Source organism: Salvia splendens, chromosome 12 (genome assembly GCF_004379255.2).
Source record: "Salvia splendens isolate huo1 chromosome 12, SspV2, whole genome shotgun sequence".
Taxonomy (NCBI): domain Eukaryota; kingdom Viridiplantae; phylum Streptophyta; class Magnoliopsida; order Lamiales; family Lamiaceae; genus Salvia; species Salvia splendens.
In genome coordinates, this window is record NC_056043.1 from 32,641,488 (window position 1) to 32,712,372 (window position 70,885).

Here is a 70,885-nt window from a genome sequence, read left to right on the forward strand (position 1 = left end):
GCTAGACATTGAGGAGGCGACTTGGATGGATGAAGCTGATGTTTGTGGGCAGTTTCCTTTTTTCAGCCTTGAGGACAAGGCTGTTTTGACGGATGGGCCAGTTGATACAGTTAAAGAGTGGAGAACGTATAAGAGGGGAGAAAGAGAAGTGATATGGCCGACTAAGTAGCAACAGCAAGAGAGAAGATTTCAAATTAATTTGTTAGCATCAATTTCTCAGGTTGTTAGGTTGTTAAGTTAGTTCCTATTTTCTTGTATTTTGAATTTCAAGTAGCTGAGATAGAAGTCTATAAATAGAGAGAACGGGCAGAGAGAATGCATCTCTGGACGTGATCACAATTGGACGACTTTTGTCGTAGGGCCTCCTCGCGAGGATTGTTTTCTAGTTCTTCCATATTTCCAGCAATAATAATCTCCGTTCCTTTTCCTTTATTCCAGTATATTCAGCACATCTCGTGCTTCTTTGTGTGGGTAGTCTTTACTCCGTAACAGTCACCTTTTTTTATAAGTATAGACTCATACACACGCTTACATCTGCACACTGGGGTGATTCAAATCCCCGACTTATTAGTGGAGGAGAAATGTCTTTACTAACTCTTACGAACTTTAGTAAAAGGAAACATGTTTGACATCAATTATGTATGCCAAGAGAAGTGAAGTTTACATACCAAATGAGTAATCTCTCTTTGATAGATTAGTTTTTCGAAATGAGTTCTCATGTTTGATCTATAATGTTGGTGCTTTTATTGAGAGACCAACGGCTCAGATCAGAGTGGTGGCCTTGTCCTATATTGATTATGTAAGGTAACAAAGTGGGGTTTGGTTCGGTGTATAAGGCAACATATGTGAAGCTTATATATATACTCTTGATATTCTAGTATTTTGGAATGCATTCTTTTGATTGGTCTGTAACATAAACTATGTTGCGCTTCGTTGTCATCTATTTTTTAGCGTTTATATTCAAATGTAGCATATTATAATTCACTAGACAAACTAAATATAATGGTTCCAATTAATTAGAATTATGAGTAAATCACACCTTGCCTTCTGTTTGCCATGACCCAACTTCTCCTGGTGGAGCCAACCCAATGTAAGCACCATTTCCCACCACATAATCATTACTCATGTACCTATACATGAAATTTAATATGAAACCATCTTTTATACGTATATTAGTGCATGCATGATGCTTGGAGGATACGTGTTAATTTGATTGTGAAACTACTTTACAATTCAATTTACCAAAAAAATCACAAGTACGGTGGCAAATCCGGAATTTGATATATTAAATTTTACATATAATTAAATATTTTCACCCGCGTCACACATTTCATAGATACAATACTGAAGCGAAAAAGAAATTTTCGCAAAATCGATTATTGCATAATGGTATTATATATATGTACCTGTCTTTAATTAGCAATGTGCCGCTAACATTACCCCTTTGCGCTGATTTTGGGAAGTCCTCCGACGCTGGGAAATTGTAAGGCCAACTCTCAATTTGTTCCAATGCCTATTCCATTTCTATTATTAAACTATTTGATTTTGTCCCATCGTTTAAGTACAATGTCACAACTCTAGAGTGATTGTAAAATGAGTACCTAAAGTTTTAACTTTGGTTTAAAGATTTTCGACAAACAATTTTCATATGAAATTTGCAGTGTATTTTAACGGCTCCTTCAAACTTCAAGGGTGATTTGGTCTACAATTTTTTTGTGGGACATTTTGAAATCAAAATTGAAATATTGTATACTTCAAGGTCGTTTACAACGACCACAAATAGCCTGATCGAACAGGTCGAACAGAAGCTCAAAGACAATAGAAATACGAGCCAATGAAACAAAACATATCTCAATATTGACACAAGCATCATAAGACAACCTGAATAAAAACGTACAGCTAGGAAACACAAATCTAACTAGAAACAAAAAGACAATCACACACACACACCAACAAGAGCCAACAACGACGATGAAAAGGGCACGAAAGAATACGGGACAAAAGACCAACTAGCAATCACCCTTAGGTTGGGACGTTTTCAAATAAAACGCTAAAAAAATCGAATATTCATCCTAAAACTTATAACTAGAAAAAATAAAATAAAACTGATTTTTCTAACCTGTTGTTTGGCATCTTCCCAAAGAGAAAGAAGGTCTTCTTCTTCTCCTTCAACTTGTGGTTTAGTAGAATTAAGATAAATGAAAACTGGACCAAAAACTTTCTTCCATGCCTCTCCTTCTCCAAATTTTACCACTAAATCTTCACCCCCATAGTGTGCACTAACAAACATCTGATCATCAAAATATAACACACACAAAAAAAAAACACATCATTTTAATTGAATTAATTCTATAGTTTAGTTATTGCAATATTTATAAATTAATAGAGTGTTAGTTAAATAATGGTAATTACTTACAGCAAGAGTGGTGGGACCAACATGAGAAGTGAGGTCCTGTTTGGTAGAGCCTCCTGTTCTGAATTCATTGCTAGGCATTATTTGCCAAAAACCCACACCATCATCCATGCTAATCCACCCATGGACCTTCACTTCTTCGTTGTCGCCCGAGTACTGATACTTGTCGTCCACCTTCATAAACGTCGTCGCGTTGATCAGTTTCAAGTTTTTTAGTTTATAGTTGAACGATTTTTGTTTACTGATGTTATCAATTTATCCAATATTTGAATTTGTGAAATTTATGATAATATTTAGTGATTATATTGATTATATCTCAATTTTTTTTAATTTATCATGGTTTTATTCCCATCTTTCTAGTTTGTACAATTTGTAGTTAAATTAACATTTAGACTAAAAATAAAGTATACAATTTATTTTTCAAATAAAAATAGTAGGTAGAGATAAAAATTATGACTTAATCATTATAATTAATGTCATAAAGTAGTAACTAATCTAACCTCTCCTTTGAACTGAGGCTCGATCGGGTCGACAAGTAGTACCGCTTCGGGATAATCCAACGGCTGTCCTCGTCCCGGTAGCCTGTCATCCGGCAACGGCATGTATCTCTGCCTGTTGTCTGCCATTGCCATATACCTAAACCTGTCCATTTCATTCGATTCGACCACAAGGTAAATGAAAAACCATTATTTAAAATTAACACGAACAAATAAACTCGATTTCTTAACTTGTCTTTCCTCAGCTTGAACGCGATTCTTGTCTCGTCAAGGTTGAAGCCGGGCCAACCCTCCAACCGTTCGTACACCGCGTACGAATACAGCCCTGAAGAGCCACGAAGCAGTACAAACCTGCAAAGTTATTTCCAAGTTACAAATGATAAATTTTCATTTGATTATAATAATACATGAATATATTTAATACACGAGTTTTGAATTTATATTGAATTAAATTAATGTACCTTTTGTCTATGTTTAATGGGGGTAACTTTCCCTGAAGGGATGCATCCCATTTTCTTGAGAATGATAACTCTATTTGCTCCTCTGATTCCACAACAACTTCAAATTTTTTTGCTTGAATTCTGTTTTTTTTTCCAAAAGTTAATTTTATTTGCATGCATCATGTATATATAATTAGATGAATTTTTCTATTAATTTTTTTATGGACACAGAAATATTTTTTTAAATATGCATGCCTATCAAATGTCCCTGTAGTTCCAGTGCTTCCTGGTTGACTCCAAACAAAGTCCCAATACCTGAAATAAGAAATTTACTATGATGAAAAATTCTAAAATTGAAAATTAAAAATACTTAAATTAGAGAAAATAAATTGAAAATACCCTCTGTTGGATTCATCATTGGATGTTTCTAGCACATTGTCAATGTGATTGTATTTGATTGCAGTCACAATTCCATCTGGTTTCGATAGTGTGACTCTAATGATGCCATTATCCATCACCACCTTCATTCAAAAATCAAATATTGTCTATGAATTAATTTAGTAATCCATTACTCATCTTAATTATATTGAACCAAATATGACTTGATTTCCCAACTCAAATAAAAATTATGACATGATTTTGTAAGTGCATATATATGTATATATATGCAATGGCGGATCCAAGTGGAGTCGGGGGTCGACCGACACAGTATTGGTTGTGTTCGACCCGCTAGTTCCATTTTTTGAATCCACTGTTGTAAATATATATGGATGTGTGTGAAACTTACTTGGCGTTCTCGAATATGTAACCGTAGTTTTGCATTTGACATTGTTGTGTACGAAAATCACGAATGAAATGTTGTGAGTTTATTTAATTGTAGTCATCTTATATAGTACTAGCCAATATGTTGAATTTGGGCCGAATTCTAACTTTTAAGCTAACGTAAAGCAAATGAAAAGAAATCAAGATTTTTGCTTTTTTAAATAATAGTCTTTGTTAGATTGAATGTATGATGCTTAAGTTCTTAACGACGTTTGAAATTAGGTATTAATTAAGTAAATTGATGCATATTTGGGTATTGAATAATTTTTACTCTTGGAAGGGAGAAATAGGTGTCAAAGAAGTATTGAGGGGAAAGAGATTGGTGCAAAAGCAATGACTAATGTTGGACATTACTTGAACTAAAAAATAAGAAATCGTGCTTTTTTGGTTGGTGTGAAGTATGCGTAACAAATTGAGCATTAACTTTTTATGTGATTCGTAAAGTTAATAATGATTTTAGAAGTATTGGAATGAAAATAAGTATATAAACGTTAAAAAGTTAATATGGTTGTAATATCCGAGATCTGGTGGTTTTTGGTTCTTTAAATTAATGAATGTCTTATGTGTTGTGCTTAATATATGGTGTGGAAATATTAATTGCTTTACACTATTGTTGCGGATGGGGTGTTTTTACCTAGCATTAAAAGTGATTAACTAATTAAGCTAGAATTAAAATCCTAAATAACGAATTAAATCCCTCCCTCCCTAATTCTCTCGTCTTTTCAAAAAAAAACCCCTCCCCCTCTCCCCACTAATTTCTCAACCTCCCCCACTCCCTCTTAACCGATTCTTTTCCCCTTTTCCAATCTCTTTCCCTCTTCGGTCTCTCTCATTCTCTCGCTCGCTCTCTCTCTCGCAAAGTTACTCTATCTCTGGTAAGTCTCCCTTCTTCTCCCTCTCGGTTTTTACCTTCCCTCTTACTCCCTCTCATTGATTCCTGATTTCATTAAGGTAGCAAACTCTCGCGTACCGTTTTGAAATCGGAGTAGGGAAGCTTTGACCTACGTTTCGAACTATTCGGAGAAAGGTAACCCCTAACCCTTGTTAATTTCGAAACCTCATGCATATAGGACGTTTTGGAGGGTTTAGGTGCTGAATAGGTTGTGAGATGATGTGTCTGTGTGAAGCATGTCTTTGTTGGTAACTGACAGTGGGTTCCGACCCCTTTTTGACTGAGCAAACGATCTCCTTTCGGTACAAATTTTTAACTGTATAATCTTGGATGTGTTTTCTGTGTGGTGTGTAATTTTCAGCCCCTTTGGATGTCGTATGATTTTATTATGATTTTTGCAAGTAATCTGCGCAGCTTCGCGAGTTGTATGTTTTTGGGAGATGTTTTCTTGTGCTTTTGGCGTGTTTCTGAATGCTATGTTTTTGTGAAGTATGTGGGCGTGTTTGGCCAAGAGATGACTCGGGGAATCTGTGTTTGGCTCAAGGGTTTTGTGTGGGTTGGCCGAGAGATCTAGGGTCCGGCCTAGGGCAGGCTGGTGGGAAGTTTTGAAGGGATGATCCCAGGTGTTTGGGTGTGTTTTGGGACGTAGAATGCGTGGTGGGAATGTCGTATAGGGTTTGAGAATCGGAAGTTGAAGGAAAGTGAGTGTACACGGGACCGCGCCAGGCGCCGCACCACAGCTGAGACGGTACCGTGCCGAAGTGCCGAACAGACGGCCGAGGTGCCGAACCAGCGGCCGAGGTGCCGAACCGACGGCCGAGATGTCGAGTAGGCGGCCGAGGTGCCGAGCCAGCGGCCGAGGTACCGAGCCAGGTGGCCGACGTGCCGAGCCAGGCGGCCGAGGCACCGAGCCATGTCAAGACGCCGATCCTTTTTTCCGAGTTGTCCCGAACCTTGTCCGAGCCAAGTGAGCCGTTTGCACAGTAAGGGTATGCCAGGACTTGGAGTGCTGTGTTCGTGTGTCGTGTGCGCGTTTTGGGTACGTCGTTTGCGTGCGGGGTGTGTTTCGAACGTGTGACTTTGTGTGTTTGTTTTGTAACATGTGGTTAAGTGTATGTACGTGTAACGTGCTAGATGTTGAAGTCGTCCACGTAGGAATCATGCATTGTCGTTTAAACCTCGTTTACCCTGACTCTAATCATGATATTATTTATCTTTCAAAAGGGTGATCGTTTACGAGGAAAGTGTGGTTGAAGAGAATTATTTTAAAAGCTAAGCAATCGAGGTGGGCTTTCCTATCCTAATATACTGTGGGATATCTTTAATACGGACTTTGTTCCGGAAATGTTTTTATGGAGGTGAACTGTTTGTCTTGCCAACTGTTTTATTTTGAAACCTATCTGAAGTGGTTTACCACATATGTTTAATCGAATTCGGGTCTGTTGGGCTGCGAACCCTCAGGCTAGTGTACACGAGACTGGGTGCTATCTGAGAGCAAGTTGGCCGGTCTAGATGACCTGGGGTGTGGCCACGCCCCTTGTCATGGTTTGGATCAGATAGTGTATGATTGAGGGAATAAGGGTGGCAATATCGGAAAATGACTGCGCAGTCGAATTTATGAAATGTATTTTGTGTACTTGGGTTATTTTCATTATGCTCAAAACCCCAATGTTACACTGTGATGGCATGACAAACTATGTTTTTGGCGTGTGTCCACTGAGTGCATAAGTACTCAGCCCTGCATGTTGTTTTCTTAATGTGCAGGTTGAGCGGCGATGGGGAGGACGGATGTTGAGCAGTTAAAGCCAAAGTGTGTATTTATCTTTTGGATGGTGTCGTGTCGTCATACCCGGCATCATCTGTCTTTTGGTCTTTTCCGCTGCTTGTAAACCGTCACGATGTTTTTCCTTTAAACTCTGAATACTTTAACTTTTGTAATGTCGTCTTAAGTACAATGTTTAAAAGTGAACTTCCTTTTTAAATGTTTTGGGTCAAATATTCTTGTTACCCCCTTTCTTCCCCGCTTCTTTATCCCCCCCTAGTCGCGGTCCACCGTACTTCCTATCCTTAGGAAATGCGGGCGTGACAGAGTGGTATCAGAGCCTAGGTTTTCTCTTTCTGCTCTGGACCCAAAAAATTCTTTTTCTGACTGGAGTAAGTTTTCAAAAGTGTCATTGGCTCAACATCCGACTCATCGCACTCAACCTGAAATGAGGTAATGAAAATTTCGAAATTTTGGAAAGTATATGGAAGTGGAGGAAATTGTGATTTTGGTGTTGAAAATGATTTTTATGTAAAGTTTAAGTAAATGTTGAGACATGTGGAAGGGTACAACGTGATGTGGAAAAGTTGGAAATTATTTGAGTTATGAACTGTTATGGTGTTATGAACTGTTGATGTATGATGAACTTATATGAAAGCATGTGGCTGATGTGTGATGATTTGATGACGTGAATGTTGATGTGAGCTTTTATGTGAGTATGTGTTGGCCTTTTGAATGTTTGAACTTAGACGTGATAGAATTTCACTAGTGCTTCTTGGACCTATGATAGATAAGAGCTTTTGGCCTTTGAACGCCAGCGGGTTTGGGTTAGAACAGCGATACGTGCATACACCCTCTCTCTCTCTTCTTCGGTTATGTACTCTGTTTTTTTTACGCGAGGCGGTTGTTTCTGTTTTTTTTTTTTTCTATAGATGGCGCGTATGTTCCGAACCCCGCGACGGAGTGATCGCGATAGACTTAGGGCACAGAGGGTGCTCAGAGATTATAGAGTGTACCGGAAGAAGGATCATGTACCGTTGATCGAGTTCGTGGCACACTTCGACACCCTCTGGAGGGCAGCTCAGGAGTTCGGAGTGACAGAGCATGACGGCATTGAGAAGCTAATAGATTTGCTTCCCGATAGCTGGAAGGAGTGGGCCGAAAGAACGGCGAGGAGGTACACGTGGCATGAGCCCGCTACCGATGACATGGTGGGTGACATGGCTGGCTTTCGGAAAGCCGTGTATTGTGCACTGGTGGACTCTCGAGAGGAGCAGCCCCCACAGGAGGTGGAAGAGAGGGTCGTGTATCAGGACAAGTATGTGAGCATGTACGAGGGTGAACAAGGGTATGAAGATGTTTATGAGGAGGCTCTGCCAGGGAACTCCGAGGAGGACGACGACGAAGACCCGGAGGAAGGGCCTATGGATGAGGATGATAGAGTCGTAGTCTAGAATTAGAATAGTTCGTTGTCTTTTCAGTTTTTGCTTTCAGTACGATCTACTCTTGGGAACAATGTTGGCCTTCTTTCTTTTAATGAGAATTTGGATTTTGATATATATATCCTATGTGTTGCATCTTATACTACATGAAGATTTTATAAGAAAATTTTGAGAAAGTGGTAATTTTGGATGAGAATTGTAGTAACACTTTTTGGATATTGAATCAGAATGCCGCCAAGACGTGCACGCCAACCACGACAAGGACCCAACGTGGAGGCACCACCTCCACCACCACCGCCACCACCACCTCCACCCCCGCCTCAACAAGAAAGATTCATAGTTACGTTCTCAAGGCAGAATCCCCCAAAATTTGACGGACAAGGAGACCCATCCAAAGCGGAAGAGTGGATACGCGGCCTCGAGCGTATCTTCAGGGTCATGGAGTGCACAGATAGGGAGCGCATTGCTGGTGCTACCTTTCAACTGTTAGGTGCTGCCGATTACTGGTGGGAGACTCGGCAGAGAACTATGGATCCTGCACGCCTGGAGGTGCTAACATGGGAGGAGTTTAAAGTAGAGATCGATAACAAGTATGTTCCAAAGACGTACAGACGGGCCAAGGTGGTGGAGTTCCACACACTAAGCCAAGGCCGAATGACTGTAACCGAGTATGACCGAGCCCTTGCGCAGATGGCACGATATGCGCCCGAGTTGATGGACACCGATGAGAAATGGGCGGTGAAGTTCCGGGCCGGGCTCAGAGATGAGATAAAGGCCGCATTGGCCTGTCGAGGAGAACTCTCCTACTCGGAGATCTTGACTTGTGCACTGGACGTGGAAGATGCACTCCATAAGCCAAGAGTTGTGGCAACAACAAACGCGACACCTCTACAAGCTCAGCCGGGCCACCAAGAGAAGAGGAGGTGGGATGGTGACCAGGCTCAGTATGGTGGTAAGAGGCCACAACACATGAGGAACCCACCCTATAATGGCGGGAGACAGAATACTTTCCAACCGAGGGCAAACTTTCCGCCGAGGAACCCTCAATGTGGAAGGTGCTTCAAGTACCACGCCGGGGAGTGTCGAGACCCTAGGTGCTTCAACTGTGGTGGGAGTGGCCACTACATCCGAAATTGCCCAAACAAGCACATGGGAACGGGAACGAGACAGAACCAGCTAGGTTTCCGTCCACAATCCCAGGCACTACCTGCACCTCCACCGCAACAACGCCGCCAAGGATTACCGTCGCAAGCAAGGGCCTACGCCTTGAAGGGGAAACAGCCGGCAAACGGGAAAGAAACCTTTGAGCAAGGAAACTTGGCAGGTATGGGCACACTTCTCAATATGCCTATAGTTGTCTTGTTTGATACGGGTGCGTCGCATTCCTTTATATCAACGTCTTGTGTGGATACTTTGGAATTACCTACTGTTAAGACCGAACCCACTATGAGTGTGACCTCACCGGTAGGCGGGGCTATAGATATATCCCGATCATGTGCATGTGTGAACTTTGGAATAGGTGAACTCAGTTTAGTGGCTTATAATTTGCAAGTAATGACGATGGGTAGCGTAGACATAATCTTGGGTATGGATTGGTTAGCGGAGAACCACGTTACCCTTCATTGTAGAGAAAGGAAAATTTCGTTTGAAACCCCCGGAAAAGAGCCGATGAAGTTTCACGGAGTCCCAATGAGCCGACGCAAGTCCATTATCTCTGCGCTGCAAGCCACTACAATGATGAGGAAGGGATGTCCAGCGTACCTTGTTTATTTGAATGGGGAGGAGAAGAAAGACAGGAAGATAGAAGATGTGGCGATAGTGAGTGAATATCCCGATGTCTTCCCCGATGCATTGCCGGGACCCCCACCCGACAGGCAGGTAGAATTCACGATCGATCTGGAGCCCGGATCGGCACCAATATCAAAAGCACCTTATATAATGGCGCCAAAAGAGTTGGAGGAGCTTAAGGTGCAACTGCAAGAGCTACTGGAATTGGGATTCATTAGACCTAGCGTGTCACCATGGGGAGCACCAGTGTTGTTCGTAAAGAAGAAGGATGGAACGATGAGGATGTGCATCGACTACCGGGAGCTAAACAAACTAACGCTGAAGAACAAGTATCCACTACCAAGGATAGACGACTTCTTTGACCAACTTCGAGGGGCAGGAGTCTTCTCTAAGATGGATTTGAGGTCTGGGTACCATCAGTTGAGGGTTCGGCGAGAAGATGTACCCAAGACAGCTTTTCGAACAAGATATGGTCATTATGAGTTCGTTGTAATGCCTTTTGGACTGACGAACGCCCCGGCAGTGTTCATGGACCTTATGAACCGCGTGTTCCATCCATTTCTGGATCGGTTTGTCCTGGTTTTCATCGATGACGTGCTTGTTTACTCAAAGAACGAGGAGGAGCACAAAGAGCACTTGAGAACCGTCCTAGCAACTCTAAGGGACGAGAAACTATATGCCAAGTTCAGTAAATGCGAGTTTTGGCTCAAGGAAGTAAATTTTCTTGGACATGTAGTAACTTCAGATGGAATTCGTGTAGATCCGGCCAAGGTAGAAGCGGTGCAGGAGTGGAAGTCACCTTCTACACAAAACGAAATCCGAAGCTTTTTAGGACTGGCGGGCTATTATCGAAGATTCATCGAGGGATTCTCGAAGATAGCAAGGCCAATGACGCAACAACTGAAAAAGGGAGTCAAGATGATTTGGACGCCGGAATGTGAGGCGAGCTTTCAGTTGTTGAAGGAGAAATTGACCACCGCACCAATCCTAGCTGTGCCGGAGCCAGAGACTGACTATGCGGTATATACGGATGCGTCGAAGGTGGGACTGGGATGTGTGCTTATGCAGAAGGGGAAAGTGATTGCATATGCATCGAGACAATTGAAGCCCCATGAACTGAATTATCCGACGCATGACTTGGAACTGGCAGCTGTGGTACATGCTTTGAAGATCTGGAGACATCATCTTTATGGAGTCCGTTGTGAGATATACACGGACCATAAGAGTCTAAAGTACTTCTTTGAGCAAGAGGAGTTGAACATGCGCCAACGTAGGTGGCTCGAGTTGGTAAAGGACTACGATTGTGGTATAAATTACCATCCGGGAAAAGCAAACGTAGTGGCCGATGCTCTTAGTAGGAAGTCTCAATCTCAGCTGGCCACCTTTCTTACTATCGAGGAGAGTATAATCCAAGAGTTCAGTAAGATGCGCTTGGAAGTGGTGAGAATGCCCGAGACTGTGGAAGGGATAGTAGCCACGTTGGTGATGGAACCCGACTTAAGAGCCAGAATTGTAGAAGCTCAACGGCGAGATACGTTACTAGAAAAGATTCGCTCAGAAGTGAGGACGGGTGAACTCGGAAATTTTCGTGAGGCAGCGGATAATGGTCTCACATACAAGGGAAGGTTGTGTGTGCCTAAGGATGAAGGCCTGAGGATGGAAATCATGAGAGAAGCACATGAAACCCCATACGCTGCTCATCCAGGGAGCACCAAAATGTATCAAGACTTGAAAAGACAGTTTTGGTGGAACGGTATGAAAAAGCATGTTGCGGCATTTGTGGAGAGATGCCTAGCATGTCAACAAGTAAAGGCGCTACACCAACGGCCCTATGGGAAATTGCAACCCCTCGAGATTCCGGAATGGAAGTGGGAACATATTGCAATGGACTTTGTGGTAGGACTGCCAAAATCCCAGCGAGGGAACACGGTGATTTGGGTGATTATAGATCGCCTCACCAAATCTGCCCATTTTGTGCCGGTTCGTGCCACTTATGGATCCGATCAGTTGGCTAAGGTATATGTACGGGAAATTATACGCTTGCATGGAGTTCCAGCGACAATCACATCTGATCGTGATGCTAAATTCACTTCTAGATTTTGGACAAGCCTGCAGCGCGAGTTGGGGACTAAGTTGAATTTCAGTACAGCGTTCCACCCGCAAACCGACGGGCAGTCGGAGAGAACGATACAAGCATTGGAGGACATGCTACGAGCCGTGGTGCTAGATCGAGGCGTAGGTTGGGAAGAAGTGTTGCCCTTGGTAGAGTTCGCTTACAATAATAGTTACCAGGCGACTATCAAGATGGCCCCATATGAGGCCTTGTATGGAAAGAAGTGTAGATCGCCACTTTATTGGGATGAAGTGGGTGAGAGAAGAATTCTCGGACCAGACTCTGTGGAAGAAATGATAGAGATTGTCCGACAAATCCGTGGGAGGATCAAGGAGGCACAAGATCGACAGAAATCTTATGCGGATGTTCGAAGGACCGATTTACAGTTCGAGGTCGGGGAAAAGGTCTTTTTGAAAGTTTCCCCTTCTAAGGGAATAACTCGTTTTGGAGTGAAAGGAAAGCTGAGACCCCGATTTATCGGTCCATACGAGATTTTGGATAGAGTCGGCGCGGTAGCATACAGATTGGCCCTACCACCAAGCTTCGGAAGTGTGCACAACGTCTTCCATGTGTCACAATTGAGGAAGTATGTGTATGACCCCACACACATCGTTCACCAAGAAGAAATGATGGTCCTAAATCCCGATCTAAGCTATGAGGAGAAGCCCGAGGCCATTGTGGATCGAAGAGTGCAAGAATTGAGGAATAAGTCAATCGCTTCGGTGAAAGTACGGTGGAGGAATCATGGAATCGAAGAAGCAACATGGGAATTAGAAGATAAGATGAGAGAGAAGTTTCCAGAGCTGTTTGAGTGATCTAACAAATTTCGGGACGAAATTTTGTTAAGGTGGGAGGAATGTAATATCCGAGATCTGGTGGTTTTTGGTTCTTTAAATTAATGAATGTCTTATGTGTTGTGCTTAATATATGGTGTGGAAATATTAATTGCTTTACACTATTGTTGCGGATGGGGTGTTTTTACCTAGCATTAAAAGTGATTAACTAATTAAGCTAGAATTAAAATCCTAAATAACGAATTAAATCCCTCCCTCCCTAATTCTCTCGTCTTTTCAAAAAAAAACCCCTCCCCCTCTCCCCACTAATTTCTCAACCTCCCCCACTCCCTCTTAACCGATTCTTTTCCCCTTTTCCAATCTCTTTCCCTCTTCGGTCTCTCTCATTCTCTCGCTCGCTCTCTCTCTCGCAAAGTTACTCTCTCTCTGGTAAGTCTCCCTTCTTCTCCCTCTCGGTTTTTACCTTCCCTCTTACTCCCTCTCATTGATTCCTGATTTCATTAAGGTAGCAAACTCTCGCGTACCGTTTTGAAATCGGAGTAGGGAAGCTTTGACCTACGTTTCGAACTATTCGGAGAAAGGTAACCCCTAACCCTTGTTAATTTCGAAACCTCATGCATATAGGACGTTTTGGAGGGTTTAGGTGCTGAATAGGTTGTGAGATGATGTGTCTGTGTGAAGCATGTCTTTGTTGGTAACTGACAGTGGGTTCCGACCCCTTTTTGACTGAGCAAACGATCTCCTTTCGGTACAAATTTTTAACTGTATAATCTTGGATGTGTTTTCTGTGTGGTGTGTAATTTTCAGCCCCTTTGGATGTCGTATGATTTTATTATGATTTTTGCAAGTAATCTGCGCAGCTTCGCGAGTTGTATGTTTTTGGGAGATGTTTTCTTGTGCTTTTGGCGTGTTTCTGAATGCTATGTTTTTGTGAAGTATGTGGGCGTGTTTGGCCAAGAGATGACTCGGGGAATCTGTGTTTGGCTCAAGGGTTTTGTGTGGGTTGGCCGAGAGATCTAGGGTCCGGCCTAGGGCAGGCTGGTGGGAAGTTTTGAAGGGATGATCCCAGGTGTTTGGGTGTGTTTTGGGACGTAGAATGCGTGGTGGGAATGTCGTATAGGGTTTGAGAATCGGAAGTTGAAGGAAAGTGAGTGTACACGGGACCGCGCCAGGCGCCGCACCACAGCTGAGACGGTACCGTGCCGAAGTGCCGAACAGACGGCCGAGGTGCCGAACCAGCGGCCGAGGTGCCGAACAGATGGCCGAGATGCCGAACAGACGGCCGAGGTGCCGAGCATAAGATGCCGAGGAGCCGAGCCAACGGCCGAGGTGCCGAGCATAAGATGCCGAGGAGCCGAGCCAACGGCCGAGGCGCCGAGCATAAGATGCCGAGGAGCCGAGCCAACGACCGAGGTGCCGAACCAGTGGCCGAGGTGCCGAACCAGCGGCCGAGGTGCCGAACAGACGGCCGAGGTGCCGAACCAGCGGCCGAGGTGCCGAACCGACGGCCGAGATGTCGAGTAGGCGGCCGAGGTGCCGAGCCAGCGGCCGAGGTACCGAGCCAGGTGGCCGACGTGCCGAGCCAGGCGACCGAGGCACCGAGCCATGTCAAGACGCCGATCCTTTTTTCCGAGTTGTCCCGAACCTTGTCCGAGCCAAGTGAGCCGTTTGCACAGTAAGGGTATGCCAGGACTTGGAGTGCTGTGTTCGTGTGTCGTGTGCGCGTTTTGGGTACGTCGTTTGCGTGCGGGGTGTGTTTCGAACGTGTGACTTTGTGTGTTTGTTTTGTAACATGTGGTTAAGTGTATGTACGTGTAACGTGCTAGATGTTGAAGTCGTCCACGTAGGAATCATGCATTGTCGTTTAAACCTCGTTTACCCTGACTCTAATCATGATATTATTTATCTTTCAAAAGGGTGATCGTTTACGAGGAAAGTGTGGTTGAAGAGAATTATTTTAAAAGCTAAGCAATCGAGGTGGGCTTTCCTATCCTAATATACTGTGGGATATCTTTAATACGGACTTTGTTCCGGAAATATTTTTATGGAGGTGAACTGTTTGTCTTGCCAACTGTTTTATTTTGAAACCTATCTGAAGTGGTTTACCACATATGTTTAATCGAATTCGGGTCTGTTGGGCTGCGAACCCTCAGGCTAGTGTACACGAGACTGGGTGCCATCTGAGAGCAAGTTGGCCGGTCTAGATGACCTGGGGTGTGGCCACGCCCCTTGTCATGGTTTGGATCAGATAGTGTATGATTGAGGGAATAAGGGTGGCAATATCGGAAAATGACTGCGCAGTCGAATTTATGAAATGTATTTTGTGTACTTGGGTTATTTTCATTATGCTCAAAACCCCAATGTTACACTGTGATGGCATGACAAACTATGTTTTTGGCGTGTGTCCACTGAGTGCATAAGTACTCAGCCCTGCATGTTGTTTTCTTAATGTGCAGGTTGAGCGGCGATGGGGAGGACGGATGTTGAGCAGTTAAAGCCAAAGTGTGTATTTATCTTTTGGATGGTGTCGTGTCGTCATACCCGGCATCATCTGTCTTTTGGTCTTTTCCGCTGCTTGTAAACCGTCACGATGTTTTTCCTTTAAACTCTGAATACTTTAACTTTTGTAATGTCGTCTTAAGTACAATGTTTAAAAGTGAACTTCCTTTTTAAATGTTTTGGGTCAAATATTCTTGTTACCCCCTTTCTTCCCCGCTTCTTTATCCCCCCCCCTAGTCGCGGTCCACCGTACTTCCTATCCTTAGGAAATGCGGGCGTGACAATGGTAATGTTAAGAGGAGAGAATAATGGGAACAGACTGATTTTCCAATGAGTGATCCAATAAAAGAAAATGAGGGTGATGCTCACATATAATATTTATATAAGATGTTCCTATAAATCCCGGTGACATTATAAATTTGCTAGGAAAAATCATTAATTTTCGCCATATGGGTGATTCAAATAGTGGAGCATAAATTTATTTAGCAAAAGTGATTAATCAACTTGTATTTTGCCTCAAGTAAATTGAGGCATTTCCTTTGACAATAAAAATTAGGGATTTTAAAGATGATTTGTGCATGCTTGATTAGATCCCTTATTACCGCGCGTTACATTACCTGGCTAAAATTGATTATTTTGGCACAAACTTTTTAGTCCCCACCGCATCCTCATCCCGTCGACGTCTCGGTTTGGCACGTCTGGTGGCGCTGGAAGAGAGAGCGGGTGCATCCTGAAACCACCCCACCACGATGACGTCGTGCAACAATGGGCTTTGTGGCGGCATGTCGACAATAAAACTGATATTCGGTCAACACCACCATCGCAGCCTTCCCTTACGCTAAATCACTACGGATCCATATTGGATCTGGAAGTGGGGTGAGATAGCCCGGTGTCAGAAGAAAAGGGAGTTGTGATTGAGAAATTATTGTAATAATTAGAAATACAAATGTAATACTACACATTCAATCACTTAATCTAATTTATTATCCACAATGGAGCCCGTCCCGGTGGACGTCCGCCATTGTGCAGCGATGACGCGGGTACGGACGTCCGCTGCGGACACCGGAGTTCCGCGGCGTTCCCAGGACGTCCGTCGCGACGTCCTTGCGGACGTCCGCCATTGCGTTGACTCCACGGACGTCCGCGCGGACGTCCCGATTATTTTATTATTATTTTTTTGAAAATTCTATAAATACGGCTCGTTGAACTTCATTTCATTCGCACCACTTGTATTAACGAGTATCTCTCTCTCTCTAAATACGACAGATTTTTTTAACTATGTAATTTTTTAAATAATTATGTATGTTTTTTTGTACTATGTATGTTTTTTTAAAATAAAGTGGTTGCAATTTCTCCGTATTTGTGTCGAAATTTTAATTCCGTAAATTGTTTAATTTGGTAAATTTGTGAATTTTTATTATTGTGGGAAGTCCATCGGGATGTCCGCCACTGTGCAGTGGGATGTCCTTATGACGTGACAGTGCAGTGAGAAGTACTTATGACGTGGCATGAGGTATTTTTGGGATGTCCGCGGGGATGTTCGCCGGGACATCCGCACCACTGTGGATGCTCTTACTACACACTTCCAATTTTAACATCATTACTTAAATTTCAGTGTCAAAAGAATTGTCTCAACTCTCAATTAATATGCGATAGAGGGGTATAATTTTATTAAAAAAATTGTCATGGGATAAGCCCGACCAAATTTAAACTTCATGACTTTTCTATTTATTCCTAAATTTGTACTTCTCTGTTCTACTTAAGATGTCCACATTCTTAAGTGGTACGAGATTTTAGGAGGAGTTGATAGATGTAATAAAATAGATAATGGGAGAGAAGAGAGTGATCTATTTAAGTATAGAAAGTGAAGATATTGAATGTGATAAAGAATAGGAGGTAGTAGGATATATTAACTATTTTAGTGGGATCTACTGATTTAAACATTTAATTAGACAGGTGCGTAGCCGAGGTCAAATATGTCAAATCACTTTACATTTCCCAAAAATGGGAACTTTCCCTATAATTCCACACGCGTCACTGATCCATATGGCTATACCGGCTCCGCATTCCCATTGGTCCACGTGTCTATTTAACGAAAACCACCATCGGTTTGGTTAAAAGGGAAGCGGTTTTTCCATTTCAAACCAAAAGCCTTTTATTCCAAATCCACAAATTTCCATAAATAGCAGCCGACTGGGCGAATATGTGACAAAAATTGAAATTTCTCACTCCTCTTTTTGTTTCTCTCTCCTCATTTCGGAGTAGATCACTGCTCAGCTCAGCTCAGTCGTCGCTTTTCCAAGTAAGTGTGCCTTTTCTCATGTGAAACGAAACGAATCTTCAATTTTCGAGAGGCGGAAACGCGCGTGCTGCAATCGATTGTAAACCGTGAGCAATCTGCGCGTTGACGTTTCGAGTTTTTTCGGTGCATTTTTCCCCGATTTGATGGAGAAATTGATGTTATCAGCTGTGGATCGGTGGAGAAATGGGGAGAGGGAAGATAGTGATAAGGAGGATCGACGATATGACGAGCAGGCAGGTGACGTTTTCGAAGCGGAGGAATGGATTGCTGAAGAAGGCGAAGGAGCTCGCGATTTTGTGCGATGCGGAGGTCGCGCTCATCATCTTCTCCAGCACCGGTAAATTGTACGATTTCGGAAGCACAGCCAGGTAATTGCTTCGTTAATCTCTCTCTCTTCGTTTTTTTCCAGAATAATTGTGAAATTTTGGTGTGATTTGTTTGTTTTCTGTTGCTGTGAATTTTTGGTGTGGTTTTTGAGATGTGTTTGATTTGATTTAAGATGAATCGATTGAGCTGAGAAGTCTATGATTTTGTGCGTTTTGATCTGCTGATAGTTTAGGTGATTCACGTGTATTACGTTTGTTATTTTATGATAGCATAAAGTGTCTAACACTATTAATTTATCAGCTTAGTTAATGTTCATGTATATTTTGCGTTATTGATTTTAGAGATAATGTTGTAATTATGTACAATCACATAAACGTATAGATAAGCATATATTTTAGTGAATTTTACCGACGACAACAAATTCGTTGGTAAACTAGCATTGCTCTCGTTTAGTTGTCCTCCGCACATAAGTTGTATGTTAAAAGTCCGCCATATAGATGAATATAATGCTATAAAGTATAAACCAAACGAACATAGCTCTTATTTAGTCCATATTAACATTTTTTTATTTTATTCCCTTTTATTTGATTATAATACCCAAGACATAAATTAGACTTATTTATGTAAACATCACACAAAAAGCGATCAAATGTACAAAAAAAGTTGGGGAGTGGTTATGGATGTTTCACTAAGTTGAGTACTTGAGTATTAATACACAAATAATAACATAATACTTAGATAATGTGTAGTTTAGTTACTAAGACTCTTCGAGTCACCACTACCATGAGGGTATAAACGAAGAACTATTATTGATCCTTTCTAACTTTATTACATCTCTAATATAGCATTTCCATATATTCGATGACGTCTAGAAGAATCTCAATATATTTTTTCCTCAACTCTCAAAAGCTAGGATTTTGCTTGAAGAAGAAATATAATAATGAAATAGTATACCCAATTTATTTGTGACTATAGTGTCAATTATCAACTGTCTCAATTTCTCCATTTTCTATCTTTAATTTCTGTGTTTATAATCTTTTATTCAATAATAACAAATCTATAGTCTTGCACAATATTCAAATTATGAAGTATTGATCGAAATAATTATAGGGCTACTGATCCAAATTCGTAGTTCGTAAAATAATATTGCAATTAGTTAACCCAGACTTACTATTCCTTCCGTCCCAGGTTAATCAATTCGTATTCTTATTCGAGACATCCCAAGTTAATTGATTCATTACCTCTTTTGGCAAAATTTAACTCCCATTTTCTCATATTTTATTTTCTTTCTATTTTATTTTATATTTTCTTATACTAGTACTTTATTCTCTCTACACATTTAATTCACTAAATATTTTTTTTCCTTAATTCTTGTGCCAAATGAAACGTTTTATTTAAGCTAGGAAGGAAGGAGTACATCTAGCTCAAAATTCAAATATCTATAACATAACACAATTATCCCTAACTTAATGGGTTAATTAGGCCTCTGAGTATGTGAAAATCTAGTGAGAATCTCGAAAGCATCAAGAGGATAAATTAGATGATGTGATTATCTTCATCGTTAATTGCTAATGTCGGTATCTCAGTTTTAGCAAGTACGGCTGCCTTTAAATCTTCTCAATTTCTACAATATATTTATTGAAGTAATCAACTTGCATGCTCAACAGATTCTTACGCATGAAAATAATTAGATAACGATATTGGAAACAGCTTCTGAAATAATATCTCATTTAATGTTATAGAAAGCATTTAATTTTCCAATTCCAGGCCAAAACTAACGGTTAACGGTCGATTACGACTTTAAAAAATGGACATGGCACCTACTTAAATGTACACCGGTTCCAGCTCAACCCGTGAGATGGTTATGGTTCTGAAATTGAAACCATGCATCCCTATCTATGTGGATTAATTTATAGTATGATTCTCTTAAAAAACATACTCTATATTATGATCGTCCAAGCACATTTGTACCAATTAAGTTATTGATGTATGTTCGCGGGGTGGAAGGCGCATATACAAAAAAAAATAGAAAAGTAGTGAAACGAGAAAAATTGACGACACAAACCTACAGGTCCATGTGACATGAAACATCAAGGGTGGGGATCCTCTGCTGTGCTGAAAAGCACAGCAGCCCCTGCGGCCCCTCACAACAAATAAAATAAAATAAATAAATAAATAAAAATAAATTTAATTAAATAAATATATATTATTTTGATGAATAGTGAGGAGCAGCAGGGGCTGCTGTGCTTTTCAGCACAGCAGAGGATCCCCACCGAAACATCAATCCATTTCTTCAAAGTATAAGTCTTCCACTCTATGCCATTTTCTTCCTTAACAACCTCTTTGTTACGAGTACATCAACATATGCAAGAACCACCAACAAATGGCCGAGTCTACCTCGTCAGAGTACCTTCCCACCTACTTGTCTTGCGGATTATGTTAGATTTCTTCTTAGTCAAGTAATTGTTGTTTTTGTCATTTAGTAAATTGAAATAATGTCGAGCATATCTATAAGCTCTGTTTTGAGTATTCTTTAGGTGGTTCTTTCCCATATCGTAGGTTGAACCAGTTATGGGTAATGGTTTCATTACAAATAGGTGATGTCTCACGGTCATTAACAATAACAATTAAAACTAATCCATACTTCTCGTTTTCTTACCTTAGACCCCTATATGCAGGGCTTTTTGTCCTCTAATTATCGAGTCTTTGGCAAGAGGCCCTTGGTGATAACACTCTTTCGTAGATTGAACGTATTGCCTCTAACAATCGAGATACACCTTTGCGACGTATCCCTCATCCTCATAGTGCAATATATACACAAGAATTACGTCAACGTTGGAGAATTGGAGTAGTAATGTGTCGGTCACAAGTAGTAGGCGTTAGTTACAGATAGTGGAACTTGAATATAAAGTTCAAGTTATTAATTTCCAACACATGTTATATTTCTTCTTTCTACAGATATAAATAGATGTTCTTGATGTCAAAGGGGTCTTATCTTCGAGTATTATAGTGTGGACAACTTTGTTGAGGTTTTCCATGAAAGAAAGAAGACCTTTCAAACGAGAGGCTTTCTATGAAGGAAATAAGAATTTCTGAACGAGTTATCTTTTATTTCAATAATAATATTTCAATTTCATTTACTAAGTGTCTAACAAATTTCCATTAGCTTATTTTCTCTAAGAATTTGATGCGGTGAGCATGGATAGTAATGGTGGGTCACACGAAACTTGGTTGATCGCGTTGATGCCTTAGAGAAAGTGGTGAAAGAGCTAAACTCATATATGGATGTTATGGAGGCCTACAACAGGACTCAATTCGAAAACTTCATCTAGGTCTTGACCTTTATGCGTGGTAATGGTTTGTCAACAGAGAGCTCGACAGACAGCTTGTAACGAGGCAATCAAGAAAATAAATCCATGATTCTAGTTGCATTGGTCGTGTGCTTCCTTCCTAGCCCTCAGTGTTCGTCCAACTTCGTGGTTCCATCTAGACCCTTGACCTATGTTCCACCCCGCCCTGCCATGGCTGTCGTTGCAATGGAGCAACACGCCAACCCATATCGCTCTAGTGCTTGCAACCCACCAACCCGTACTGAAAGTTTCTTGTCAAAATCCCACACATACTCCGAATACTATTGTTTTTCTGAATCTCGAAGGGGTGGACATGGTCACCAAGATTTCTTAGGGTTGCCGACAGTTAGGGGTTACGTTATTTTCTTGGCTTAATGTGCAACATTCATTCCTTCATAATCTTGGGCTTTCCAGTTCAATTCTCTTACTTATTTAAGTCTATAAACTTGAGTATGAGCCTTAACTAATCCATGCAAAATGTTTGAGTGCCCGTGCAAAATGTTTGAGTTTCAGGCCCAACCTTGAGGATAAGGCTATTTCGACGACGATGCAATTGATATGTTTTAATATTTGCAGCTGACACTTGGAAAGTGGAGCATTTGTGGGTGTTGATGACATAGTGGATGCCTGTTATGGGTAGCAGAACTTGAATAAAGTTATAGCTAGTTACTCCCGCCATTTGTAGCAAGTTCCATAGAAAACCAATGAAAACATAGGAATATAGGATCAAGCACTTATTTTCAAAACGTCCAAAGGAGGAAGGTATGATCCATGAAATTAATTCATGAGAGGTGGATGAGTTATTCTCCAACCACAATAGAGTCTCTAACATTTATTAAAACACAGTGGTGCCACAAGCAAGTATGTAGTATTCTCTCCATCCCAAAGAAGATGACTTTTTCGTTGAGCAGCACAGAATTTTATATTGTTTGTTAGGTGGAGAGAATAAAATAAGAGAGATGGCTTTCTATTTTTAATAATGAGTCATCTTAAGTGGGAAAAACTAACAAAAAATGGGTCATCTTCAGGGGGACGGAGGGAGTACTATTTTGGAGGGAAGATGCATCCTCTCATCATTTGAATTTATATAGTTTAGAAACATTCATATAAAATTTTGGAAAGTCAGCATGATCATGGAATGATATATTTGGCACATTATATAGTGTAAATATAACCAAATAAACTCGAAAGATTGAATGGTCAATGGATTTCCATTCTTGCTTTGTAGGACGGGGTTTGAAGCTAAACTAAGGAGCCCACTTCCATGAAATACATCAGGAAAAACTGAAGGCATCATCAATAAGGAACAAATCCATCCTACATATCATAATTGAAAGCTAAAGAATTCCATGCCGCCAACCTAGTATTCTTTCATCTAACTGCTCCTAGTGTGACTTAGTGTTTTTATAATGAGGTTAAGGTGACGTCATCATTTGGAGAAGGATGAAAAGGGCCAGTTCAACATCTCACCTAGTTGAATATCATCTATTACTACAACGAAAGGCTCGTGATTGCTGAAGTTCATAAGAGCTTCAAAACTACACAGGCTATCGAGGAAAATAAAATCATAGACGAAGCTAAAAGTTGTTTAAAGATAGAATCAAATTATACTAAGTATGACATGTATAGCCAGAAACAGAATGATCTGAGTATTTCAAAATCTGTACAAAGATTTAAAGCTATACAGCCAACGGATATATCTAAGATTTTATCTGTCCAACACTCCAAACCTCAAATACATATACAAGTTGCTACATACTTGAGAATAGACGTACCAAACAGAACGAGAGGAGAGCATACTACTGATTATAAATAAATGTTATAGAACTAAACTATTTGTATAAACTTGGAACCTTTCATACTGAGAACCAGGAATAGGAGAAGTCTAATCGAAGAAACAAGTTTATTTCGTCACTACTATCCTCCTGTACCAAAAAATTTATTCTTGGTGCACTCATGGGGACAGAATGACACTTCAACCTAGGTTCCTTCGTTTCAGCAACTAATCAAAAGAGTATTTATATGTATGGATCAAAGAATTTAACAGGAACTGAGCGATAATCATGAATCTTAGAATATGTAAGGGATATTCATAGTAGTAAGTCATGCTTTTATCATTGTGCATATTCAAGAACACCATTATAACTTACAATATATGATATTTATGCTGATTTTATGCAGTATGAAGTCGGTGATTGAAAGGTACAACAAAGCAAAAGAGGAACCTCACCGGTTGGTGAATTCAATTTCTGAAGTCAAGGTAATCTTTCTGGCCAAATGTCAGTATTATATCATAATACGCCGAAACCTGGATGATTTTCCCATGCCTAACTCATTTGCTCGTGTGTACCTCTCTCTCTATGAAGAGCATTGATCTTATGAACCAGAAAGTGTAAATATCCTATGGATTTCACACAAAAAAGTTAAGGGAAGAAAAAATTATGTCATAAGAGAGAGAAAAAAAGAAAGTACATTAACTTTTACACTCATCAATGGTAGATTAAGATGAGATTTTTGCATAAATCATGAACAATTTTCAATTACAATGGCATACAGAGATTAATATAATATCTACAAAAAATATAATACACATCAAAAGGCTAAAATATTTTGTCCCTGGCAGCCAACCTCGAGCTTTTGGATAAGCTTTTAAGCATAGTTTCTTCCAGAACTTCTAAAATTCCAGCTAGGAAGTTTAAACTGGTTTACCACTATGAATGACTGACTCCTAGACCCTAGTACATTCCTCACAGTTTCATAAGCCTATTATACGTAAGCTTCAGCTAAATAACTTTCTCATGACCAGAGAGACATCAATCCCTACAGCACGCAAGCGTACGTCTTCAATAACTGTTTTTTCTTGGACTATAATGGTGAAGTTGTTGGTTTGGTTGACACCCAGATGCTTGATTGTTCCCATTTCTTTGACATTCCAGTGATTAGTGATTTACCTGTGGTCTTGACGAATTTGGGCTGATGGAATTTGGGGAACTTAATGAAGATGAAAGTGGGACTCTTCATTTCAGACTACTGCCGAACTTGTTGATGTCATTTGTCAGGAATTTTTCTTTTTATTATATATTTGATAATATTGATATTGATTTAGACACAGCTTGAAACCAGAAAATTTAGCTACCATTTTGAGCTCAAATTGAAAATTTTCTGATAGCCAACAGCCATTCTGAACAGAATGTGCAAGGACAAAAGTCTGGGTTTTTTCTATTTTTGTTCTAGAATGAAACTTAGATTCCGTGTTTGTACTGAACTTTTTTTTTATTCCGTGTTTGGGAGAGACCATGACCCTCATGCGTCTCCTTTTAATGAAACGCATGACGATTATGCGTCTTTGTGAGAGACGCATGAGGGACATGCGTCTCTCAATTTTTTCGAACTGTGAGATTGCAAGTGGCAAAACACCCGACCGGGTGATTTGCACAAAGACGCATAATCGTCATGCGTTTCATTAAAAGGAGACGCATGAGGGTCATGCGTCTCTCCCAAACACGGAATAAAAAAAAAGTTCAGTACAAATACGGAATCTAAGTTTCATTCTAGAACAAAAAAAGAAAAAACCCCAAAAGTCTAGACTTAAGCACGAGGCCACCTCGTTGAGAGGGTGTGGATTGAGTTTTAGTTGATATCCATTGTTTTTTCAAGTATGGACATTTTTCATTTTGGGGGGGGGGGGGGGCTTAAACACCCAGTTAGAGTGAACATGGGGATCCTATTTTCTATTTACTTGTTGAAGGGTCCCTAAAAACAGATGGACACACAAACATACAGGGATATGGAATTGGTTTCTAGAGACAAATCTTTGGTGTTTTTGTGTCTCAAAAGGCCTAAAGGGTGGAGTATGTGGCTGTTGTGCGGGAGAGCAGCTGCTACTGAATTTGTTTTGGGACATGGATGACGTTACAGACCATCTGAAATTCCAGTTAGAAGGGTGCAACAACGAATAATTGAGAGAAGGAAACAAACACCAAGGCATGTCGAGTTCTCAACACGGAATTAGGTATATATTAAGTTCCTCCTTAACAGCAGAGGACACTGTTTGCAGCAGCCAATGGTAGGCTAGTTCCCCATTTCTTTAGGCTGTTTGAGGTGAAAGCTAGGATAGGTGTGGTGAGATGTCGTTGCAAGCTGACACCAGCTTCAAGGGTGCATCTGATCTTACATTTTTCCTTGCGAAACCAGCAGCTAATTACCAGATTGATTTGTTGGCGGTTAGCCCTTCACTTCTTTTAGCTGAAGTGTTGCAAAGGCGGAGCTGGAAAGGGATGGTGGAAAGGTGGGCTCAGGTGGTGATTAAATGGCAGGGATGAGCAATGAGGAGAGTGTACTTAGATGGATGAAGGTGTTTGGGGACAGGTCCGAACTTCAGCCTTGAGAACAAGGCTATGTTAGTGGGCAGGGCTGACAGAGTACCCTTTAGGGTCTGCATGAGAGGGATTAAGTAGAAGATATATTTTCATTGAGTTATTCCATTATTAGTTAAGTCGTAATTTCATTAGCATTTATAGTTATTTCTAGGTTGGAATTTGGCCAGTTTGCATAGGTGTAAACAGGGTTTATTAGTTGTACTTACGTGGGATTTGGCATCTTTTGATCGTAGAGTTGCGGAAGATGTGCTGCATTTGTGGACCTCATTTTTTAGAGTATTTATCTTCTGTGTTTATCTTCTTTAACCATCTTCATTCTATCATTTACATCTGGAAGATAAGAAAGCCAATGCCAGTCAGCAGGTTATTTGTATCTTTTTTTATGCAAAGCATATATTTTTGCCTTAATCAAAAAAATGCTAGAGAGTTTGCTGCTTCAAATTTGGCAGCATAACATGTGATGATTCTGAATTTCACAGTATTGGCAAAGTGAAGTTAATATGCTGAGGCAACAATTACAGAAATTGCAAGAAAACCACCGGTATATTTCTCTCGTCATTCGGCTTTGGAAATGATATTTAACACAGTTGAATACATGAGATGACATTCATTGCATGTTGAATATATTTCATTGTTGAATCGTATGGTTTTTTTTTTTTGTTGAATCGTATGGTTTCTACTGGTATCATTTAAATATTAGGTATGCAATTCTAGCTCAAACAAACATAAAAGCTTTTATTTCTTTAGTAACATTAGGAAGAAATAAATAAGAATACAAGGACAGAATAAGAAGCCAAAATGCGTAAGCAATATAACTGAACAAAGAAAATCAGTGCCTAAAATAAACTTCCTAGGATGCCATTAACCTCATTTCTGACAGCTATGGAACCTAAAAGACACAATATACTTTTTCAAGACTTCTATATAATAACTGTGCCCCTTCTCAGATCATAGTGCATCAGGCATCAAGCAATCCAATGATTGAATTTGAACCAATGATTTTAAACTTGAACATTTGCCAATTTGGTTATACTTGTGGGACTTGTAAATCTTATGCTTGATGCAGAAAGGTACAATATGACACACTAACAAGGACATATATATGTAAGCATGCAGTACCAATAATGAGAAAAATATAACAAAATGGCAGTCTATGTTATTATTATCTAATAATATCTACCATTCTTGCAGGTTGTTACTTGGCGAGGGGCTTAATGATTTAAATGTCAAGGACCTACAGAACTTAGAAAACCAGCTGGAGATGAGTCTACGGGCTGTCCGAATGAGGAAGGTACATTACTTTTCTGAGTTCTGACATAGCATGAATGGTCAAATATGATCTCTAACAACCAATTTATACATATATTTACTCCTTGTAGGACCATATCTTAATAGATCAGATTGAAGAGCTTAATCAGAAGGTCGACCCAGGATACTGCACGCACTCAAGAATGCTATTTTACTAATGCAAAAAGATCTAAAGCACTAATCTTCCTGAGTTTGTTGCAGGCGAACCTGGTCCACCAAGAAAATTCAGACTTGCAGAAGAAGGTAACAGTAATTCGCCAAGAAAACATGGATTTGAATAAGAAGGTAGTGTCGCGGGCTTAAAAATAAAATTATATATCAATGTCCTCTCGGTGATAAAATTCCTAATGGTGTTTATATTTCAGGTGTATGGAACAAGAGATGCAACTGGAGCAGACACTAATTCATTCATGACTGAAGGATTATGCATCAGAGACGACCCAGATGCAAGTATATGCCTCCAGCTTTGCCAGCCACAACAAACAATTCAAGAGGCTACAAAGTCAGAGTAAGTTTTGTTTATATAAACCTAAAAGTCACCAAACTAGTTTCTGCCTTCCAATACTGGATTGGTAGATAAGGTGTACCAGACTGCAAACGCATTATCAAAAGGACAAATACTTTTCAAGAATGTTCACTTGACCATTGATGATGAGAAGACAGCAGTTAGAATCTTATGTAACAATTGTTAAAAGGCGAAGATACTGACTGCTACTATTTGGAATTTGGATTAAAAAACATGAGTACTGGAATTGCATCTCTCAAACATCAGAAATTTGGCTGTAAAGAAAGAAGCCTCAAGTCTTCACAAGAAAAGAAATGATTGTGTTGGAGTCGACTTCTTTCTTATTTTAATCTTTCAAACGTTCAAAAATAACTCTCTTGCTGAAAAAACCCAACAGTAGTTGAAAAAAGACATATATATTGATTAACAAGTTATCAGATAGAATGTAGTTGAAGTGGAACATTGAAACTATAAAAATCACAAGACAAATATAGGTAGTAATCCAGCATGGTGGGAATTGCAAAAGACTAGAAGAGTGGTGGTCTGATGGTTTACGTGCATCTATGAGGTACAGCAATCATAAATTAATTTCTCTACTAGCTTAACAGATCTAATGTGAAATTAGTATTTCCATATTTCATGATGAATGTGCACTTCACAAGGTCCTAAATATGTCCTCTGTAATCAATGAATCAACTACATTCGTGAATATTTTGCGCATAACAGGAGAATCTCAAGACCAAAGTTCGAGTTTATATGCCAAGGTTCATATATGCAGATTTCAACATGAAGACCTAATTGAGCCAACACCTACTAGGCTTCAGCATATCATTTTATCTAATATCATGTATCAGTAATGCACATTTGACCGTTCAAGGATAGTTTTCATTATTTCTGTGTCCTTAGAAACTAGAAGTCACGTGCTCTACGAGAAAATAATACATTGGAAATTTGGAAGATAAAATATTTTACTACCCACTTCGACTGATACTTGATTTTCACGCTAAACGGCCCAAAAAAGGATGATACAAAAATCTCACTAAAAACAAGAAAAGCCACACAGATGGAAAGTCATATTGATGGATCAAGCAATCAGTGAAGCATCAAATATATTTTGGTGAATACAGTATATGAAAGATGATACTTACAGGTGAAGAGAATGCTGAAGGTTCCATGAAAGACGGGAAGAAGTTTCATGGGAGACATATTAGACAATACTTCCATCATTGGAATTCCTGTAATGGAAAAGCCAGACGATTACATCTGGAGGCAATGAAGACAAAAAAAGGCATGACCAGATTCAGCATATTCCTTTAATGGCTAAAGTTACACAGAATTATAATATCACAAAACCACTAAGTCCATTGGAAAAAAATAAAGTACACAGAGAAAACCTAAAGGCCGTTTGCAAAGAGAAATTTACCACTTGAACCACCTTTCGTTTAATGTTAATCATAAGAAAGCGTAGATATTATTTTAATCATCAAAACTAAAAAAATATTTCCATGTGATATTGAATATTACTAGAAGTATGGTAACACCATTCAGGCATTCACAATTCTGAAGTCCAAGTGGAGGATAGTACGCCAGTCGGGAAGGAACAAAACAATTTTCTCAATAACATCCCATGCCCACAAATTTCATGATCAGAAGCAAGGTTGGAGGAAAAGGACAGAGAAATAAAGGTAATTTAATAGTCTTTGTAACTCTACATGTTTTAATCTATGATGTGTGTTTTGACTAATATGCTTCAGCTCTCTTCTTTATGAACATGATGAAGAAGGTAATTCAATATGTTTCAAACAATATTCATTTATGATACATTTCTCAAAGAATAATGAGGAAGCAATCTATCGCAAGATATTTCTCACTCCTGAACTTCTCGGTGTATAGTAAGTATTCAGACAAGCACAGCCACTTCACAATGTTTCCTATGGGCTTGAAATAATAAGAATTAGAAATAACCTGAATTTCTGTATATAAACCACTTCATGGCCAGAGGACACATGTATGTTCAAGAACAAAGTGTACCAGCACCATTCTACAACAGATTCTACAGACACCTATCTCGATTTCTCTAGAACTCTACAAAACTTGAATATTCTGATTTGTTTAGCACTCAAAATTGTTTACCAAGTCTTAGAATGTTACATGAGATTGAGTCTTACAAGTTAAATTGTAAGTCGAACCACTGACACTGGAGATAAGGTGACTCTCGAGAAGGCATTTATGTAGATCAAGAGGGGTGGCACTCATGGAGTGCTGACTGCTTATTCAGTGGAGAAGTTCCTCAAGTTTGATTTAAATAATTATCTGTAATTATAGTAAGTTAAGCTACCACATGGAGTATGGTATTAGACCGATTATAAAAGCGAAAGACCTCTGTATTACTCTTATTAACAATATTTGTTGAAATAAACGAGCACAGACTTTCTTTATTTCACAAGATATAATTTAAATTCATTCTAAATTTCTTTCCGGAGCCATTATAAATTTGAAATTGTGTATGCATCACCAATTTACACCTTATAATAATTCTATGCAGTGGTTTAGCAAGCACGCTATGTTAGCATTCTTATCTAAAATAAAATTGTTGGTATAGGTTCTCTATTTTCTTAAATACAAAACCATATCCAAGCAAGTAGCAACACTCAGGGAGAATTCCTTGAAAGATCTGGATACTTTAGACTTACTTATATAAGAGGCTTTACCAAATAGGGCGGAGTGGGATTAATACATGTTGAATCAACATGCACAGATATTTAGGACCCTCTAACCCAAATAAGAAAAGTGCGTCCAAGTCCGATACAAATGAACACATTAAAGGATCCAATAGTGGGAAGAAAAGAAAAAGGAAAGCAAAAGAGAAACAAAAATAAGATTGTCCAATATTCATATGCAATCAACAAAACGTCTTATAATCAAGCTATCAATACTCTTAGGAGTGACTAGTTTCATGCTTGATAAAATACATGATTGAGTATGTTTATCATCATTACTAGGATTCCTCTAATACTACCTAACCTTTCAAAGGGGATATGAATCAAACAAAATTAGTTCAAATGATAAAATTATCAAGGGCCTTGTGATATTCCAACGCCACCTTAGTATACAAGGGATTAGCCTCTATACTATTTTTATCTTGTAACCTAATCCTCAAATGTAAACGACCCCTTAAAAAATAACACCATATACATTCACTAGTCCTAGCATTTATGAAGATGATGCCCTTACCCAACCATAATATTGAGGGCACAGTACAATAAGATAATGCATAGCATGCTTAATGTGCCTAAAATGTTAATCCGGACACGAATCTAAAATTTACAGCATTCACAAACAAGAAAATTGGCCCAATAACCTTAGTATTTTGGTTTAGGACATTAAATGTTCAAATAAAAAATTTTGTTGTTTTCTTATGACTATTATATGTATCACAATTTTATTTTGGGAGTTAGAAGTCATAAAATGCATAGACAAGTTTCTAATTTTTTAGTCATTAAATAAGTATGATATAACCTAAAGTAAAATGTAACATGCATTAACAGTTTCATTTCTTAGTGTGTTCATCAGAGGCTGCCAATAACAACACAAATCTTAACGAGTCACGTCTCATCACTCCAATAACATGAACCCAAACCCAATGATTTTGTTCAATTTTTGTGTGGTAATTGTGTGTCATCTCAAATTTCGAACACCCTGTCTTATTTAATCTTAGCTATTATTGCTAAATATTTACCAAAGCAATCTAAACATATATAGTGCTCAAATCTACAAGTGCACTTACTGTTGAGATCCTTCCCTACTGCTACGTTGCATTTATCAAAAGGCTCATATCTTCTTCTCCACACCCCCTAAAGGCAGTGAAATGATAACAAATACGATGCAGAGTGTTAAACAGAAGCATTAATAGCAAATTTTAGCAATTCAAATAGTAATAGGTATAGTACCTTTGAGCTTAATGAATCCATAGCTTATGGAAAGGGAAAAGGATTTATCACTGCAGACGAGATAGAAAACGGAATCAGATCCTTAAGAGTGTGAGCATTTGCATGTGCGTATTTGCATATCGTACGAATGCAAGCACTCTGCGCATAATTCCGCAATCGAAATAGCAAGCGGTTTGATGCATTTCAAATCGTATAAAATTGGAGGTACAAACGAGGAAGAAGCAATTTAATTTGTAACATACCTCCATCTCGTATAACTATGTGCAGTAGCTTTTACTCTGAGGTCAAAATCATCGATCCGCGGCGCAGAAAGAGAAAATTGAACCGATAAGTGAGGAGAAGTAGAATCGGGAGAAAGGAGAGTGAAGACGAAGATGCACGAAGCGGATGAGTGAGGAGAAGAAGAAGAATCTGAAATTGTGCTTCAATTTCCATAGAGAGAAGCAGCCTTCATGGTGTTGCATAATAAAATAACAATTGCGTGTGGAGAGAGAGATAGAGGAGAGAGAATGCTTCTTTGTAGGGAACAGAAAGTTTGTAGAGATGAATCGTGGCAGCAGATTCAGATGAATGTAGGCACTGCCGATTGCCAACGGTGGGTGGAGCCTTGAAAATATCTCAATAAATTTAAACAAAATATCTCAATAATGAAAATTGAGGGTTTTTTAGTTTACATGTAAGTAGTTCTATTTTATTTTATTATTAGCACTACATTTTGAGCAAGTAGTTTTGTTTAGAAAAATTATCTGAGAAATTATAAATAATTGTATTAAAAAAAACAAGTAAAAATAATATGAAATGGGTAAGAATGGTTATGTATGATATACTCTCTCCGTCCTAAAGAATATGTATTTTGGGGACGGCGCGGGTTTTAATGTAAAATTGATAAAATAAGAGACGTGGAGAGAAAAAGTAAGTAAAGTATTGTTAATTGAGAATGAGTCCCAGAAGAGACTTTCCAAAATTAGAAAGTATATATATTCTTGTCGGACGGAATAAAAAGAAAAGAGTGCATATTCTTGTGGGATGGAGGGAGTACTATACTACTTTATTTCCTACTATTAAAAATCTCATTTTTTTTATTTTTCGATGCTTACACATATATTTGTTTTATTATATTTTTATAAGTAACACACACATTTTACGCATTATTCCACCATAAAGTATAATAAAAACAGAATTCCTATTGCTCTATATCACTTATAATGAATAGTAGTACAAATTATTAAAACAAGTGTAAAAAGCAAATAAGACTATTTAATCTTAAACTAACTAAAGGGATATTCATTATATTAAAAATATCAATAAACTATCATAGGAATATGGCATTGGCCCATTCGATTAACTTTTTCTCGTACAATGTGTTCTTGATTAGTCATCTTTAGTTCTAGAAAATATACTATCGGCCAACCCCCCTAACTAATTAATTAGTTTTCTAATTGTGTTTGATATCACACTAGAGTGGATATAAATAGAACACGTAACCTCTTTTTCATCCTTAAACTTCGAATTAATAACTTATTCTGACAAAATCAAAACCTGTCCCACTTTTAATTGTCAGAATTAATTAACTCGCTTTATGCTACTTAATAGTAATATCCTTTTCCACAGTTTGGGCTTTCATTATAAATCTATGTTGATTGCATATTGAAAGCCTTGTGTTGATTGTATACAACCTATGGCCCATATGTTGCTTGCACAAGTTATTTGTTCTAGGAGTGGAGCAATGGGAAGCCCATCTTATCTTTTTCAACAATTATTTTGTAGTATTTATTTTAGTTTTTATATTTTAGTATTTTGTATTTATTAAAGGTAAAATCTACATTTACTTAATTTTTAGAAAAAGTTACAACCATAGGAAAAGAGGGGCAAAAAAAACAAATGCACTACAAATAAGGCGGAATTAAGAGTTGGAAATTGGGTTCATTTTTTTCCTTTTCATTTAGTAATAGGAATTTTTTTACTATATATAAACTTAATTGTTAGTTTGAATTATAGCTTTTAAACAACTTAATAAACAAGAGTTGAGAAATTTGAGTTTGTGTAACTATTGATTTTACTTCTCTAATATGTTTGGTCATTTTTTTAGAACCATTTGATATCATAGACTCATAGTAGCTTAGCAATGCAACATCCTCCACGTAGTCCAATAGAATCAAGCACTTATGTTAGTATTATCTAAGTTTTCCTTATTTGGATTAAGCTATATCCATAAGTGTTGTAATTTGTAAATCAATCTCATTTACTATCTACTACAAACACTTAATGTTATCTAACTTGTTCTTATTTAGATTGAAGCTATATCCATAAGTATTGTGACCCATCTCATTCACTAATTACCAAATAAAACACTTAATCAAACCACCAAGAACCATAGATATGTCAGAATCAATAACAATAGTCGTATTTGTTTAATGGAAGACGGAACATCACTTACATGTTTATAAGATTATTTTATTTTATTGTAAGTGTTAGAAGTAGGAATGGTGCACCATTATTAAAGTATGAGATTTGTTCCGAATAAAAACTAATAGAAGACGGAACCATCACTTACATGTTTATAAGATTATTTTATTTTATTGGAAGTGTTAGAAGCAGGAATGGTGCACCATTATTAAAGTAGGAGATATGTTCCGAATAAAAACTAATTAGTTATATCAAATTAAAAGCAATCAAGCATGCCCAATATGGTCGATATTTGCCACCGTCAATCCGAATTCCGACAAAACTTCATCATCATGTAATAAACCAAGATAAAGAATGAATATAAGTCCAGTTTGGTTAAATAAATTACATATGAATATTTGTTTTTATTCAGCTCAATATTTTAAATTCACGAAAGAAGCATTTCATGCCTTCTATCATACTCCTTTGTTCCATATTAGTGGAGACATTTTTTTAGCACGAAGATTAAAAAAAATTGTATTAAATGAGTTAAGTAGAGAAAAAATAAAGTAATAAAGTAAGAAAGGAAAAGACAGAGAGACGAAAAAAGAATAAAGTAAGAAAGGAAAAAGGTATAGAGATGAATAAAGAATAAAGTAAGAGATAATAAAGTAAATGAGAAAAAATATATTGACTTTTACTAAAAAGGGAAATGACTCCACTATTATGGAAAAGTAAGAGAGAATAAAGTAAGTGAGAAAAAATATATTGACTTTTACTAAAAAGATAAATGACTTCACTATTATGGAATGTACTAAAATGGCAAAAGAACTCTACTAATATAGAATAGAATGGATAGAATGGAGGGAGTACCTTCCAAAGCTTAAAGTCTATCATCTTTTTTATTCAATTTTACTCTTCAACAGAATTTGGTTGACCCCTTTCCTTTTCACGGTCCATGACAGCTATCAATGTTCAAACCAGATTTATTTATAGCTTAAAATGCTTCCTTGTTTTGCTTGAATCGACCTGCCATGGCTGATGATAGTGGCTCTGGAACATCGCATCAAACTGCTCAAGAAGATGAGCTGAATGTCCATGGCTCCTTTGATCAGGTGAATTTTTGTTTTTCTTTGTGAAGGTTGGGCATATTTTTAGGGTTTTTTGGGGGGTTTTTTGAGGTGTTGGAATTCCTGTATTGAACTTGAAATGTATGGATTTTCGCTTGCTTGATTTTATGAATTTTTAGTTTGGTAACTCTGAAAAGTTGAGAATTGGTTTTGAATTTTGTTAGGTGGTTGAGTTTTTTTCTGAAGTGAGGTTTGGATTTGGAAGTGAGTGATTCTGGAGTTTTATCTAGGTTGTCATATTTGTGAACTTACTCTATTGACTTAGAGAGGGAGCTGATTGGAATTTGGATGACATCTCATTTTTTAAGAAATTATGAGATGTTTTGTTGTACAAATTGTTATCAATCTGACCAAGAAGAGATCACACACTTCTGATATAAGCAGAAGTGAACTTGATTTGGTTCCTTATTGTGATTTGCTGTTCTTGAGTATAAATGAAAACGAGGGAGAGGGGATAGAACGTTGTCTTGGATTATATAATGAGATCTAAGTTGCTTGATTTTGGTTGTATGCGTGTTCGGTCATTGCTATTGTGTTGAACCAACTCTGCACTCTGCAATGTAACTATCTGCTTTTCATTTGGTTTTGGAAAAACTCGAGGGTTTGAGATTCTGTGCGACAACCATTCGTTTTATATACCGAGAATCATGATTCATGAATTAGGTTTTCAGACTTTTACTAGCATCACCACTCGATAGTGGTGGACCATTTCTGAACGAATACATGCCGACAGTTTTATTCTCGGCTGTAATAAGGCTTATTGTGTTTTGCTGTGTTATTAAGGTATGAAATGAAAATGAGGGAGACGGCTTAAGCGGTTGTCCAGTGGGAAAGTCAGTGAGGATAAAACCATATCTTGGATTATATAAGTTGCTTGATTTTGGCTCTATGTGTATTCGGTCATTGCTATCGTGTATGAGAGAGCTTCAATGTTAGACAGGTGTTAGTTGATCCACATCTGCACTCTAAAATGTTACTGTTTCTCTCTATGGAATGTTAATGCAAATGCAATTTCTTTTATTCCGAGCTGTAAGGTTATTAGTGTGATGAAAATAAATAATTTTGAAATGAATGATATCAGAGATGTGAAAGAGAAGAAGCCACGTTAACGCCACCTAGACGCCCAAATCTCTCGTCTTTGGAAATACCCGAAAGGTCTTTGGATGCAGCATTGTCCGATTTCACAAGGATAGACATCCCCAGTCCCAGTTCTACCAGAGCGGGATTGCCTCCGAGACCCAGTTCGGCGAAACTCAAATCATCTGTTATGAACATGCTTTCTCAGAAGAGCTTCAGGGGTAAAATCCCGTCGCAGGATACTGAAAAAATAGGTCTTATTATACCGGACGTGCCCCTTTCTGATAAACCTTCAACTTCGAGATCATTTTCGTTAAACAAACTTTTGTTTTCCTCATCAACAAAATCAGTACATTCATTACCCGTGACACCAACGGCAGTGGCCGATCCTAAGCCCTCAGTTGAAAGTCACGCGGATCTTCAGTCGAAAACGCTAGTAAGTTCATCTCCTCCTAATGTGTACCTAATATACCAAAGGAAAATATCGGTTTCTGTTTCGATCCCTCTAACTGAACTTTGTTTGCATACAGCAACCTGAAGCTAAGAAATTCATGAAACGCTCTTTTTCAGTTCCAGTTAATGTTAAAACCAGAAGCTTGAGGCGGACAGAATCATCTGGAGTTTTGATACGTGTAATATCAAAGCACCATAACGCTACAACAGTGGAAAATGCCTCCCCGGATATATCTCCCGAAACGGAAGCTGGTATAACATGTGCATCTCTGTATTTTATGCTCGTAAGATTCCAAATAGTTCTTGTGATTGCTGATCCCAACTTCTATACGATAGGCAATCCAGTAGTGTTAATAGCTTGTATATATGCCGTAAGGTAATTTGAGCTTTTTGCTTATTCAGAATAGGGTGATGGACAAAGCAGACGTGTTATGTGTATAACTTACTAGTCATGTCATATTACTATAATTCATTGTATTGGTAAACTCATTCTGATTATTGACAGACATAGAAGATGCTGGGGAAGACATTCCCGAAGAAGAGGCTGTTTGTAGAATTTGTTTAATAGAGCTTGGAGAAGGGGGTGAAACACTGAAGATGGAGTGCAGCTGCAAAGGAGAGCTTGCGCTTGCCCACCAAGAGTGTGCTGTGAAGTGGTTTAGCATCAAAGGTAATAAGACCTGTGATGTTTGTAGGCAGGATGTCCGTAACCTTCCAGTTACGTTGCTGAAATTACAAAATCCGCCTAATGTTGTACGAAGACCACCTGTTGCACCACAACAAAATGAGGCGACTCGTTACAGGCAAGCTATCCGTTAATGTTTTACCAATGATCGACTAATCTTTAAATTTCATAACTAACTACGTCATATCTGGATCAATTAAGAGTGTTTTTTACTTGTGGTCTTAACATAAACCGATTTGACCAATCAGTTTGGACTTAGGTTAAAGTTCATAATATTTGTAAAACTATTTGATTTCGATTGCGAATTAACCACGGCTTGATTTGTAATTACGTCAATTTTGAACAGGTTTTGGCAGGATGTGCCCGTTCTCATCATGGTCAGCACACTTGCATATTTCTGCTTTCTGGAGCAGCTTCTGGTAGTCCTCTTTTATATGTTATATTTTCATTCCTACGTATCCTGTGTGAATCGTTGTCAAGTGATGCAAAACGTTTGTTTTCTTGTTCAAGTACATTTCAGTGTAGACTTCCCTCCCAGGCCTTACGTCGTTGATCCTCCTTTTTTTAGACTTCATCACTTGTTATTTTTAACGACTCTTCCGTCACAGGTAGCTGACCTGGGACCTCGAGCGCTTGCCGTTTCGTTGCCCTTTTCTTGCGTGTTAGGTCTCCTTTCATCCATGATAGCATCTACAATGGGTAAATTCATAAGCTTCTTTCCATTCACTTAACTGCCGATGGCTTTCTGCTGCTTGACTAGCTATGGAGCTTTGGTGCGTTCTCACGCTATTCCGTTGGTTTAAATAATCCGGGATCAAGTTCATATGTGGATTAATCTTTCATAAGCTCTTATTATTAATCTACACCAGCTAATCATGTTTTTATGTGGATTAATTAATCACTTGTAAAAGTTTCTGTGAATTAGAATGCTTTTATTTGATGATTTGCAGTGAGCAAGAGTTACATATGGGCTTATGCCTCTTTCCAGTTTGCAATAGTGATCCTATTTGCTCATATTTTTTATGCCGTGGTAAGACTCTTTCTTCGAATCCATCTCGTTCTTCTAATCCGTAAAGTTTACCTCATCATAACTGCATCTTGCCCGGTTAAAATCACGTGCAGCTCGATGTCAATCCTATCCTTTCCGTATTGCTCTCCTCCTTCACTGGGTTTGGGATCGCGATCAGCACCAATTCACTTCTCGTGGAATACTTGAGATGGAGAGCAAGCCGTCACCCCCAGTCCTTACCACAACAAACAAGCAGTGGTGTGCAGTCTCATCCACATGAACAAAGACACCGCCAACATCAGCCCCAGTATGGCGATAATGGTAATCGAGCACTGCAAACTCCAGTAGCACTCTCAATACCCGCGGGGTCATCAGGAAACGTATGAGAACCAGTAAGTGCAGCTGAACATTTTAGCCAGGGAATGGAGGCATTTTGAACCGGGGTTTTACAAGAACGTGAAGGGTTCGGATACTCGGTCGGGCAGCTATTTAGCAATGCTTGTCATGGATCTTAGTTAGAAGAGATATTACACATATTGCTTGCAATCAGGATATTGTAATATTGTTAACAGCCAAATATAAAATTTTGTGAGGTTGGAAGTTTGTTCTTTAGTACATGTGAAAGAATATGGAGCTTCTACATCTCGGGTGTGTGGGTCCTGCCTCGATGCCACCGTCTTTACCGGCGTGCGAGGATCATCGTCGCCTTACCCCTCATGCCGTGTCACTGCCCTCAGCTCCAGCCCCGTCGTGCGTCTGATTTTGAGGCAGAAGTAGGGGTGTTACGGAAGGTCTCGGCAACTTTCAAAACTGCATTTTCTATGGATAATAAAATAGTTGTTGCATTTGAAGTTGGGGCGAGTGCGGACTCCACGTCTGATTGGGGAAGTTGCCGTATCCCGAGTCTCCATACCCCGGGGAAGTTACCATCTCCAGGGAGATGGTAATTCCCTGGAGATGGTAGGAATTACCATCTCCACCTTGCATTTTTTGTAGTGTTTGAGAGTGTAAAATGAAGGGATTGGAAGTGTAGAATGAAGTGAAAAAATGGAAATGGGAGTGTATATTTATAAAAAAATTTCGAAATTAAAAAAAAATTATAATCCGCGGCCCAGCCACGAAACGCGGCTCGATGCAATGGAGGGCCGCGGCTCAGCCACGTCTCTCGCCCCATGGCCCCGGCTCTCGGCCTCTGCAATGGGGGCCGCGGCTCCCCCATTGTGGACACTCTTAACTCCCGACAAGAAAAGCAAGTGAGGCAAGGAATGCACCAATCCACTGCAAAACAGAAAAAAAAAATCTGGTAAAGGAGGATTGAAATTGCATTTTCTATAGATAATCAAGTCCAGATTATGCACCAAACCATTACAAAATAGAAAAACAATATTTAGTAATGAGATTGCAAAGACATAATGCTAAATGAACAAATAAATGAAACTTAGATTCAATAAGTGACGTCCCTACCAGTCAATGTCTTCCGATGCGCAGAGACCAGATCATACATCGCATGCAGGCGTGAACTCATCTCTTCCCCAAATCTCGGGTGGATCATAGCACCCCTGGAGCCTCTACAAATAAATTGTACAAAATTTCAATATAGACTATAAATAATGGCTTAGATATAGTAATAAAGAAATTTGGACTATGTGCGTGACTAAGACCACCAATAGTAAGGGTGCTACTCCCCAAGTCTATGAGTAGATGCTCCGATTGTATATTGCCATGCACCAAGTGACATCTATGGATATATAACAAGCCTTAAATGACTATCAATTTAAGAAAACACATATGTATATGTTATACATCTCCTAAATTACATTACTTGCTTTGATTAAACTTTTACTAATGGCATTACCAAGATCTCTTATGCATTTTTTCCAAATCATATGGCATGCATGACATTACGATTGACGAACATTGAGGGTTATGGTGAAATGCAATAGCTCTGCAAAAAAATATTTGTATCAAAAAAGGGGACATATATGTACATAGGGGACTGATCAATTGCTAACTCATCATTTAATTGCTAACTACAACTAATTCAAGATTATAGGATTTTAGAAAACTTGTGGTCTACAATTTGCCACGTGTAATTTTTATTTTTATTAATTAAATCAAAAAAGATAAAAAAAAAACTACCAACTTAGGGTTTTGGATGAAAATGTCAATATAGTGTTTCGAAAATATCAACACAATGCTTTGAGAATGTCAACACAATGCGTTGAGGATGTTAACACATTGCTTATATTTACATTTTACATGTATTATATTGACATATTTTATATACCATGTTGACATTTGTTGCTATACGAAAAAATTGAAAATATTTGGGAAAAAAAAATTCAACTTTTGACATAGGAACATATGCAAGTGAGATCCAAGCCTCTTAGCTCAAGTGGTTGAGAAGGATGACAAGGATATGGCCTCATCCAGGAGGTCTTGAGTTCGAATCCTGGATGGCGCAACTTGGGAATAATTTCCCCTGTGGGCCTTTACAGGGCTTGTTGCCTTGGGGCTTGGCAAGTTGATGGGGCTGAACTCATCGGAGGGTGTGCAGTGACGATGCCGGACACGTGCTAAGTTCACGCCCGAACCCCGGCGGAGGGAAGCTAAGTATTCGAGCTTTACCTTAAGATCCTAGGATGATTCAAAGCTTGGAGAACTGCGCACTCCCTTTGCGTATTTTTCACCATTTCGATTATGCCGCCAAGGGAACCCGAACCTCCGACAACTTTCATCGGTACCATATCAACTTTCACCAGTACCATATTAGGAAATAACCTTCTCTCTCCTCTATCCTTATTAAAATATTCAACTACATTTTTTCTCTGCTTTATTCTACCTAACAACACTTCCTAAAATCTCATGCCACTTAAGAATGTAGTCATCTTGAGTGGGACGGAGGGAGTAATAATTAAACAGTCAACATTAGGTAAACTTCTCCTAATACATTACCTAATACACAAATAAAAGAATTGTCATGTGCATACTATTTATAAACATAATAAGAAAACTATAATTCTATATTTCAACATCCGGTAAACTTTCCCAATACATTATCTAATATACTGACAAAAATATTTCCAAGTGGATAATAAGTTTTTGTATTTCCTACAAAATCTCCTAAAATTATAAAGACAATCTCAAAATTTTCCTTCTAATTAGCATAATGCATGGAATAGAACAGATCTAAGACACTGGAAAGGCTAAAAATGTGAGTGTCTCTAATGTGGCAATGTTGTTGAGCAACACGTTGAACAACCTAGAAATGTGAGCATATTTTCACCGAAAAATGTTTATAAATTTCATTCTTGTTACAATATAAAAAAGAGTGAACTACATAAATGGTATCTGATATTTCACTTTTTTATGCAAATGGTACTTGATCTTTATTTTATATCGTTTTTGGTACTCAGTGACAAAAATAACCCTAGGTACCAAACATGTGATTTTTTGTTATGGGGGATATTTTGAAAATTACCATTAAATAGTACCAAATATGTGATTATTTTTTTCTTCTCTTCTTTCTTTTTTCTTCATTTTCTTCTTTCTTTTTAGTATTTTATCTTCCTTTCTTTTTTCTTTTTCTCCTTAGTTTATGTTTTCTCTTTTTTCTTTTCTCTTCTTTTTCTTTTTTCTTTTTAGTGTTTTATACATACATCTAATTGCATTCAAAATATAAATCAAGAACAAAACACCTAACTAAATTAATTATTTAAAATAATTAAAGCAATTAATTTTTTATTGAATTATTTTATACTCATTTTAGGGTTGAAGCACCTAACTAAAAATATTCAACTCTTAATATAATTATTAATACAATTCACAATTTTAAATTTTTATTAAAACTATATTAATTAGTTATTAATTTTATGTAAAATAATAATAATGATAATAATAATTATTATTATTATTATTATTATATATTGTATGATTCATAACAATAATATTATTACAATATTTAAATATAATTATAACTATAATTATAATTAAGTATATTTGAATGATATTAAAAATAAATTAATTATTAATTTATAACATCAAAATAATAATATCAATATTGATTAATAATAATAGTATAAAGAGTGAGAAGAATGAGAGAACAATATTATAATATCACTTTTGGTACTTAGTTTTGTGTATGCCCAAAATAACCTCAATGACACAAATGGAAAAATGTATTTGTTTAGAGGGCATTTTGGGGTGAAAATTGCATCAGGTACCAAAAATGTGATTTATATGTACCAAAAATGATATAAAATAAAGATCAGGTACAATTTATGTGCAAAAGTGAAAGATTAGGTACCATTTATGTAGTTTACTCTATAAAAAATACCCCTTACAAGTTTCGAAACACTTACAAAAATACAGAATCATCCATGAGTGCTGGGGTTTGGTGCCCCTTGCACAGCGGAAGTCATGCATAAACAGATAAATCAGATCTACAGATCTATTTGACCGATTATGAGATTAATTAATTCACATGTTAAACATTGAATTGCATACAAGAACGCACAAAAATCATGCTTAAGGAATTAAAATCCTAATTCATGATATTCTACGGTTTAGGATTACCGATCTGATTCTCCAAAGAATCGACGATTGCTTGCGACTTCTCCACATGAAGATCTTCGTACTCAACCACGAATCTTCTAATCTGTATCCCGAACTCAGATAATGACCTTTGGGTGGGCAAAGCTTGTCAGAATCGAAAAGGACTTGATTAGAAAGGAGACAGAATATCAGTTTTGTCAAAAACCGATTTTTTTCGTCCACCCCCAGAGGGGAGCACGAAAATTAACTCTTTATTATTATTGAATCTCCTTTCTAATCTCCTTTCTAATCTCCTTTTATATAGAGTTATGATGGGCCAGATTAGGGATCCATGGAGGTTGGACTTGGGCCAAACCTGTTGGACTTTTACTAATTAAATTGAGCCACAATTTAATACAAGTCCAATAGAATATTATTATCATCCACTATAGTATAATAATATTGACTGCCCGTCCAATCCCAAATTACGAGTAATCCGGGCTTTACCTCTTTAATTTATTATTTCCCGTGTTTAAGATATAAATATCCATTAATTAATTTAAGCCTGCTATTTGACTTTAATTAATTAATATCTTTTTCCAAGAGTTGTCTAGTTCAAAATCTTTATTTATTATTCTGGAATAAATTCCAACCGGCCGGGTTTCTGAATAATAAAACATTTTTCGAACACCTCTTGAGGATATTATCAAACTGGACTCACCCAGCACACGATTCATTGCAATAACAATACTAGCACCTCTAGACATTGATCACCACTACCCAAGATACCAGGATTCTTGGATTGCGAAAAATCCGCACCATTTGATAAATCAAAGTAGTGCATAATCAATATAGTATGCTCAATGTTATGTCAACAATGATTAAGAAATAAAAATCACCGAGACCTCGTCTTTCAGTAAATAGCAAGAAAGACTTATCTCAACTGTTAGATCCTTCAGTGTTATACCACACCAGTGTCGTTTATTTCCAAAGGTAAGGAAACATGCGGACTGACACTGCAACCTTTCACGATAGGTAGTCAAAGCCTATCTAGGTTATGAAATTCTATTTCTCTTCTACAAAGGACCGACTGCGTCACCTTCTGTGAACGTCGTTCACGACCAGTCTACTATGCAGAAGAATTAGACTTATTTGATTTTTATACATTTAAATGTTTGAGAAACATCTTATAAATGCATAAGCAAACACCAATGCGATAAAATTAATTCTTCTCGCCTTGGGTTAAAAGTGGATTGTAGAGTTTATTGTATACAAGCAATTCTATCCGTGCAACATGCTCGAAATATGCTTTTCAGTATACCAATCCTAACAATGAGAAGTGTTGTTCGAGCTGCAGACGCGGAGTTGATCAAACCTAAAAAAACAAGACGTGATTTCCATGACAAATACCGATTCGAGCTACATTAGCTCACTTGAGCGAGCTTCGGAGGTTTCTTCCGACCACCGCGCCGTCAAACCCTTCTCTTGCGCTTTCTTGTGGCCCAAACCCTTTCTTCCGCGGTTCAATTTTAAGTTAATTGTTGTTTGATTTTAAGTCAATTTACCTATTTGCCCCTGTTAATGTTAAATTAGTTGTTTGATTTATCCTTTGGGACCCGACTGGCCCTTCATACCAAAATATTTATCTACTAAATTGCATATTGTATCGTATGGTTATTATCAATGGCTAACTAATTAGTAATCCCAAAATTAAGGCCATTGAATTAGGAAATCGTGGTTGAAATAATGTCAAGTGGATGATATTTTTAATTTAAAAATTATTAAATACACTTAAAGGATATTAATGTCAATTCGTATGTATTGTGGTTAAAACTAATCACTTTATCTCTCCTCAAAATCATCTTAAAACATTAAATTTATGCAACTCATTCTATTTAAATATTTTTGCATAAAAAATATAGTCAGATTAAAGGTAATTTTATAAGGATTCTAACGAGATATCAATTGCATAGGTTCTGACGATTATCGGACAATGAAATTTTATAATTTTGATTTCAAATTGTCGTATATGTTGAAAGCAGATTTTATATCAATAAATGCATCAAAAAATTTCAATATAATGCATATAAAATATCAATAAAACTGTGTTGATATTTTCGAGTACTTGTGTTGTAATTCTCATGTCACATGGAGTCTTTGTAATACGCTATGTTGATATTTTCAGGTACTTGTGTCGAAATTCTCATGTAGCAAAGTGACTATTTTACCATTTTATTGATATTTTATCTACTATTTATTGAAATCCGTGAGCTTTAATCTCATCCACTCATTTTAAGATCTAATGGTGTAGAATTAATTTTAGTTGTTGATTGGATCCTAAATGTATTTTAACATGACCCATGTATCATATATTTATACTTTATTGTATATGGAGTATCACTTATTTATAACAATAAAAAATTAAATACGGTGTTGCAAATATTATTATTACGATTTTTATTATTTAATCCTTCTTTCTTTTGGGAGATCCAAGTTGGGCATAACTTTTGTGGATGTTCAAAGATGGTAAATCCACATGCTTGATTTAACTTAACCACAGATGATTTTTCCATAAAAAGGAAACGTCAAATAACTACAATTTAGCTTCTTGAACACTAAATATTTGCAAGATAAAAGCAAAAATAAACTAAAAACATTTTCAGGAGGGATACAACAATGGTACCAAAATTTTCAGAAACTAAGGGAAAAAGGGGGGCAGCTGAGACACCATTGTGAGTAAATTAGAGAATTAGGAGCTTTTGATGTCTGTGCTGATCAATGAGACGCATACCGGCTGCATTAGAAAAGTTTTTGCCCAGATGTAGTTGTCACTTATCAACTCGAAATCATCGTACAATATTTCTAGAATTCGGTTTTTTCAAGGCTTCAACCAGCCTGTACATCCATCGATCTAGCATTCCTGCAACATTGAAAGCAACCATCGGCTCTAAGGTTTCAGATTTCAATGATAGTAATTGTATCATAATTGGTAGGAGTACAAAAAATGGACATGATGTAAATAGAAAAAATCTTATTGGGGGCTGAGGTCTCCAAGATACTAGCATGAGATAGAGACGCGGTTACAAAAAATCAACCTTTCTCATAATATACCTACAGCAGTGTTAATAGGCATACATGAACGTAGAAAGACAATCAAGGAAACAAACGGAACAGACCTGTTAAGGCAAATGTGCCACCGAGTACTGCGCAAAGACGCGTAATGAAGTGGAGAAAGCTACGACGTTCTTCCCTAATTGTCACCGTAATTGGTGACAGGTCATACAGGAAGTAAACAGCTGCATCAAACAATGCAACATGAGCCTCAAACAGCATTGCACAGAAAAGAACGAAGGATTCAAAAATGCAGAAACCATTCTTCAAATCGAGGACAAATTACCAGGCCATGCTCTATCATGCTCATGGATTGGAGAAAAGTACTCGGTGACAGAGAATTGATTTGTGGGTAAAACTTCCTTTGAAATATACTTGTATTCAGTTGGGACAATCTACATCATCAGAAAAGCAATCATTTCAAAACCTTTAAGTAATTTCAAGTTGATTAATGTGTGACATATATCCCCCACATCATAACATACACCTTCTAGAGCCGGAAAAGGGTGTGGGGAATGATAAGCCTGAATTAGTTCAAGTTAAGCAACTCAGTATCAGGAATTATGTTTGAATGCAGTGTACATCAGTCTGTAGCTAGCACAGATATATCTTCTAGGAATCAGACCATGGAAGATAATTATATTTTTAACATTGACAAAACGAGAAGACCTTCTTATTGCCCCCCCTAAAACACTATTACAAACAGAGAGTCAAAGCTGATAATATTTTAATAAAAGGGGGAAGTAGGTGGCCCGTGGGATACGTATACAACTAGCACTCTCAGATCAAAATAGCAATCCATGCTAACTGTTGTTTCTTGTCATATTGATTTTCCCTTAATGTCAAATTAAGTTCCCACACAATTTTAGGATTCTGCTGCATATTAACCCATCTAAAAACCATTTTACCATTGCATATAGACTACATTATTACGTATTTTCTCACAATCTTGTGAATATAGCACTATACAGCAGGATAGCATTATGCATATGATGTAAATGCACTCAAGTCTTTTCCTCATTTTTTACTGATGCTTGTTTCTATCTTTAATTCATTATTTTGTTTCTTGTCAACATAAAAAATACATTATAGTTTCATTATAGCTGAAAGAAGACGAACCTTGATGTAATACTTGAATGTTCCGCTTGATCCATGTAAGATTCTGGATGTGCCATCAAGTGGGTTCTCTATACCAGGATATTTGGGTCCAAAGGACAAGTCGTGAATTATATGACTCACATTGACATGAGAAGAACCTTCAAAAATCTGCAGGAAAGAAATAGATGCCATATAAATTTATTATACTGCAGAAAGTTCAAAAATGAAGTTTCACAGTTATTAAACTAAGAAAGACATAAGCTTGAGGAGAAGGACAATGGCTCCGAAAACATTACCATTTACCAGTCCAAGGAAAAGAAAGTCCTATAAAAAATTAGAAGCTAAGTGTTTTGATTGGTGAACGCCATAACTGCTTTACTAAGCAATTGCAACTATGAGCTTCCATTCAGTGGTGATATTGCAGCAGGCTCAGAGGGAGAAGATGGTTGTTATGAGTTTTTTAGCATGTCTTTCATCTGAATGAGACATGAGATAGCTAAGTAACAAATTCACTCTAGTTCACAGATTTCCTCTCTACACGAGCCTTTTAGTTGAGTCAAGTCTATCAGCCTTATAGTTCTCTTGTTAGTAGTGCTTGTGAATATTAGTCAAGCCCATTTTGTGGCTTATGTTGCTGATAACGGTAATAACTCTGGATAATCTTAGAGGACATCATTACCAAATTTTTCCATGCAATATAAACAGTCCAATAAATATTGTGAGAAGTAACACTTCAGGCACACTTCTGAGTCTTTATTATGAAACTAAAAATGCCATCACGAGGAGAAGATAAATATTTAAATACACACACATGCACATATACGCATAAGAAGATGCAGGAGCTTACTTTCTGTGCGACAAAAATGTTCAATCCATGGACTGAGATATGGAAGTTTCCAGCGACTCTTTGCACATCTAGAACACCATACACCTGCGACAGACCAAGAACTAAGGATAAAAGTGGGAAAACAACAAGCAGGGGCCATACATCGGAAACCTTGCCCACACACCCTCTTCATTACTATATTCAATGATGTAAAAATTAACGACAAATTAGGTTATTCCCCATGGCTATAGTGCTCATGCAAGCATGTCGAATTTGCTGAAGAAAATGTAAGAAAGATCACAAAGTTTAAACAGGACAAGAGCATACCCGGCAACCTTCCCCATTAGCCATTGCATGCTTCACCTTCTTAATCATTTCTTCAGCTTCTTCATCAAGATTGTGGATTTTGAATTTATGGTCGGACTCCTCATGGTGATCCTTGTGGTCATCTGATCACAATGATCACAATAAAAGATCAACAATTTTAGTAAAAATTTATACAGTAACAAGATTCTGGATCTACATTATAATATTACTATCTATAAGAAGTGGAATGAATAAAACATGATTAACATCTAAAACCCAAGCACAACCTGTCATAGACTCATAGCATAACAACAAGGTCAGACGGACCTATCATAGTAGCTTTTTAAAGCAGTGATTTCATAAATAAAATAGATTGGTTAGTGGTAACATCATAATAATTCAAGCACAAACATTTGGGAGAGACAAAAGAGCAGAGGAAAAGTGACCAAACATTTTCCAAGAAACATTATACAAATAAGCATTAAGGAAAGAAAATAACTAAATATAGCTATAATAAAAGAGATTAATTTAAGATGAACTAACCATGACCATGAGTAACATGTCCCTTCTCAACAAGGTCGTTTAAATACTCCGTGCCAATAATCTGGCCATTATGATTCAAGCGAAGCTGCAGTAAAAATTGATGTCAGCGAACTGGTGAATAAGTGTGCCAACTTTTACAACATCATCTTTGCTTACATAGTAACATAACATGGCATCATAACTTGTTAACAAGTTAATGAAATAAACAAATCGACCTACCTTCCATATATTTGTGTCAAGATCAACTTCATGCTTTCCTGACATATCGATTGCATCTACACTAAGCACTGAGTGACCAAGTAAATCTTCATTAGATAAAAGTTCTACTTAAGGGCAGTTGAGGAGAATATATTGAAAACAGAGATTAAAAAAAAACTAACCATCACATGGCAAAGATGGGAATGTCATATTTATATGGATCGGAAGTGTTTCTCCACGTTTTAAGTCTACTGACATCTGCCAAGGTCCAAAATGTCACGTTTAACCATTAACCAATAAAGTTAACTATATCCGGTCGAGCTATACTCGGTTCAGAAAATGTAGAAACCAGACAAGAGAACACTAAACAATTTATGGAGATGTAAACTGACCTGATGTACTGTATATGTCGAGAGATAATAAGTCAACTCATGCACGAACAAAGTTGCCATGATTACCAGTCCAACAATAGACACTAATGAGAAACATGAAATGGTCAAAAGTTAGTGGCAAACCTATCATCCCATTCTAAAGGAGTTAACTCAACCATCATTAAGCGTACATCGATACTATTTTTCAAATGCATAGACATAAGTTAAAGACTATAAGTGAACTGCTTATGGTGCAGCTCAATATGAGAGACTATAAAAAATTAAACATACTCATTGCTACCACATCATTCACCCATATCAAAATTAACTAACCTAATAAGAAAATAATATGTAACACATTTCTAGATCAAGCTATAAAACCCGAGGCCTCAAAGAAATTGGGCATAAAGATAGTTCACAACCTTAGCTGACCAGAAACACGACTAACTATGATAAAAAATCTATCACATTGCCCATTATACCAAACTGCAGCAAATGAAAATTTACAGGAGATGATTGGCCCATTGGCCCGTTGCTCCAACCAACTATGTTAAAATGCATTAGAAATCAAATTTGAATATTTTCCAACAAGTTACAAAGCCTTAATTTGCATACTAACGCGAACTCATTTACGGTCAGGGATAACAAATTCCACAGCATGAAAAACATGAAGCAATCTCACAGGTCGGAAGCGGATAAAACGATTCAAAAAAACTAAAAACAGCAAGGCTATATATTTTTATTTTTTGAAGGAGAAAAGATGGAAAATCGCGCACCAAAGGCCCCGGATTTTGTCTTTTGCAGCAGATGGTCCTCGGCTCTCGGGAACGCATCGATGCTTCTAAGCGCCTGCTTGAAATTACCCATCTTTTTTAGCTTTCCTCGATATCTTATCAGCCCTAATTTTCCTCCACGATCAAGCGATCATAGAATCCCCAATCTACAACACAACAGAAGAAGTAAAAACTAAAATAAGAAAATGAGGAATTCAACATAATACGATTCCGATAATCAATGAATTGTGAATGTATTGCTTAGATTCGTTGTGCAGAGAGAGAGATCACCTTGAGAAATTCGAGGAAGCCGATAAATTTCCCCCTGCAATGAGCAAATTGACAAATATATGTTGGGAGTCAAAACAGGACGACCAATGAAAAACCTTAGACCCAATGTCAAAATAATAATAATAATAATAATAATAATAATAATAATAATCCACCTCTTTAATACGTGTATATAAGTATAGGAATGTACTTAAAAAATATCACATTTTAAGTTCACAACTTCCTACTAATATAAGCCATTCGATTTAAGCTACGGACGCACATGATTGTGCCACAGCACCTGCTTGGAATTTGGTTTAATATTCATATTTATATGTACAAAGGGTAAGCTTGGAATGTACATATTCATTAGTTATACTAAATCCCTAAACTGCCATAATTTATGTGGAATAAATGGGAAGTTACAATCTTTTTTTTTACGGTTGAATTAATCATTATTCACCAAGATTTCATCTTTTCCACAGTTGAAGCAGATTTATATAATCTGTACAGTCGAATTACACAATTTAGAAATATACAATCTCCAAACTACGATATCTACAATCACAAAAGAATGGCATCAATGGAATTAGACAATTCATGCGAATGTCAATTTTTTTTGTTGATTCGCGTTTAGTCAGTGTTTTAATTCGCGCTTCGTTTTTTAACTTCTGTGATTGAATTTAAATTTCAGTTTTCGTTGGTGTTTTAATTCTAGTTTTTTTACTTCTGTGATTGAATTTTAAACCACAATAGTACAATGCAACATATATGACTTTCGATGCAATATTTGGTAGATATTATGCTATTGATATCATGTAGATTTTATGTAATGCAAATTATGTTTCTGTTTTAGTGCGGTGTGTACCTAAGTGTCCGGATGAGTTGAAGCCCGTTGTAGGAAAGAAATTCATAACTTTAGAGGATGGGATTTCATTTTACGATGCTTACGCGCGTGTGGCTGGTATTTGGTAGAAAGTTTGAAGCTAAAATTGAAACTGTATTTGCATTCACAGAGGGCGTTCAAGAGCTTCGGAAAAGCATTGAATCAGATTTTCCTGTCTTATCACTTGTTGAGAAAAAGAGCATGATTGAAGAATTCTATGGTCATCCTAGGCCAGTTGAAACTGTTGTTCATCCTCCCAAAATGGTTAGGAACAAGGGTTCATGCAGTCAAAAGAAGTCCATAAAAGTGGCAGCCATCCTGAAGGCTAGTAAACCACAACGAAGATGTGCAAAATGCAATGAATTGAGATTCCACGACTCGAGAAATTGTGGTAGACAGAGCAATGCCAAGGCGAAGGAGAAAGTTTGAAGAACAATTTTTACTTGCTGAAACTATAAAGTTTGAAGAACAGTTTTGTTTTATTATATTAAACTTGCATACGTTGGTTTAATTATGCATTTCCAAACACAATTGCATCGTACCAATGACTCTTTACAGTTTTTATAGTGCAATTCTATTTGAATTTGGATAAGTAAAATTTTTTATCTCATCATGAAATGATCATATTCATAATAGTCAATATTTGCATTACTGTCCATGCAAAGTTGCATTACAGTTAAGACAAAGTTGCATTAAAAACTGTAAAAACTGTAAAGAGTTGAATATGAAATGATCATATTCATAACAGTCAATATTTGCATTACTGTCCATGCAGAGTTGCATTATTGTCATTATAGAGTTGCATTACAGTCAAGACAAAGTTGCATTAAGAAAATTATAAAAAATGAAAAAAATCGACAATATAACACCTACACAAAATAATTGCATCCTAAATATATTTGTTTTGGCTACATACAATAGACAAATAATTGCATCACCATTAACAGATATTCGCATTGCTGTTAAAAAATTGATTCACAATTCAACTACAATAGGGCATCTCCAAGTCAAAATTAAGGATCAACTACCAGTCCAAAAAACTATTTAGTCATAAACCATTGTTTCCATCATAAACTTATAACACAAACCTAATTGCATGTTCAACAAGTATCAATTGCATTATAAGGTAAAAAGTTGCTTCGCGGCATGGTATCCAACGGATAACAACAAGCTCTTGAAAATCATAAACTCTTGTGCGTAATAATGTACGTCGCTATCATTTTCTCAACATTAATTGACCCCTTCTTCTTCCCTTCGTCATTGCACTGTTGGGTAAGATGCAGAATTTCATACATCACTGCGTTTGATTCACAAAGAGCGCTCTCTTCTCATTTTGGCTCTCAAGTATTGCAATGACAACGCATTTCTAGGAGTAAGTCCGCACTTCCATTCACTTGTTTTTTGTCCCATGAATATCTCCATGTGCCTCATTAGGTACACTCCAATGTCGACCTTGTTTGTAGTCGAATCTCATCTCCTGGACTGCATTCTTCTGCTTCGAATTATGTCTAGCAATCAAACGACTAAAATGTTCAGGAGATCTTGAAATGGTGTGATTTTATTTCCTTCCCAATATGCTGAACCTATCAGTTTCCTCATCATCTGGATTCTTTCCTTTCTGTAGCTTTAACTAAAGGTGTAAAAAAAACTCGAGTCAGACTATGATAGTAAGAAATTTTTTGAAGTAAACAAAGTATCTCAATAATTAAGCAACATATCGAATAGCTCAAGCAAAACTTGCCGTAGCCAAATTAAGCATAGTTAAGAACGAAGTAAGCAATCTTTTGTAAAAAAAAGCAACATTTCGAATAGCTCAATCAAAACTTTTCAATATACAAAACATCAAATAAATATAAGCACGTTTAACAAGAAATTAAGTAGATTTTCGAATAGAATAAGCAAAATACACAACAAATTAAGCAATGTACAGAATAAGAAATAAGCAACTTGTTGTAGCCAAAATAAGCATATTTTAGCACAAAGTAAGCAATCTTTTGTACAAAATAAGCAACATATCGAATAGCTTAAGCAAAACTTTTCAACACATAAATATCACCCAACAATAAGCACATTAAACAAGAAATTAAGCAAACAAAAAACAGAATTACGCAACAAATTCTTAAACAAATTAATCAAAATCTCGCAGAAATTAAGCAAATGATTAATTAAATACAGCAAACCGAATACAACACTAAGCAACTACCGGGCATCAAATCCAATATATCTATCGAATACTCCAACAAATTAAGCAACTACCAGACACCATTAACCGAACAATCATCAATCACAAACAACTGGAAGTTGAAACTCACTCCTTACGGAACAATTATCAACAAAATCGACCATGAACACTAAATTAGATACTTTTTAAAATATTGAAAAAGACCCTAAATTTCCAGAACAAGATCAAGAAACCAAAATTTTCTGAACAAAAAACAAGAAACCAAAAACTCTAGTAACTTACCATTTTCCATAAGTTTCTCCGGTGTAAGCCGCTAGGGGGTTCGAATCAATGAAAGTAGCCGTCGTAATAAATCTATTGTCGCTACTAGGAAGAGATGCAACTTCAATTCTCAATTTCATGATCTTCTTTCGCTGGTTTTGTGGAAAGCGGCGAGATGAAGCTAGGGTTTTGGAATGATTGGTGATATGTGAGTGTTTTCTGAGGGAGTTGAATAATTTGGGGAGAGAGTTGAGAGGTTGCAATTGAATGTGAGTAGACTGATCGTGTATGGAAGGCCGCTTAAATCTCGCTCCTTCTATTTCAGAGTAGGCGTTCTTATTAGGAGCTGACAAGTTTACCCTCCTATGCAACAAAAATGTTGTCCAATGCAACTCAAGTTGATGAAATCTACACCCCATATTTCTAAATCTAATGGCTCCTATAGGAAGGATGTTGTATCTACAAGAATATAGGGATGCATTTCAGAGAGTTGAGAGGTTGCAATTGAATGTGAATAGACTGATTGTGTATGGAATGACCGCTTAAATCTCGCTCCTTCTATTTTAGAGTAAGCATTCTTATTAAGAACTGACAATTCTACCCTCCTATGCAACTAAAATGTTGTCCAATTCAACTTGAGTTGATGAAATCTACAACCCATATTTCTAAATCTAATGAAATCTACAACCCATATTTCTAAATCTACAAGAATATAGGGAGTGTAGTGCTCCACGTTAAGTATATTATTACATCCGTCTCAATTTAATCAATTTGTAACAATTTTTTTATACCATTTCAATATGACTAAGTCTTTTCTTTTCTTTTCTTTTCTTTTCTCTGTGGAGACGGGCATGTTCACGCTCTCCCACGCGCCGCCGCGTCTCTCTTTCGCTGGAACTTTCCAGAAGAGTGGGGGCCTAGCCAAATCTCCGTCCCGCCTCTTTCACAGCCTTTCCGTCGGATCGCCGCCTCTCAAGGTGCTTAGTTTCCCGGAATTGTTTTTGTAATCGATGCTACTGTTTCCGATTAAGTATTTCAGCTGAAAGAAGCTGAATTCTTATGAGATGTTCAAATTGAAATAGTTTTTGGCAATTGGCAAAGTTAATGACACTTTATACTACTGAAAAGTTCATGAGTATTTTCATAGTAATTGATAATAGTATGCATAGTGGAGTAGTATTTTCTCCAGTCTTCTCCCTTTTAAAGGGATATGAATCAAATTGTAGAAGTTATTAGCGCATTTGGGATATCCGAAGCTCTAATCCGTCTTAGTAAACAATGAATTGCCTCTCAAGATACTGTTATACTTTCCTGGAGTTGTTTTCATATTCAATTGCGTTGTTTTCGATGAAGTATTTCAGTTGAAAGAAGCTGAATTCGTATGAGATGTTCAAATTGCGGTTGGTGCATAGTGAAATTGAAATAGGTTGTGGCAATTGGCAAAGTCGATGACACTGTATATTTCTGAAATGTTGCTTCTATTCAGGGGGAAATTAAGTTTCACAATTGATAATATGCATAATTGAGTCTGGAGTATTTTTTATTGCTAGTTTTTTTCCAATCCTATCCCTTTCAATGGGATATGAATCAAATTGTAGAAACTATAAAGCGCATTGTGATATCCCAAAGTTTTAATCTGTCTTAGTAAATAATGAATTGAGATGACTTTGATCCCTAGTGTAAACGATCCTCGTGAATGGCAATGCATTTTGTAATATTGGAGTTGATTGAAAAGAAGCTGTTTCGAAGAAAGTAGGGGGTTTGAACTTTGTTGAAGAGTTGAACATTTATGTAGGCAATAGCATAGGCTGACAACGAATTTTCTGATGATACACTCAAGTTCATTGTGAACTAGAGTTTCGGTTCACTAGAAAGTGCCGCTTGCGTTTGAATTAACATGAGAAATTTGTTTAAGTTCAGCAAAACAGCTTCTTTGCTGCATTTGTGGCATAATGATAGAAGTGGTGCTAGCTTCAATCATTTGAGTCGTCACATATTCTTTACTGATGCTTCCATTACTGAAATAAGTGGACCAGTTGTAAACTACTGAGATTTAAGTTACTAGTCGCATAAGCTATTCAAGAATATTGAATATTCCTTTATATGTAAGTTTGGGCTCAGTGAGCTATTGTTACATTTATGTATCTGCTTTTATGATAAGCAGGACTTGAGTGATGAAGGGGAAGATGGTAGAATGCTCCCTTCTCTTGGATACAAATGGTGCTTGATAATCTCTTACGATGGCACCCGTTTTTCAGGTTACTCTTACTTCGTTTTATTGTTATCTTAACCTTTACTTCTGGTTTTCTTGATTTCTGCCACTGTATGAATCATTTGATTCTTGATTTTAACCTTGAAGCTTGTCATGGACTTAATGTTGTAGTTGACATGTTTCGGTGGTATTGAGTTCAAATTCCTCCCTCTTAACTCTTGGCTGTCCTTTTTTTATTGTAGGATGGCAATATCAAACGTCAACCCCAACTGTACAATGTTTACTGGAAGAGGCTCTAATTCGAATTACAAAATTAGAACGTGATCACCTCTGCGTTGTTGGTGCAGGCCGAACAGATGCAGGAGTCCATGCCTGGGGTCAGGTCTCTTTTCTTTTATGGATATCTCATCAATACAAAACATTATTCTTCGAAAAAAATTGACTTCGAATAAATTTTTACATAGGTGGCACACTTCACCACACCTTTCAATTATGACTGCTTAGCCGGTGTTCACAAAGCACTAAATGGTCTTCTCCCTCCCGATATCAGAATCAGAGAGATGAGATCTGTCCCACCTGAATTTCACGCGCGCTTTTCTGTTACAAGCAAGATTTACAATTACAGAATTTACAACGACACCATCATGGATCCATTTCTGAGGCTCCATGTGTACCACAGTACTTACAAACTCAATCCTGCTGCCATGAGGGATGCTGCAAAGAATTTTGTAGGGAAGCATGACTTCTCTGCTTTTGCTAATACTTCGCGCAATGATAGGATACCAAATCCGGTCAAGAATATCTTCCGCTTTGATGTGATTGAGACGGTACTGCATGATTCCCCACTAATTTTACCTCCTTATTTTCTTTTCTGGAATGAACATAAAGTATTGTGGGCCTTGTAAAATAGATCGGATAGAAAATTTATCTTGCCATCGTTTGCTTCTCAATTTCAAGCACCAAATTATTAGAATGAATATAGTATGAGATTACTTGCATCCAAAGTTCATTATGGCTATAACTTTCAAATGGCAAAATCTAGAGCATTGATTCTTCACTAGCTTTGCTTTATTCAGTTTGCTCATTTTCTTTGATGATCGTTTTGCTATAGTGAGGCTTAACCAACCTCTGTTTTGCAGGGACCTGTGTTGCACCTTGAAGTTGAAGGAACAGGTTTTCTATACAGACAAGTTCGGAATATGGTACACTGCGTTTATAACTTCTATGTGTCTTTAATCTGTTGGATTCTGTTAGAAATGAGCCCACTCGTTTGGCCTTTAACAGTCATTGTTGCTTCTCATCCTATTGCAGGTCGCGTTGTTGCTTCAAGTCGGGAGAGAGGCCGTTCCACCTGACATCGTCTCCAATATCTTGGCATCTCGTGACAGGAAGGAGTTGGCCAAATTTACCTTGGCAGTTCCTCCTCATGGTTTGTGCCTTCATGCTGTCAACTACAACGAGGATCAACTTCAGCTTCCCTCGGGTTGCCCTGCAACGAGCCGGGGTAGGCACCATACTATAAGCAAATGTAAGCTCCCATACTATTGATCAACACATTCTTGAATTGAGGGAGTTAATTGATGCATCATGGATTCTTGAATATGTGTATATGCATATTTGTGTGCTTTATTTCTAATTTGATTTTATACAATGATAATGGTGTGAGAAATTTTATGATTCAATCGAGAAATCGATTTATACACTACTATTGATCAAAATTTTCAACTAGGAAATTATTACTTTACACTCTTACTGTAATAAATTATGATGGGTAGATAAGGACCCATGAAATCAAACACAAATATACAAAAATAGTACTATATAAAAAAGTTTTTTTAAATCCAATAAAAAAACAGAACTACTCCTATAATTATCATCAATTTTTTTCCTTTTTCATTCCTCACCAACTTAAACCTCGTCATTTCCTTTTTTTTTTTTTTCTATATCCTATCGTTATTTAGAGTTTTTTCAGTTTTCTGGAGTACTTTTCTTCTTTCCTCTTGCTTCTACTACGAAATTATCTCTCCCACCTCCCCAATTCACCCTGCAGCTCCAAGCTTTCCTCTCTTTTGACTTTTTTGAACTCAGAAACTCATCTCCCCAATCTCTCCTCCATTTCTTTACCAAATTGAAGCTCCACATATTTACTAAATCAATCTTCTGCTTCTTTGCTCAAATTCTATCTTTTTGCTCACTCACTCAGATTTTTTTTCTTTTCTAAACACAACATCATGCCTCCACAATCCAATTCACCCAAATCCGGAATTTTGACGCTGGCACCAGAATTTTCCCCAAATTCCCGACTCTTTTTGAATTCGATATCTCAACAATTTCCCTTTAACTAAACGTTTCTAGAGTATTCGTCCAATATTTCGTATCAAGTAGGCGGCAAAGCCACAGAAAAATCAGAGCAAAGACAAAAAAAATTTACTACTCCATATTATTTAAAGTGAATCTGAAAATAACAAATAGAGATCAAGATTGGCTTTAGAGAAAGAATGATTATGTAATGTGGAATTTCATAAGGAGGAGATTGACGGAAAGGAATTACTCCATGACAGAGTGAAAATGGGTAGTCGAACTATGAAAACAGATGCTTTCCAAGAAAAAGACAGTTGGGGGAAAATTAAGATGCCTACAAAATAGGGAGACGATTGAAACTTTAAATAGAATCATTAAACTGGGGTGGAGTGGAGTGGAGGCTCGCCAATATTGTGAAGGTGAGAAACCATAGTGAAATAAAATTAGGAGTGGAGGCTCGCCAATATTGTGAAGGTTAAAAAACGGTATACCGAAACACGGTACGGTATACCGTAATAACGGTATGGTAACGGTAACGGTATACCGAAAAATAATTGGTTTCTTGATTTGTTCATTTACTAATTGATTTCTTGATTGTTCATTATTTTTTGCTATTGGTAATTCGTCCATCACTCTATTCAATTTTATATTTTGGTTAGCATGTTATCAAGTATCATATTATATTTGTTGTTGCCGATGATGTTGATCTTTAAGTATCTTTTAATATATATTTATGGATTATTTTGATTACATATATTCAGAATTTTATCCCATAATCGTGGTTAATGATAAAATGAAGGTACTTATTGATTATTTTTGGCTATTTAGACCAATAGTAGTAATAATTGGTCTTATAAATAAAATCTCCAAATAGATTTACAAGTGTAATGAAATAAAGATTCAATTTTTCCCCCTAGACTTTAATTTCAATCTATCATTATAAACATGCATACAAATTCTCAAAAATATTAACAAGGCATGGTCTTCCTTTGATTTGAATAAATTTTTAAAATACTAGCAAATAATATTTGTTTAATGTGAAAATACTAAAATTCAACATATATCAAAATTTGGCTCATTTGTTGGTTATGATGAGTATATTTTAAAGTTAAGGGTTTAGAATTTAGGTTTCAAGGTTTGGGTTTTTAGTGTATAGGGTCGCTATATTGCAATGAAATGAATCTCGACTAGAAAGTGTCTCACCATTGCAATATTAAATTATTGCAACGTAAACTTGCTCCTACAGTTATAACTCAACGGTTAATTCATATTTTCACATATTTAAAATGCTTTTTAATTTTAAGTCTGATATTTAAATGTCAAGACAATTTATTAAAATGTCAACACAAATATGTGTTGAAATTTTAATGTGATCGTATTGACATTTTTAAGAAAATGTAGCATTTAAACACACTCTTGTGTCTATGTGGGGTTAATGTGATTGAAAAAGTATAATCCAAAGTAAGAGGATGTCGAATATTCTTTTGTTTATCATTTCACAACTTTTATTTCGCAAAATGAAATAAATATGAAGAAATTAAAATGACCCGTGCATCGCACGGGCGTGACACTAGTTAGTAATTTAAATTGGACATTTATTTCTCTTTAAGAATTAAGAATGACTGATCAGTATCCTATTTATTCATCCTTCAATTTAAGTAGTATATAAAATAAGATAACGTACAATGAATTAAACACTAATTAAACGATTTGATTCATTTTCAGCTGCACATATTTTTAATTGACATTTTATGAAGTGGGACGAAGAATAAAACAAAATTTTTAATTACTTTGTATATTTGGAATATGACATTACACAAAGAATCATATACTAAATGGTGTGAGTTAATATAAATTCTTTCAAATGTGCTCTGTTGAAACATATTCCCGATATCGTATTTCCAATCTTCTTTCGGTGTTATGTGTTATTGTGTTTATTATATTTAATAGGATGAGTTGATAAAAAAATAATTCAGGTTAATTTTGAATTTGTTTGAATAAATTATCATTTGAATGTTTAATTTTATTGTATTAATTGATGTATTAAATTTTTTTTAATATAATATATATAAATGTAATATATATATTACAACATATTTAATATATATATATATATATATATAATAATCTATCGGTATACCGGTATACCGTGGATTCGGTATACCGCGGTATAGAAAAATTGATACCGTTACCGTACCGAAACACTGCGGTACGGTATCATACCGTACCGAAACTGCGGTATACTGAAAAATCGGTATTTTCGGTATTTTTCCGGTACGGTAAGTCCGGTATTACGGTATTTCGGTATAATTTCCCACCCCTAGTTGCACTCTATACCACATTGGTGCTTCTAGTTTGTTGATTTAGTAATTTCAGCATCTCGGATTTAATGTCTGACCTGCATTGCCAGGATTCCCTGAAACATCAAACACGAATAAACCGGCAAAGGTTGTTGCCCTGTCAAGTATGGAAGTTGTTGCTGAGTCAATGGGTTTCAAGAAATTACAAGGTGACATGGATCAATTTCCAATCGATCTTCTGTTTTCGTTGCTGTTATACCTGCCGCAGAAGTGCATCAGAGCATCGTTCTGACTTGATTTTTTCACTTCTGGGAACATGAACTGGGTTACGTAGATGAGAGTTGAAGGTCTATCTGCTAATAAGACTTTGCATTTCTCCGTGATAATGGAGGTAGATCTATCTACTCCCCCTCTTTCTTCTCAACCATCCCAACAATTCCAACTCTTTCTTAACAGATCTTTCAAGTTGCGCCACCATTCATCATGGTTGACATCCAGAAAGCAGCTGGAGACGCCGAGGAGTATCTGAAGGTTTCCTTTATTTTATGTTTTATATCTTGAAATTTTGTCATCCATCCTTATGCACACCTAACTCTCTGCATATTGTAAATAGGTAACATAAAATTGAGCATATATAGTTAGTTTTAAACCATACAATTTCTTGCAGTTCTACGAGAACTTCTGTAACAATCTGGATGATATTATCTGGAGGCCGCCCGATGAAACTGGCAAGTCAAGGATCACCAAGACGAAGAGTAAGAGAAGATAATCTCACAATACTCCTGTACAATATTGTTGTAGAGGTGTAAACACTCGATGTTCGAATTCCGGAGATCCAGTGACATCGACTCGTACAACTCCAACAGAGTCTGCTTCCACTTAGGTCACATGTGATCCCCTTGTGTTGTGTATCGTTGTATGGTGTTTTAGTCTTGAGTTTTTTTGGTAAAGTAAGTAGCTTTTTCTCTCTTGTGAAATTTTGATTGTGACTTTGATATTTGATTGTACAAGTTTGTTTGGGTTGGTTGGTTTGTGGTGATCATAACACATTATTTCTTGTTCTTTTTTACACTCCACTTACCAATTTACTGCAATCTTTTCAATTTGTATCAATTAAATCAATTGTTTTCAGATAAATGTCTCCAAAAACTAAAATAAAATACTACTAGTATTCTTGTATAGTAGTAGCAGCAGCAGCAGTAGAATTTATGTGAGAGATATAATAGGTCTTCTTTCGACCCAGCAAGTTGTGATTCATCATTTGAGTGAAATTTCGATCATAGAAATTGATACATGTTTGAAAAGATTGAGATGAAACTGATAAATTGAAAAAAATGGGATTGGGCTGATACAATTATTAAGATTATAGATAAATTTGATTCTTAATAAGATTGATAAGAATCTCAACTACCAGTAATAAACTAGAATTTATTGAAATGAATATATTCTACTAAGATAATTGTCTTAATCAATTCGAACACCACCACTTTCATCCATGTGGCAACGGCACTACCTCTTATTTAATTTTAACTAAAACTTGTTTACCTAATTAAATGTTATCACACATGTGTTTTATATTGTAAATCTACTCTTTAAGTAAGTATGTAGCTAATTAATAAGACCAAAAGTCTCATGTAGCCGTTGGCATTAGCGATTAGATGTTAATTAGTATTAATTAATTGAGTGATGGAGCACCACCGCTACATAATTTGTTTTATGGATTGAGGGTTTCTTCGACTCTAACTTACTGTTAGCTTTTTTCATTTTAAATTCTTTTATTTCTATCCATTTCAACTTACTATTTCAGTTAGTTTTTCATTTTAAATTCTTTTTTTTATTCCTTTCTGATTGAAATAGATAGAGCAGCATCGTATTTCCCACCCAATTTTCTAACGCAAAGTAAAATTATAATCAATTTTGATGAAATCGTATCTGATATGGGTTCAAAAAATCTTACTATATGTCAATGAATCAAACAATATTGTCAAATCTTAATGAAAACTACAGCGTTCGGTTAAAAAGTGTGAACAATATATACTACTCCAACTTACATACTTATATAAGACTAAAATTTTCATTATGAGATAACAATCCAAATTTCATAATTTCAAAATTGCAGAATATATCAGAATTTGATCAAAATTATATCTTTTTTTATGACAATTTGCCCTATAATTAATGAAGAGGCTAATTTGGGTGAAGGTTTATCTGCTTATTTTTAGGTGCTAAGGCTCTAGACAACAAATCTGCATTTAATAAGCTTCTATAATCATCTTAATTCTATTATAGGGTCATACTTGATTGGTCAACTGCTTCTAAATTAATTCGTATCTTAATTACAATTTAATGCGGCCTTTGAAATTCTGCCTTTAAATATATGCCTTGAATTATAGCCTTAATTAGAATCATATATAAGTACCAAGGTCCGTTAAAATGCTAACTTTTCTTAAATTGCTAACTTGTTAACTCATCAACGTAGAGTATTAAAAATTTAAAAATGTCAATACGATCACATTAAAATATCAACACATATTTGTGTTGACATTTTAATAAATTGTGTTGACATTTAAATATCAATGTCTATACAATATATTAAAATATCAACTTAAATTTATGTTGACATTTTTAATACACTGTTACCAAGTTTGACTTAAGAAAAGTTAGCAACGGATCACACCCATGTGTACCAAAACATAAGTCAAAAAGGTAACGTAATAATTCATATTAAGTAGTTGGGAGGCCTTAATTAATTAAACAGGAGACCACAGTCTTCATCTTAAACAAAAAAATATAACTATATTATATGAACTTTTCATGCATGTATACAAACAAATTAAATATATTGATTATTTAATGCAAATTTTGGGAATTGATACATTACCTAATCTTCAATGTCCAAATTTCTGTTTGTCTCAACAGCACATGGCGATTTGATCGAACGCGAAATTCAGGCATTTAAACCAATGAATTTGGAGGGTCAAATTGAAAGGATAGATGGTGACGATATTCTTATAATATCAACAAAATTGATTAATTGAGGCAGGGTTGATGCATGATGGATTTTTTTATTTTTTCATTCCGAACTCATTTGAGGAGTGACTTCGATTTACTACTATTTTTCAATTTTTCACTTATTTTGTATGAAATTTTATATTTTGTTTTAAGTCGTTTAGAGTTTTTGGGAAGTTTGCTGATCATTTAAATAATGTGGAATTCGTTTTAAAATAAATCTTTGATCTTAAAAATAAATTGAGTTTGTATTAGTTTTTGTTTCCTTTTCGTTCAGTCATTCTCACATGACTTCGATAGCAGTGATTATGTGAGCTGTCTAATTTGTTCGGAATTAAAATATACTACTACCTTCACCCTGTGTCAAATGAGGCATTTTGGGTAAAAAAAAAATAAGAAAGTGTTGTTTAGTAAGTTAAGTAAAAGGAGAATAAAATAGATTAGTGAAAAACTAAAGTATGGGAAATTAAGAGGGTTGATTTTTGAAACGACACTGGTTGTAATGCACTATTGGTAAAGTAAGAGAGAGATAGAAACGACACTGGTTGGAAATTAAGAGGGTTGATTTTTGAAACGACACTGATTGTAATGCACTATTGGTAAAGTAAGAGAGAGATAGAAAGAAAAAATGATTGGAGAATTGTTAGTAGAGAATGAGACCACTCCATTAGAGAGAGAGAAAAAAAAATTCTTAAATAGAAAAAAATGATTACAGTATTTTTAAGGGACATCCCAAAATAACAAATGTGATCTACGTTTAAGGGGCGGAGGGAATATAATATATTGATATGGATAGAATACATCTTATATGCCCCATAAATCAAAATCAAATTTACTTGGTAACTACTCTTTACATTTTTTGATGAATTCAAAAGAGTCAGAGCATATATAGTCTACCAATAACAATAACAATCCAAATAATTAAAAAGAAAAATACATCATCATATACTACTACAAGTAACATATAAGCTAACAAATGACAAAATTAACTAGCAAACAGCAACAATAGCACATAACTGTATGTATAAGAAATGTATTGATCTCATGACACATCATATCCAAAAAAATATCAAAAGATTGTTACAATATATAAAAATAAAATAGTATTATTGAAGCACTATTATATGTTGGAACGCGGTTTCACAATTTCATTCTTGGTTGGAATTTTAGTATATATTGCCAAAGAAAACATGTCATGCATAAACCTATTTCCAAGAAGATGAAGCCAAATATAGAAACACAATTGCTGATTTAGTGGTATGATGAATTTCCCATTTGGATGGTTGCTTGAGAAAACAAGAAACTAAAACATAGTATCATGCCATATGGAAATAGGGCCCCTTTCTCATGATGGAATGAGTTGAAGTATTAGTTCAAACCATGCACATGCAATGCCCAATTGCCATTTAGATAATTCAAGTCACCAACATCATACACATCATGTCAATTTCATTTTCATTTTCATGTCACAATTTTAATTAATTGCTATAGTGGTCTAATCTATTTATGTGTTTGACCAACATAATTAACAATATGGACATTATGGTTGTCACAATTGGTCCCACTTTTGGTGGGAACTTTCTTGGATTAGGCAAACTTTTGGGGTCAATCTTGCTCCTAAGATCATACAAATTGCATTTTTGGTTTTTCTTTTTTGGAGATTTCTACAATCTTGCAATATAATTGGTGGTGGATATTGGGTGGCAAATTAGGTTACCATTCTTCTATTCTATGGCTATCAAATTGTCAAAAAAAAATAATTGTTTGTAGTTTATCGTCGAAATATCTAATCTTGTTTAAAGCTACGAGCCTGCGATATGATCATTACGTTATAGTGGATCAAGAATGTAAGTGAACTCTTTGACGTGTGATGCTAGTTGGCTTCTATTTTATTTGTAATCGTTTTAGATTAGAATTTTTACTCATTCTTAATTGTTTCTATATCTATAGGTTATCAACTTTTTGCTTGAATGTTTTGCAACATATAAACTTTACAAAAACCAATATTCTATTTATTTATTTTTCACAAATCAATATCCTAACATTGAATGCTTTGTCCATTTGTTCAAAAAAATCATTGTTCATTTATTATGATTATATAAAAATAAAACCATCTCAGGTAAATGTATTCATGAGAACACATTTTATTCTTGTTATACTACAAATGTTGTGGTCCATATTTCTACAGTTAATTACATTTGAAGACATGATTACGAGTGAAATTGCAATTATAGGCTATATCATCTATCACTTTCGAATTTTGGATTTTATTAATATTAAATTTTAAGATTATGTTACAATCAACTCGTATTACAAGATACATGCCTTAATCCCTTGTGTCAACACACTTAGTTGTGCTATTATAATACTGTCTTATAGAAATATGTTGAATTTCCTTTTCCGTACACATCTTATAGAAATAGTCCATATTCATTTATGGAAATCTTTTTACCTTCGCTTTAACTTTATTATTTATGGGATGCACCATTCACGGTACTATTATTTAACTATTTTTTATCTTTCTCTCTTAATTTATCAATTTCGCATTAAAACTTGTGTCATTCTCAATTAATCTATTTTTATCGGATGGAAGGAGTAGAATTAAGAGATTGTTCAATGGATTAAATAAGACAGAGTCTTCAAAAATTATTTGGATGGATAGTTACGATTATGTACTTAATTTTGCAATAGTGTCACATAGAATTAGTGTTGTATTATCTCTTATGATAAATTAACTTCGTGTTTGATTAATTCAATCTTTAGACCCAATTAATCTTAACTAACTGAATATCCCTAAAATTTGTACTACTACTATAAATTATTCTCCAATTGAGGTGGACAATTACTATAGACTTGAGTTACGTGACAAATTATTATAATCAATCACTGATCACAGTCACATTAACGATGCCATTATTTGGACGGTTTGCTTTGAAACTATATTATATAAATAAAGAAATAATTTTTTTTATTTCGAGGAAGACTTGGTTTTAAATTTTGCTGGTTTTATGACTTAACACAAACAAAAATGCACCAGTTAATTATTTGTTTATTTGATTGACATATTTGTCCATTTGTGCATACCAAATTATTATATAGTCGACATACGTTTATGTGGGTCTGTAGTCTATGATACTTATCCTCATCTAATCATGTTTATTTGGAATTGGATTATATTAATGTTCAACTTGAGATTGATAGTTGCATTATTTATGTAGTGAGAGGCTTTAACATATTGATATAAAGTCCAATAGAAATGGGATCTTACTATGATGAGACTGAAATAATGATGTCATAATGTGGCTTATCTTAACTTCGATGCAAATGAAAATTGATACATTTACTCAGGCCCGGTCCTGAGTTTTTATTGGCCCGGGGCGGAACTAAAAGAGGGGCCCCATAATAATACTATAAACTAATAGTTTAACAGTGGGCTCTTGTTTCTTGCTTGGACCTGGCCCAGTAGCATGTATATACTCATGTATGTATTTGGATTTTGGAGGCCCCAACGTTTTGGGGGCCCGGGGCGGGGGCACTGCTCGACCCCCAGGGCCGGGCCTGCATTTACTAGTGATTTAGTAAAATATTTAATTCACGCAATACTTTTTCTTAAGACTATTATACTTTTCTTTGGGGTCAAATGATCAACTCTTTCTAAGATAAGTAGAAAATGATGATAAAATGACAATAAAAGACATTTAATAGTTTAATTTATTATTATTATTTCTTTTATTGAAATTTATAAAAAATCTTTTTAAAGTCAATCATATTGCATAATTTTATTGAATTATAAAACTATATGCACAAATTAATGTAGAGTCGGTTGGTCCAACACTGACTGAATTATTCATGTTGATTTTCATAAAATATTTAATGATAATGTATTTGACAGAAAAATAATAATAAAAATTATCCAAGTACCATATCTAATTTACAATGGTAAAAAATTATTTAAGTTACTTTGAGACATGGTCATTATTGTCTTGGGTTAAAATCGGATCAATATTGATGCATTTTAATTATTCAATTTGATATTTGTAGTTGATAACTCTTTACTCGAATTCATAAACTTAAGTCTTGAGCCCTAGCAGAAATAGAAATATAATTGCAATTTCACTCGTAACTAGACATGCCCACCGGTTCCGGTTCCGGCGGTTAACCGCCGAACCGGAACCGGTGGTTCCGGAACCGGAACCGGAACCGGCGCAATATTCCCGAACCGGAACCGGCGCAATTCGGTTCGCGGTCCGGTTCAGGTTCAAGATATTTCGAACCGGAACCGTCACCGAACCGGCGGTTCGGGACGGTTCGGAACCGGCGGTTAACCGTGGAACCGCCGGTTCCGGTGCTTAAATCGAGGCAGGGGGATGAGGGCCGGTGGTGATCTTCAAAAACGGTCGAAACCGCCGGTTTTTCGGCGGTTAACCGGCGGTTAACCGGAAAAAACCGGCGGTTAACCGCCGGTTTAGTGACTTTCGAGGCGGCGCGGAGCACGAGGCGACAATGGAGCAGCTTTTGCAGACGGTTCGTTGACCGAACCGGCGGTTTTATTTCGGAAACCGGCGGTTTTGGCCCGGAAACCGGCGGTTCCGCCGGTTCCGGCGGTTTTCCGCCAAAACCGCCGGTTTTGTGAAAATTCAAATTTTTTTTTTTTTTTTTTAAATTTCAAATTCGAATTCTTCCATTTTCCCCCTCATTTTTTTCTATAAATACCCCTCTCTATCCTCATTTACATTCACCCCACTCTTGTGTTAATAAGAGTTTCTCTCTTCAATCTCTCAATTCTCTCTCTTTGTCTCCAATTTCTCATTTGTGCTATTGTGCTTCCATTTAATTACGCAATTGCTACTCTTATTACGCATTGTTATACACTTATACAGTTATACTTGTTCCCGTAGTTCTATAAGTTGTCTTTCTTTCTCAATTACTAAAACAAAAAAAAATATATTATTCCATATTTCTACATTTCTACATACCAATATGTCTTCATCCCGAGAAGGTCGTGTTGATAAGGGAAAGGGAAAGGCCAAGAGGCCATCTCGGAGATCCGTTATTGATGAAATTTCTCAAATGAACATGGATGAGTGGCAGGTTAATATTTATTATCTACTAATTTCATTAATTTTGAATTACATTTCATTATTGTTCATAATTTTATTTTGTATTTACAATACAAATATTATTTTGTAGGCTCGAGAAGAGCAAGATGTGGCACATGCTATTGCTCTCTCTCGCTCTCAATACCAAGGCGATGCTTATGTTGGTACCGGTAGTGGTGCTCCCGGTCGCGGTGCCTATTCCCAACAAAGTCCAACCCCCGTGAATGTTGATGAAGACGATGATGATGATGATGATGACGACGAGGAGGAGGGGGAGGAGGTAGAAGAGGTTCAAGAAATGCCACCCCCACCACCACCAAGGAGTCGGCGTGGTCGTGGTGGTCGTGGACGTGGACAACCTCCTCAACCTCCTAGACCAGCTGAAAGGTCTTTAACCTCAAACATCTTCGTGAAACATTTCAAGAGGGTACAAGATAGTAACGATCCAAACACTTATAATGTGTATTGCAACTATTGCGAAAACGTATACACATTCCGAAAGGGTGGAGGGTACGGTACATTTACCCGTCACCTGGAGAAAGCGCATCCGGTCGAGTTTGGTATCGCTCCAACCCAAACTCAACTCAACTTTCAACATGGAGTCGGAAGTGGGACGACGGGTTCATCCCAAACATCAGGTATGTGTAGCAATACTCTTTTGAAATATGATCACAAAAATGCTCTTAATGTGATGTCTAGATTTGCCGTTATGAAACATTTTCCATTCAATGCTTTTGATAACGATGCTTTTGAGTCGAGTATGCGGCAAGTATATAATGCCGCTGCAAGAAAATTGAGTCGAACTTCAATGACGCGAGCCGTTGTTCGACAATGCATGGAAAAGAAGGCGCAATTAGGTACGTTTATTATTAACTTAGGGCATAAAGTTTCTATTTGTTCTGATGTGTGGACTGATTGTTTTTGTAAAAATTCGTATATGGGCATCACGGTGCATTTCGTTGATCACAGTTGGACTTTGAACAAACGTTTGATTGCATTTCGGGAATTTCCCGCACCACACACTGCACAAGCAATTGCTCAATTGATCATTCAAGTTTTGAATGAATTTCAATTGATCAATAAAATTTTTTCTATTGGTTTTGACAATGCTAGCGCTAACACTGCTAGCATAGATGATTTAATCAGTGCATGTTCTCCTGTTATTGATGGTAAATATTTCCATGTGCGATGTATTGCCCATATTTTGAATTTGTGTGTTCAAGATGCCATCGATTTGTGGCAAAAGTATGTTGATCCTATTAGAACTGCTGTGAAGTTGATTCATAACAAAGCTCCTATTGGTAGAGCTTGGAAGAGATATTGTCATGGTAAGCAATGCAGGTACACCAACTTTCGTTTGGATGTTTCAACTCGGTGGAACTCGACATATGATATGTTGGAGTCGACTTTGAACCACATTGAGTATTTATGTGATTTTTTTAGAAGTTGTCCTCATGTTCCTTCTGATTTGATTTTGATACCCGCTTGTTGGGACCACAGCATGGATTTATTTCGATTATTCCGCGCTTTCAAAAATGCCACTGTTGAGTTATCCGGTGTTTATTATCCTACTTCTGTGCGCGTTTTGGAGCATTGCATGTATGTGGCAATTGGTTTTAAAACTTGTGTGAAAAATACTCAATTCGTTGAGTTGAAGGCTATTTTGTTTTACATGGTTGAAAAATGGTTAAAATATTTTTCACGTATTCCAAATGTGTTTTTGATTGCAAAATGCTTGGATCCAAAGTGGAAGTTGCATGGTGTTTATAAAATTTTAGACATGTACTATGGTTGTTTGCACGCTTTGGATTTTTCTCAACTCCGCGAAATGGGCTTGACAAGAGGAGAATGCTTCGAACTAAGTATTCCGGATGTTGATGAAATCAAACATAGGTTAGATAGTGCACTTCGTTCTCTCTACGCGGAATATGAAATGCGGTATAACACCGCTCACCAGGTACGTGCTCCTCCTAGTCCTTCTACATTTGATTTTGGTGGAGGGGATTTTTCCAATGTCATGATCGATCCCGACGTAGTATCACAATTGCAAGATCTATACGGTACTACAACCAATAGGACTAGAGCGACTAGTGAATTAGATATATATTTGGAATCGCGCTCTATTTTTCAAGATGCAGGTCCTCCTACTCAACAAATTGACGTCCTTAATTGGTGGGGAACACATGACAAAGAGTTTCCGATACTCTCCATCATGGCTAAGGAGATATTCGCCGTTCCCGCTTCCACCGTCGCCGTTGAACAAGCTTTTAGTGTCGGCGGTTGT

At 36.8% G+C, this 70,885-nt stretch overlaps 6 protein-coding genes and 1 long non-coding RNA gene across 11 annotated transcripts in view; 4 read left to right on the forward strand and 3 right to left on the reverse strand.

Moving 5' to 3' along the window:
• The window catches only part of LOC121758951 (rhamnogalacturonate lyase-like), an 11,320-nt gene extending 7,127 nt beyond the window's left edge, over positions 1-4,193 (reverse strand). For both annotated transcript variants that reach the window (XM_042154411.1, XM_042154409.1), the window contains exons 1-10: positions 4,138-4,193; positions 3,750-3,871; positions 3,606-3,665; positions 3,372-3,491; positions 3,142-3,261; positions 2,914-3,055; positions 2,417-2,587; positions 2,120-2,290; positions 1,407-1,513; positions 1,040-1,130 (exon numbers count right to left, since the gene is read on the reverse strand). In XM_042154411.1, the coding sequence (XP_042010345.1) occupies positions 1,040-1,130; positions 1,407-1,513; positions 2,120-2,290; positions 2,417-2,587; positions 2,914-3,055; positions 3,142-3,261; positions 3,372-3,491; positions 3,606-3,665; positions 3,750-3,871; positions 4,138-4,179 (1,146 nt within the window). In that variant the 5' untranslated portion in view covers positions 4,180-4,193. The remainder of the gene's footprint in view (positions 1-1,039; positions 1,131-1,406; positions 1,514-2,119; positions 2,291-2,416; positions 2,588-2,913; positions 3,056-3,141; positions 3,262-3,371; positions 3,492-3,605; positions 3,666-3,749; positions 3,872-4,137) is intronic.
• Positions 4,194-17,623: 13,430 nt separating this feature from the next.
• LOC121758720 (MADS-box transcription factor 23-like) lies at positions 17,624-28,524 on the forward strand. 2 transcript variants are annotated; one of them, XM_042154112.1, is made up of 9 exons: positions 17,624-17,764; positions 17,930-18,132; positions 23,623-23,701; positions 26,300-26,361; positions 27,012-27,111; positions 27,200-27,241; positions 27,330-27,413; positions 27,494-27,636; positions 28,360-28,524. In XM_042154112.1, exons 2-9 carry the CDS (start codon positions 17,948-17,950, stop codon positions 28,421-28,423), a joined length of 759 nt encoding a protein of 252 aa, XP_042010046.1. In that variant the 5' UTR covers positions 17,624-17,764; positions 17,930-17,947; the 3' UTR covers positions 28,424-28,524. The 2 variants fall into 2 exon arrangements, with proteins under 2 accessions (XP_042010046.1, XP_042010045.1); XM_042154111.1 differs by having other exon boundaries at positions 17,675-17,850.
• Positions 28,525-34,856: 6,332 nt separating this feature from the next.
• LOC121759617 lies at positions 34,857-38,925 on the forward strand. Of its 2 annotated transcripts, XM_042155271.1 has the most exons (9): positions 34,868-35,083; positions 35,882-36,038; positions 36,180-36,611; positions 36,706-36,880; positions 37,134-37,431; positions 37,660-37,732; positions 37,922-38,012; positions 38,264-38,343; positions 38,436-38,925. In XM_042155271.1, the coding sequence occupies exons 3-9, from the start codon at positions 36,366-36,368 to the stop codon at positions 38,706-38,708; spliced, it is 1,236 nt and encodes a 411-aa protein (XP_042011205.1). In that variant the 5' UTR covers positions 34,868-35,083; positions 35,882-36,038; positions 36,180-36,365; the 3' UTR covers positions 38,709-38,925. The 2 variants fall into 2 exon arrangements, with proteins under 2 accessions (XP_042011204.1, XP_042011205.1); XM_042155270.1 differs by lacking the exon at positions 35,882-36,038 and having other exon boundaries at positions 34,857-35,083.
• Positions 38,926-45,399: 6,474 nt separating this feature from the next.
• On the reverse strand, positions 45,400-50,486 carry LOC121759449 (endoplasmic reticulum-Golgi intermediate compartment protein 3-like). The gene is made up of 12 exons (XM_042155025.1): positions 50,373-50,486; positions 50,085-50,248; positions 49,330-49,412; positions 49,120-49,195; positions 48,959-49,026; positions 48,740-48,824; positions 48,218-48,339; positions 47,912-47,995; positions 47,086-47,232; positions 46,253-46,361; positions 46,032-46,151; positions 45,400-45,775 (listed from the first exon to the last, which is right to left on the reverse strand). The coding sequence occupies exons 2-12, from the start codon at positions 50,173-50,175 to the stop codon at positions 45,702-45,704; spliced, it is 1,059 nt and encodes a 352-aa protein (XP_042010959.1). The 5' UTR covers positions 50,176-50,248; positions 50,373-50,486; the 3' UTR covers positions 45,400-45,701.
• A 1,680-nt stretch (positions 50,487-52,166) lies between these two features.
• Positions 52,167-54,247, reverse strand: LOC121758117. Its single transcript, XR_006041337.1, has 2 exons — positions 53,702-54,247; positions 52,167-52,867 (listed from the first exon to the last, which is right to left on the reverse strand). It is a non-coding gene; the product is annotated as an uncharacterized LOC121758117 (long non-coding RNA).
• Positions 54,248-54,303: 56 nt separating this feature from the next.
• Positions 54,304-57,610, forward strand: LOC121758115 (tRNA pseudouridine synthase A 1-like). Of its 2 annotated transcripts, XM_042153551.1 has the most exons (7): positions 54,304-54,418; positions 54,526-54,657; positions 55,845-55,938; positions 56,135-56,274; positions 56,357-56,719; positions 57,032-57,094; positions 57,204-57,610. In XM_042153551.1, exons 2-7 carry the CDS (start codon positions 54,532-54,534, stop codon positions 57,438-57,440), a joined length of 1,023 nt encoding a protein of 340 aa, XP_042009485.1. In that variant the 5' UTR covers positions 54,304-54,418; positions 54,526-54,531; the 3' UTR covers positions 57,441-57,610. The 2 variants fall into 2 exon arrangements, with proteins under 2 accessions (XP_042009485.1, XP_042009484.1); XM_042153550.1 differs by lacking the exon at positions 54,304-54,418 and having other exon boundaries at positions 54,445-54,657.
• A 2,946-nt stretch (positions 57,611-60,556) lies between these two features.
• On the forward strand, positions 60,557-61,516 carry LOC121758463 (CBL-interacting serine/threonine-protein kinase 8-like). The gene is made up of 4 exons (XM_042153861.1): positions 60,557-60,702; positions 60,828-60,884; positions 60,950-61,024; positions 61,161-61,516. Exons 1-4 carry the CDS (start codon positions 60,583-60,585, stop codon positions 61,260-61,262), a joined length of 354 nt encoding a protein of 117 aa, XP_042009795.1. The 5' UTR covers positions 60,557-60,582; the 3' UTR covers positions 61,263-61,516.
• Positions 61,517-70,885: the final 9,369 nt, after the last annotated feature.

Bases quoted from the DNA above. Each gene is read 5' to 3' on its own strand.
- LOC121758720 (XM_042154112.1), top strand. From the start codon at position 17,948: ATGGGGAGAGGGAAGATAGTGATAAGGAGGATCGACGATATGACGAGC. The intron at 18,133-23,622 runs GTAATTGCTTCG...GATTTTATGCAG, and splicing joins GATTTCGGAAGCACAGCCAG to TATGAAGTCGGTGATTGAAA. The intron at 23,702-26,299 runs GTAATCTTTCTG...TGAATTTCACAG, and splicing joins ATTCAATTTCTGAAGTCAAG to TATTGGCAAAGTGAAGTTAA.
- LOC121759617 (XM_042155270.1), top strand. From the start codon at position 35,003: ATGGCTGATGATAGTGGCTCTGGAACATCGCATCAAACTGCTCAAGAA. The intron at 36,612-36,705 runs GTAAGTTCATCT...GTTTGCATACAG, and splicing joins ATCTTCAGTCGAAAACGCTA to CAACCTGAAGCTAAGAAATT. The intron at 36,881-37,133 runs GTATAACATGTG...GATTATTGACAG, and splicing joins ATCTCCCGAAACGGAAGCTG to ACATAGAAGATGCTGGGGAA.
- LOC121759449 (XM_042155025.1), bottom strand. From the start codon at position 50,175: ATGGGTAATTTCAAGCAGGCGCTTAGAAGCATCGATGCGTTCCCGAGA. The intron at 48,340-48,739 runs GTTAGTTCATCT...CATTGTGATCAG, and splicing joins ACATGTTACTCATGGTCATG to ATGACCACAAGGATCACCAT. The intron at 46,362-47,085 runs GTTCGTCTTCTT...CTGATGATGTAG, and splicing joins CATTCAAGTATTACATCAAG to ATTGTCCCAACTGAATACAA.
- LOC121758115 (XM_042153550.1), top strand. From the start codon at position 54,481: ATGACTAAGTCTTTTCTTTTCTTTTCTTTTCTTTTCTCTGTGGAGACG. The intron at 55,939-56,134 runs GTTACTCTTACT...TTTTTATTGTAG, and splicing joins CGATGGCACCCGTTTTTCAG to GATGGCAATATCAAACGTCA. The intron at 56,720-57,031 runs GTACTGCATGAT...TCTGTTTTGCAG, and splicing joins GCTTTGATGTGATTGAGACG to GGACCTGTGTTGCACCTTGA.
- LOC121758463 (XM_042153861.1), top strand. From the start codon at position 60,583: ATGTCTGACCTGCATTGCCAGGATTCCCTGAAACATCAAACACGAATA. The intron at 60,703-60,827 runs GTGACATGGATC...TGGGTTACGTAG, and splicing joins GGGTTTCAAGAAATTACAAG to ATGAGAGTTGAAGGTCTATC. The intron at 61,025-61,160 runs GTTTCCTTTATT...AATTTCTTGCAG, and splicing joins ACGCCGAGGAGTATCTGAAG to TTCTACGAGAACTTCTGTAA.